A 72,089-nucleotide genomic window follows, 5' to 3' on the forward strand; every position below is an offset into this window, starting at 1 on the left:
TTTGCGGGGGATTTTCCCACTAAGTTCATGAAACCCTTTCACAAAATCCAACTAGTTCAAATCTAAAGGGATAAAGTATTGTTCCTAACCTCATTATCTCCCATAACGTCCGTTACACGAACATAAACACCCATGTACATATACATTGTAGTATTATACGCACAAACCACACGCATCTTTCGGCTGCTCCTTCAATACGATGCTATCACAAACGGAACCGGTGGGTTTTGGGTGTCCTTGTTGCTCTGACCATAAATCACGAGCAAATCGATGTCTAGACAAATTTTCCACCAACGATGACTTGCAATTACTAGGGTTTTATAGTTTGGTGTTTGAATTTGTTGAACACACAATTTACCTACAAGTTCAAGGTTCTGTACTATATATTTTCTTCTTTTAAATTGCCGCTTAAGTTTAGTTATTCTACACAGAATAATGCTAATTACTCAACATTCTCCTTGCCGGATATTCTCCATCGCATGTGCTTTCAATTTGAATGGTGCGACCCCCAATATTAAAAAAAATCATCGACAATCTCTATTGAAAACTTATTCATCAATACCTGGGTCCAGAAAGGAGGACTCCCCCAAGGCTCCGCTCCGTTCCCACCAGCGCCCTCCCGCCGGCGGCCACTCCGGCCCCGTCGGCCACCAGCCCACGCCGGTTGCCATTCCGGCACCGACGCCCACCCCTCCCATGGCCTCCCCTTCCTCCCCCGCGTCCCCGGCCGCCCCGGGCCGCCTCCGCGAACGCCGCTGGGTCGAGTCGAGCCTCTCCTCCGCTGAGTCTGTCCATGGCGCGCGGTCATATCGCCTCGCCCTGTGCTCGCCCGCGGCTACCTCGGCCCTTCCCTTCCCGCTGCCGGCACCTCGTCCCTCGTCGCCCGCCGTGCGCCCTGGCCCTTGCTCCGAGGTGCACCGGGTCGTGAACGAGGCCGAGGTCGACCCTGCCGCCGGTGGGGGTTGGGAGATCGCCTCGGGCCGGCGTCGCCCGCGTCCCCGCGGCCTACGCCATCGCCGTCGCAACGACCCTCCATGTCGGCCGCGCCCCCTCTGTCGCCCCCACATCCCGGCGAGTGCCCGCGTTGCCTGGGCACCGGCCACCCCCGCAACGAGTGTCGGAAGGATGTGTGCTGCCATCGCTGCCGACACTTCGGCCACATCGCCCGCCTCTGCACCGTCCCACGCCCCCTCCTCCTCGAGCGACACGCCGGCGGCCAAGCGGCCGTGCCCGTCGTCCCCTCACTCCCTCGGCTCCTCGGACTCGAGCGCAGCAGGCCCACACCCACCTGCGTCCTCCAGGTCGGGGGTGCGCCTGTCTCCGTCTCCCGCTGCCGCCACAACCTCCGACTCCACCACAGTCACGCCCTCGCTGCGGGCTCCGTCTTCCTCCTTGCCGCCCGGCTCCACGTGGTCCAGCTTGCACGCCGCGCTGCTGCCCATGTCTGGCCACCCCGCCTTACGCCCCGCCGGCGCAGTCTGCTTCATGCCGCGCACTACGTGCCTGGAGGCCACCGAGCGCGCCCTCGACCTAGCTCTGGTCGCCATCATGGCTGGGAGCCGCTCTGGCGTCTCCGCCGACGACGTAGCACACGCGGTGTGTGAGCGTTTCCAGCTCCCGCAGTTGACTTTCTCCGTCCAACGGCGTCGCTCTGATGAGTTCCTCCTTCGGTTCCGGGACGCAGCCACTCGCGCGCTCGCTGCCGCCGCGCCCGTGCGCGCTGCGAAGTTCAGGCTGATCATGCACCCTTGGAGCCGCCTCGAGGGAGCCGAGCCCATCTCCCTCCGCATCTCTGATGACATCGAGATCATCGGCATCCCAGAGCATGGCTGGGACATTTCCTCTACCGTGCAGCTCCTCTCGCCCTTCTGCCTCGTGGATCGATTCGCCCCCGAGACACTAGACGACAGTGACATGTCTGTCTTCCGGCTTATGGCGTCGACCACTAACCCCGATGCAATCCCGCGCGAGTCTGAGCTCCTCCTCGCCGAGCCCGATGCGCTCGCCAACACCAACCCCGACCTAGTTGATCGCTTCACCGTCTCGATGTTGCGTTTCCCAGTATCCATTCACGTGCGACGCGCCGAGGATTTTCGTTTTCCCACCCTGCGACCTCCGCCTCCGCCCGCTGAGTCTGACGGCGGTGGTCATGGTTCCTCGTTGCCCCTCCCGACGCCTGGCCTCGCTGCCATGATTGCCGCTGCCCGCCAGCGATCGCTGCTCCCGCGGCCCCTCGGGACGGGGCGCGGGTTCTCATCACCGTCGCCGGCGCGCCGGGCCGCCTTTTCGCGGCTACCAGGGTGTTCTCGGGCCCCATCCTGCCGCTGGCAGCATCACCAATGGCCCCCCTGTTCGTCAAAGGCTGTCGGGCCTAACCGCTGACCAGGGTGTCGCTCCAAGATAGCCCCCACCAGTTCAAACAGCGCCCACGACCACACTGGCCATCTGTGGCCCGTCAGCTGTCAGCCCCACCCGTGTTGTGCCCAACGCCGCCCTCCCGTTGGCGCGGCTTGCCTCGGATCCTTCCGCTCTAGCGTCATCGGATGGGCGGGAATCCCCTCCTGCCCCACCTGCGCGGTCGGCCGCCAGCGAGCCGGGCCCGCCTCCACCTGCCCGCCCTCCCCCGATGCTGCTTTGGAGATGCACCAGCCAATCCCTGAGGTGTCCTTGATTCTGGGGCCACCAGCGGCCTCACCCCCTACTGTCGCTCAGCCTGCCCTGTTTGACTGCATGGATGCCATGCCTGATCCTGTCGCCACTTCGGCAACTACTCCCGCTGCTGCAAATGTGGCCGGGCCCACACCCTCGTTGTGCGCGCCCGCTGGACCTGCCGCACCATTGGCCCAGGGCCCACCCGTGACAGTTGATTGCGCGCTGCCTCCCGAGGCCATGCCGCCCATGCAGGCTTCCACGCAGCTCCCAGCCCGCGTTTCAAACGGTGTTGCTTCCTGCCCCGTCCCGGACCACGTCCTGGATTACATCAACTCCATCAGAACCCGCCCTGCCCTGGTACTCGAAACTCCCTCGGTGTGCCGCAAGCGTGGCGAACTGCCGCCCAATTTCACGCCGCGCCGCAGCGGTCGGCTCGCCAAGGTAGACCGTGGCCTGGACTCGGAGACGAAGGCTAAGCGGGTACTTCTCCGCCGCCTTGGACTGCTGGGGGAAGACGAGCCAATTTCCAGCGAGGCCCTGGAGCACTACAGCAGACTCTTTGCCAAATCCCTGGCAAGCGACATCGTCCACGCCTTCGCTGACTTCTTCAGTTGGACCGTCCCCTACGCCCTCCTCGACGGAATGGCTCCCCTGCGCCTCGCCTGGTCGAGGCATGATGTGCTTGCCCTGCGCATCACATGGCCCCCACCCTCCCATGGATCAAAACCTTTCCATAGTGTTTTGGAACGTGCGAGGGCTCAATAGCCGCGCCAAACGCACAGCCGTGCACTCCGTTGTCTCCTCGGCTGATCCTTGTATCGTGTGTTTGCCAGAAACTAAGCTGAATTTCATCTCGTCGTTGCTTGTCCTGGAGATGCAGGGCACCCCCTTTGCCGATTTTTTCTTTCTTCCGGCCACGGGCACTCGTGGTGGTATCCTACTAGCCTGGCGCAGCGACCACATCTCCCTCGCCAACCCCATCCTTGGGGCTTTCCATGTGTCAGCCACCTTCTCCCCTGCCATCGATGCAGCCCCGTGGTGGATCACCGGGGTCTACGGACCCCAAGGCATGGCCGAGAAACTCGCCTTCATGGCCGAGCTCCACGATCTGCGCGACACGATTGCCAGCCCTTGGCTCCTGGGCGGCGACTTCAATATGATAACATCATGTGCGGACAAGAACAATGGCAACCTCAACCCATGCAACATGAGCCGATTTCAACGCTTTATCGCGGATCACGCCCTGAGGGACATCTACCTCCACGGCAGGAGATACACGTGGTCCAACGAGCAAAGCAACCCCACACTTGTCAGGAACGATCACGTGCTTTGCACCCCATCCTGGGTGACCATCAACCCCCACCACATGCTGCGGTGCCTGGCCACGGCCGTGTCCGACCACTGCCCCCTCGTTGTGGACTGTGCTCCGCGTAGCCTCGGCAAATGCAGGTTCCACTTCAAGCGATACTGGCCAAAGCTCGATGGATTCCTCGCCACTGTGGATGCGGCTTGGAACTGTATACCGCCGGACCCCGACCCGTTCAGACGCATCTACGATAGGATGAAGATCACGGCCCGCCGCCTCCAGAACTGGGGGGCGCGCACACCGGGCAACATCTCCCTGCAACTTCAGATCTCGCGCGAGATCATCTACCACCTCGACATGGCGCAGGACACTCGTCCTCTATCCCCGGCTGAAATCTGGCTTCGCCGCGAGCTCAAGCGTGCCTATCTCGGACTGGCCTCCCTCGAGCGCTCCATCCTCCGCCAACACGTGCGCCTTGGCTGGCTCCGCGAAGGCGACACCAACGTGGCCATCTTCAAAATCCACGCCGCTCACTGTGCACAGAAAAACCATGTGGCCTCATTCCGCGTGGGCTCACGGACCGCGTCCGATGAGGCGGCGATGGCCAAGGCGGCCTATGACCACTTCTGCTCCATCCTGGGAACGTCTATTGCCAAGGATCACTCCATAGATCTTGAGAGTATCGACCCTCACCACTTCGACCTTGCCGACCTAGAGCAATGAAGGAAATATGCCCTAGGGGCAATAATAAAGTTATTATTTATTTCCTTATTTCATGATAAATGTTTATTATTCATGCTAGAATTGTATTAACCGGAAACTTAGTACATGTGTGAATACATAGACAAAACATAAGTGTCCCTAGTATGCCTCTACTTGACTAGCTCGTTTACCAAAGATGGTTATGTTTCCTAACCATAGACATGTGTTGTCATTTGATGAACGGGGTCACATCATTAGTAGAATGATGTGATGGACAAGACCCATCCGTTAGCTTAGCATTATGATCGTTCAGTTTTATTGCTATTGCTTTCTTCATGACTTATACATGTTCCTCTGACTATGAGATTATGCAACTCCCGAATACTGGAGGAACACCTTGTGTGCTATCAAATGTCACAACATAACTGGGTGATTATAAAGATGCTCTACAGGTGTCTCTGAAGGTGTTTGTTGGGTTGGCATAGATCGAGATTAGGATTTGTCACTCCGTGTATCGGAGAGGTATCTCTGGGCCCTCTCGGTAATGCACATCACTATAAGCCTTGCAAGCAATGTGACTAATGAGTTAGTTGCGGGATGATGCATTACGGAATGAGTAAAGGGACTTTCCGGTAATGAGATTGAACTAGGTATGAGGATACCGATGATCGAATCTTGGGCAAGTAACATACCGATGACAAAGGGAACAACGTATGTTGTTATGCGGTTTGACCGATAAAGATCTTCATAGAATATGTAGGAACCAAATATGAGCATCCAGGTTCCACTATTTGTTATTGGCCGAAGATGAGTCTCGGTCATGTCTACATAGTTCTCGAACCCGTAGGGTCCGCACGCTTAACGTTCGGTGACCATCGGTATTATGAGTTTATGTGTTTTGATGTACCGAAGGTAGTTCGGAGTCCCGGATATGATCACAGACATGATGAGGAGTCTCGAAATGGTCGAGACGTAAAGATCGATATATTGGAAGCCTATGTTTGGACACCGGAATGGTTCCGGAAGAGTTCAGGCATTTACCGGAGTACCGGGAGGTTACCGGAACCCCCCGGGGAGTATATGGGCCTTATTGGGCCTTAGTGGAATAGAGGAGAGGAAGGCCAAGGTGGAGGGCACGCCCCCCTAGCCCAATCCGAATTGGGTGGGGGGGCAGCCCCCCTTTCCTTCCCTCTCTCTCCCCTTCCTTCTCTCCTACTCCAACAAGGGGAAGGGGGAATCCTACTCCCACTGGGAGTAGGACTCCCCCCTTGGGAGCGCCTAGGATTCCGGCCCTCTCCCCTCCTCCACTCCTTTATATACGGGGGAGGGGGGCACCCCATAGACACACAAGTTGATCATTGATCGTTTAGCCGTGTGCGGTGCCCCCCTCCACCATAATCCACCTCGATCATATCGTTGCAGTGCTTAGGCGAAGCCGTGCGCCGGTAACTTCATCATCGCCGTCATCACGCCGTCATGCTGACGAAGCTCTCCCTCGACACTCTGCTGGATCGTGAGTTCGTGGGACGTCACCGAGCCGAACGTGTGCAGATCGTGGAGGTGTCGTACTTTCGGTATTAGGATCGGTTAATCGTGAAGACGTACGACTACATCAACCGCGTTGTCAACGCTTCCGCTTATGGTCTACGAGGGTACGTAGACAACACTCTCCCCTCTCGTTGCTATGCATCACCATGATCTTGCGTGTGCGTAGGATTTTTTGTTGAAATTACTACGTTCCCCAACAGTGGTATGAGAGCCAGGTTTATGCATAGATGCTATATGCATGAGTAGAACACAAAGAGTTGTGGGCGATAATAGTCATACTGCTTACCAGCATGTCATACTTTGATTCGGCGGTATTGTTGGATGAAGCGGCCCAGACCAACATTACATGACCGCGTTCATGAGACTGGTTCTACCAACGTGCTTCGCACACAGGTGGCTAGTGGGTGTTTGTTTCTCCAACTTTAGTTGAATTGAGTGTGACTACGCCCGATCCTTGTTGAAGGTTAAAACAACACACTTGACGAAAAATCGTTATGGTTTTGATGCATACGTAAGTACGGTTCTTGCTTAGCCCGTAGCAGCCACGTAAAACTTGCAACAACAAAGTAGAGGACGTCTAACTTGTTTTTGCAGGGCATGTTGTGATGTGATATGGTCAAGACGTGATGATATATAATTTGTTGTATGAGATGATCATGTTTTGTAAAAGTTGTCGGCAATTGGTAGGAGCCTTATAGTTGTCGCTTTATTGTATGAAATGCAATCGCCATGAAATTGCTTTACTTTATCACTAAGCGGTAGCGATAGTCGTAGAAGCAATAGTTGGCGAGACGACAACGATGCTTCGATGGAGATCAAGGTGTCAAGCAGGTGACGATGGTGATCAAGAAGGTGCTTTGGAGATGGAGATCAAAGGCAAAGATGATGATGGCCATATCCTATCACTTATACTGATTGCATGTGATGTTTATCCTTTATGCATCTTATTTTGCTTAGTACGGCGGTACCATTATAAGATGATCCCTTACTAAATTTCAAGGTACAAGTGTTCGCCCTGAGTATGCACCGTTGCGACAGTTCGTCGTGCCGAGACACCACGTGATGATCGGGTGTGATAAGCTCTATGTTCACATACAACGGGTGCAAGCCAGTTTTGCACACGCAGAATACTCAGGTTAAACTTGAGAGCCTGGCATATACAGATATGGCCTCGGAACACTGAGACCGAAAGGTCGAGCGTGAATCATATAGTAGATATGATCAACATAGTGATGTTCGCCATTGAAGGCTACTCCATCTCACGTGATGATCGGACATGGTTTAGTTGATTTGGATCACGTGATCATTTAGATGACTAGAGGGATGTCTATCTAAGTGGGAGTTCTTAAGTAATATGATTAATTGAACTTTAATTTATCATGAACTTAGTCCTGATAGTATTTGCATATCTATGGTGTAGATCAATAGCTTGTGTATAGATCCCATGTCTTATTTTTGATATGTTCCTAGAGAATACTAAGTTGAAAGATGATAGTAGCAATGATGCAGACTAGATCCATGATCTGAGGATTATCCTCATTGCTGCACAGAAGAATTATGTCCTTGATGCACCGCTAGGTGACAGACCTATTGCAGGAGTATATGCAAATGTTATGAACGTTTGGCAAGCTCGATATGATGACTACTTGATAGTTTAGTGCACCATGCTTTACGGCTTAAAACCGGGATTTCAAAACGTTTTGAACGTCATGGAGCATATAAGATGTTCCAAGAGTTGAAATTAGTATTTCAGACGCATGCCCGTGTCGAGAGGTATGAGACCTCTGACAGTACTTTGCCTACAAGATGGAGGAGAATAACTCAACCAGTGAGCATGTGCTCAGATTGTCTGGGTACTACAATCGCTTGAATCAAGTGGGAGTTAATCTTCCAGATAATATTGTGATTGATAGTGTTCTCTAGTCACTATCACCAAGATAATAGAACTTCGTGATGAACTATAATATGCAAGGGATGACGAAACTGATTCCTAAGCTCTTCACGACACTAAAATCGGCGAAGGTAGAAATCAAGAAAAGGCATCAAGTGTTGATGGTTGACAAGACCACTAGTTTCAGGTAAAAGGGCAAAGGGATAGAAAGGGAACTTCAAGAAGAATGCCAAGCAAGTTGCCACTCCCATGAAGAAGCTCAAAGCTGGACCTAAGCCTGAAACTGAGTGCTTCTACTACAAAGGGAATAGTCACTAGAAGCGGAACTACCCCAAATATTTGGCGGATAAGAAGGATGGAAAAGTGAACAAAGGTATATTTGATATACAGATTATTGATGTGTACTTTACTAGTGTTCATAGCAACCCCTGGGTATTTGATACCGGTTCAGTTGCTAAGATTAGTAACTCGAAACGGGAGTTGCAGAATGAACTAAGACTAGTTAAGGGTGAAGTGACGATGTGTGTTGGAAATGGTTCCAAGATTGATATGATCATCATCGCACACTCCCTATACTTTCGGGATTAGTGTTGAAACCTAAATAAATGTTATTTGGTGTTTGCGTTGAGCATGAATATGATTTGATCATGTTTATTGCAACATGGTTATTCATTTAAAGTCAGAGAATAATTGTTTTTCTGTTTAGATGAATAAAACCTTCGATGGTCATACACCCAATGAAAAAGTTTGTTGGATCTCGATTGTAGTGATACACATATTCATAATATTGAAAAGATGCAAAGTTAATAATGATAGTGCACTTATTTGTGGCACTGCCGTTTAGGTCATATCGGTATAAAGCGCATGAAGAAACTCCATGCTGATGGGCTTTTGGAATCACTTGATTACGAATCACTTGGTGCTTGCGAACCATGCCTCATGGGCAAGATGACTAAAACTCCGTTCTCCAGAACAATGGAATGAGCTACTGACTTATTGGAAATAATACATACCGATGTATGTGGTCCAAATAAGTATTGAGGCTCGTGGCGGGTATCGTTATTTTCTTACCTTCACAGATGATTTGAGCAGATATGGTTATATCTACTCAATGAAGCATAAGTCTGAAACATTTGAAAAGTTCAAAGAATTTCAGAGTGAAGTGGAAAATCATCGTAACAAGAAAATAAAGTTTCTACGATCTTATCGTGGAGGTGAATATTTGAGTTACGAGTTTGGTCTTCATTTGAAACAATGTGGAATAGTTTCACAACTCACGCCACCTGGAACACCATAGCATAATGGTGTGTCCGAACATCGTAACCGTACTTTATTGGATATGGTGCGATCTATGATGTCTCTTACCGATTCACCATTATCGTTTTGGGGTTATGCATTAGAGACAACTGCATTCACATTAAATAGGTCACCATCTAAATCCGTTGAGGCAACACCGTATGAAATATGGTTTAGCAAGAAACCTAAGCTGTCGTTTCTTAAAGTTTGGGGCTACGATGCTTATGTGAAAAAGCTTCAACCTGATAAGCTCGAACCCAAGTCGGAAAAATATGTCTTCATAGGATACCTAAAGGAGACTGTTGGGTACACCTTCGTTCACAAATCCGAAGGCAAGATATTCGTTGCTGAGAATGGATCCTTTCTAGAGAAGGAGTTTTTCTCGAAAGAAGTGAGTGGGAGGAAAGTAGAACTTGATGAGGTAATGGTACCTTCTCTCGAATTGGAAAGTAGCTCATCACTGAAATCAGTTCCAGTGATGCCTACACGAATTAGTGAGGAAGTTAACGATGATGATCATGATACTTCAGATCAAGTTACTACCGAACCTCGTAGGTCAACCAGCGTATGATCCGCACTAGAGTGGTACGGTAATCCTGTTCTGGAAGTCATGTTAATAGACCAAGATGAACCTACGAACTATGAGGAAGTGATGATCAGCCCAGATTCCGCAAAATGGCTTGACGCCATAAAATCTGAGATGGGATCCATGTATGAGAACAAAGTATGGATTTTGATTGACTTGCCCGATGATCGGCGAGCCAGTAAGAATAAATGGATCTTCAAGAGGAAGACAGACGCTGACAGTAGTGTTACTATCTACAAAGCTTGAATTGTCGCAAAAATGTTTTTGACAAGTTCAAGGTGTTGACTACGATGAGATTTTCTCACTCGTAGCGATGCTTAAGTCTGTCCGAATCATGTTAGCAATTGCCACATTTGATGAAATCTGGCAAATGGATGTCAAAACTGCATTCCTTAATGGATTTCTTAAAGAAGAGTTGTATATGATACAACAAGAAGGTTTTGTCAATCCTAAAGGTGCTAACAAAATGTGCAACCTCCAGCGATCCATCTATGGACTGGTGCAAGCATCTTGGAGTTGGAATATACGCTTTGATGAGTTGATCAAAGCATATAGATTTATACAGACTTACGGTGAAGCCTGTATTAACAAGAAAGTGAGTGGGAGCACTATAGTTTTCTGATAAATATATGTGAAAGACATATTGTTGATCGGAAATGATGTAGAATTTTCTGGAAAGCATAAAGGAGTGTTTGAAAGGAGTTTTTCAAAGAAAGACCTCGGTAAAGCTGCTTACATATTGAGCATCAAGATCTATAGAGATAGATCAAAACGCTTGATAAGTTTTTTCAATGAGTACATACCTTGACAAGATTTTGAAGTAGTTCAAAATGGAATAGTCAAAGAAGGAGTCCTTGCCTATATTGCAAGGTGTGAAGTTGATTAAAACTCAAAACCCGACCACGACAGAAGATATAGAGAGAGAATGAAAGTCATTCCTTATGCCTCAGCCATAGGTTCTATAAAGTATGCCATGTTGTGTACCAGACCTATTGTATACCCTACCTTGTGTTTGGCAAGGGAGTACAATAGTGGTCTAGGAGTAGATCACTGGACAGTGGTCAGAATTATCCTTAGAGAACTAAGGAAATATTTCTCGGTTATGGAGGTAATAAAGAGTTCGTCGTAAAGAGTTACGTCGATGCAAGCTTTGACATCGATCTGGATGACTCTGAGTCTCGATCTAGATACATATTGAAAGTGGGAGCAATTAGCTAGAGTAGCTCCGTGCCAGGGCGACCCCGTCTCACCGCTGCTCTTCGCCATCGCGATTGACACGCTGAACTCTCTGTTACAGCACGCATCACGCGCCGGCATGCTCCAACGCCTCACCAACCGACACGCCGCGTCAAGCATATCCCTGTTCATCGATGATGTGGTGATCTTCTGCCACCCAACCAGCTCGGAGCTGGCCACGATCCGCGAGCTGCTGCGGGTGTTCGGCGACGCTTCCGGCCTGCGCACCAACTTCTGCAAATGCTCGGCCACCCCCATTCGCTGCGACCTGGAGGTGACCACCGCCATCGATTCCACGATTGGATGCGTTGTCACCGCTTTCCCCATCGTCTACTTGGGCCTCCCCCTGTCCATCCGCAAGACCCCCTCCTCGGCGTTGCTCCCCTTGGTGGACAATCTTGCGAGAAAGCTCGCGACCTGGAAGGCTGTGCTTCTATCTCGCGGTGAGCGGCTTACCCTTGTGCGCCACTTGCTCACCGCCATGCCTATTCACATCCTCATGGCGATCGCTATCTGTCTGGCGATCCTCAAGAAAATTACGCGCATCATCTGAGACTTCTTCTGGCACGGGTGTCGGGACGCCAACTCGGGTTGCTGCCTGGTCGCCTGGCAACGCGTGTGCCGTCCCGTGGATTTCGGCGGCCTTGTCGTGCGGGATCTTCGCCTCACCGGCATTTCGCTACGGTGTCGCTGGCTCAGGCTCAAGGCCACCGACCCATTGCGCTCATGGCACCACCTACAGCTCCCCCGCGATGACGAGGCAGGCTGATTCTTCCGCGCTTCTACCTCATGGCACCTTGGCGATGGTAGGACATGCCATTTCTGGGATGACCACTGGCTCGATGGTCAATCTATCTCTAAGCTCGCCCCCACCCTTACCTCTCTTGTACCGCATCGCCGGCGCCGCCGCACGCTGGTCTATGAAGGGCTTGCCCAAAACGCGTGGATCGGGGACTGATACGTCTCCAACGTATCTATAATTTATGAAGTATTCATGCTATTATATTATCCATCTTGGATGTCTTATGGGCTTTACTATGCACTTTTATATTATTTTTGGGACTAACCTATTGACCCAGAGCCCAGTGCGAGTTCCTGTTTTTTCCCTTGTTTCAGTGTTTCGAAGAAAAGGAATATCAAACGGAGTCGAAATGGAATGAAACCTTCTGGAGAAGTTATTTTTGGAAAGAAAGCAACCCGGGAGACTTGGAGTCCACGTCAAGAAAGAAACAAGGAAGGCACGAGGCAGGGGGGCGCGCCCTCCACCCTCATGGGCCCCTCGTGGCTCCCCTGACGTATTTCTTCCGCCTATATATATCCATATACCCTAAAACCTTCGAGGAACAGAATAGATCGGGAGTTCCGCCGCCGCAAGCCTCTGTAGCCACCAAAAACCAATCGGGACCCTGTTCCGGCACCCTGCCGGAGGGGGGAACCTCACCGGTGGCCATCTTCATCATCCCGGCGCTCTCCATGACGAGGAGGGAGTAGTTCACCCTCGGGGCTGAGGGTATGTACCAGTATCTATGTGTTTGATCTCTCTCTCTCGTGTTCTTGAGGTGATACGATCTTGATGTATCGCGAGCTTTGCTATTATAGTTGGATCTTATGTTGCTTGTCCCCCTCTACTCTCTTGTAATGGATTGATTTTTCCCTTTGAAGTTATTTTATCGGATTGAATCTTTAATGATTTGAGAACACTTGATGTATGTCTTGCCGTGCGTATCTGTGGTGACAATGGGATATCACGTGATTCACTTGATGTATGTTTTGGTGATCAACTTGCGGGTTCCGCCCATGAACCTATGCATAGGGGTTGGCACACGTTTTCGTCTTGATTCTCCGGTATAAACTTTGGGACACTCTTTGAGGTTCTATGTGTTGGTTGAATAGATGAATCTGAGATTGTGTGATGCATATCGTATAATCATACCCACGGATACTTGAGGTGACATTGGAGTATCTAGGTGACATTAGGGTTTTGGTTGATGTGTGTCTTAAGGTGTTATTTTACTACGAACTCTAGGGCTGTTTGTGACACTTATAGGAATAGCCCAATGGATTGATCGGAAAGAATAACTTTGAGGTGGTTTCGTACCCTACCATAATCTCTTCGTTTGTTCTCCGCTATTAGTGACTTTGGAGTGACTCTTTGTTGCATGTTGAGGGATAGTTATATGATCCAATTATGTTATTATTGTTGAGAGAACTTGCACTAGTGAAAGTATGAACCCTAGGCCTTGTTTCAACGCATTGCAATACTGTTTGTGCTCACTCTTATCATTAGTTACCTTGCTGTTTTTACATTTTCAGTTTACAAAAACCTATATCTACCATCCATATTGCACTTGTATCACCATCTCTTCGCCGAACTAGTGCACCTATACAATTTACCATTGTAATGGGTGTGTTGGGGACACAAGAGACTCTTTGTTATTTGGTTGCAGGGTTGTTTGAGAGAGACCATCTTCAACCTACGCCTCCCACGAATTGATAAACCTTAGGTCATCCACTTGAGGGAAATTTGCTGCTGTCCTACAAACCTCTGCACTTGGAGGCCCAACAACGTCTACAAGAAGAAGGTTGCGTAGTAGACATCAAGCTCTTTTCTGGCGTCGTTGCCGGGGAGGTGAGTGCTTGAAGGTATATCTTTAGATCTTGCAATCGAATCTTTTAGTTTCTTGCTTGATCACTAGTTTAGTATATAAAAGAAAACTACAAAAAATGGAATTAAGGGTGCCTCATATGCTTCATCTTTTTAATGTCTTCCGTGAAAATAAGGATTCCGATAATTGTGCTCAATTGCTAGAGGAAGAATGCATTAAAATGCTTGGCATAAAATATGTGAATGATGAGCATGATTGCAATGTTGTTAGTATGAATTCTTTGAATACCCATGATGCTAATGATATGCAAAGCCACAAGCTTGGGGATGCTATGTTTGATGAATATGATATTTTTAGTCCCCCAAGTTTTGATGTGCAAATTTATTATGATGAAAGCATGCCTCCTATCTATGATGATTATTGTGATGACACGTATGCTATAAAGAATAATGATAACCATGAAACTTGTCATCTTGATCTTAATTTTCAATCACATGATAGTTATTTTGTTGAGTTTGCTCCCACTATTATTCACGAGAAGAAATTTGCTTATGTGGAGAGTAATAAAATTTCTATGCTTGTGCATCATGAAAATAATGCTTTATGTGCTGGTTATATTGTTGAATTCATTCATGATGCTACTGAAAATTATTATGAAGGAGGAACATATGCTTGTAGGAATTGCAATAATATCAAGTTTCCCCTCTATGTGTTGAAAATCTTGAAGTTATGCTTGTTTTGCCTTCCTATGCTAGTTGATTATTGTTCTCATAAGTTGTTCGCTCACAAAATCCCTATGCATAGGAAGTGGGTTAGACTTAAATGTGCTAGTCATATTCTTCATGATGCTCTCTTTATGTTTCAGTTCTTATCTTTTTGTGAGCATCATTGAAATCATCATGCCTAGCTAGGGGCGTTAAACGATAGCGCTTGTTGGGAGGCAACCCAATCTTACTTTTGTTCCTTGCTTTTTGCTCCTGTTTAGCAATAAATAATCTATCTAGCATCTGGTTAGATGTGGTTTTATGTTTTAATTAGTGTTTGTGCCAAGTAAGACCTATAGGATCTTCTTAGATGATAATTATTTGATCTTGCTGAAAAAGACAGAAACTTTCTGCTCACGAAAATAATTGTTTAAAATCACCAGAACGTGATAAAATACTGATTCCAATTGCAGCAGATCAATAAACAAATTGTCTAGGTCGTACCTATTTTGGTAGAATTTTTGGAGTTCCAGAAGTTTGCGTTAGTTACAGATTACTACAGACTATTCTGTTTTTGACAGATTCTGTTTTTCGTGTGTTGTTTGCTTATTTTGATGAATCTATGGCTAGTAAAATAGTTTATAAACCATAGAGAAGTTGGAATACCGTAGGTTTAACACCAATATAAATAAAGAATGAGTTCATTACAGTACCTTGAAGTGGTGTTTTCTTTTCTTTCGCTAACGGAGCTCACGAGATTTTCTGTTAAGTTTTGTGTTGTGAAGTTTTCAAGTTTTGGGTAACGATTCGATGGACTATGGAGTAAGGAGTGGTAAGAGCCTAAGATTGGGGATGCCCAAGGCACCCCAAGGTAATATTCAAGGATAACCAAGAGCCTAAGCTTGGGGATGCCCCGGATGGCATCCCCTCTTTCGTCTTCGTTCATCGGTAACTTTACTTGGAGCTATATTTTTATTCACCACATGATATGTGTTTTGCTTGGAGCGTCATTTTATTTTCTTTAACTTTGCTTGATGTTTGAATAAAATACCAAGATCTGAAATTCTTAAACGAGAGAGAGTCTTCACATAGCTACATAATTATTTAACTACTCATTGATCTTCACTTATATCTTTTTGGAGTACTTTGTCATTTACTCGTGTGCTTCACTTATATCCTATGAGTAAATGGTTGAATGATTTGAATGTCATAAATCTGAAATTATATATATTTCATATGCCTTTCCCATGGGGAGTAATGCCTTCACATATAAGAAGTAGAGGTGGTAAATTTATTGAAGGTTAGCAAGCATTGTATTGGTCACTTGAACAATTCATGAAAGAATATTGAAGGAAGAGAGATTTCACATATAAATATACTATCCTGGACATCTTCTATGATTGTGATCCCCATTAATTATTTTCAAACCTGAGCAAATTAGTTGAAGTTGGACAAGGAAGACAACATAATGAGTTATGCTTGGGTATATTTGTATAGAAGTTATATTGTTATGGATCCTCTAACATGTGATGCTTGCTATTTAGAATCCTTTTGCTAGCCAGAATATCTGTACTAAGCGGGAATACTGCTTGTGCATCCAAACTCCTTGAACCAAGTTTCTTCCATGAGTGTCCACCATATCTACCTATATGCGGTATTTACCTGCCGTTCCAAGTAAATTTGCATGTGCCAAACTCTAAACCTTCAAATAATAATCTGTTTTGTATGCCCGAATCACTCATGTAGCGACTAGGGGCTAGCAGTATCTTCCATGCTAGGTGGGTTATTCTCACGATGAGTGGACTCCGCTCATCATTCACGAGAAAATGGCTGGTAACCGGGATGCCCAGTCCCATGATCAAAAGATCGAAATCAAATCAAAAATAATTGCAAACAAAACTCCCCCAGGTTTGATGTTAGTTGGAGGCACCCGTTGTTTCGGGCAAGCCATGGATTGATGATTGTTGGTGGAGGGGGAGTAAAAATCTTTACCTTTCTGTTTGGGAACCGCCTATAATGTATGTAGTATGGAAGATATTGGGAACTCTTGGTCGTTATGTTGACAATGAAAGCATACCTCTCAAAATTATTTTCATCTCTGTTTTTGCTTCGAGCTCTGGCACCTCTGCAAATCCCTGCTTCCCTCTGCGAAGGGCCTATCTTTTACTTTTATGCAAGAGTCAGTAGTATTCCTTCTCATTCCAACCTACTCTTTAGTTGGCAAGCATCATGTGATGGAAGGATCTGAGCATATATGGCCATTCAAATATATTTGATCATGAATTATTATTGTTGACAATTATCTATATGATAAATAAGTTGGGAGGCGAAACATTAAGCCCCTATCTTTCTCTGTGTTCGATGGATGCTATTTGTTCTAAAAATATGCTTTGAGTGGTAGCAATCATGGAAGACTAAATGATAGTTGAGTATGTGAAGTTTGCTGAATCAAAGCTCTGACATAGACTCTTCCTGAAAATAAGATGAATTGCAATTGTTTGATGACTGAGAACTGTTTGTTAATTTTCAAGAAAGTTTATGATTTATACTTTAACATGTGAATAATTTGTTACTTGATCATGCAAAGTTTTATGATATGAGCTACTCTTATGACATATAATGATGCTAGAAAAGGTGATTGAAATTATCATTGATCAAACTTATGCACCTGCTAGCATTCACACTTCATAAAATTCTTTCTTTTATCATTTACCTACTCGAGGACGAGCAGGAATTAAGCTTGGGGATGCTGATACGTCTCCAACGTATCTATAATTTATGAAGTATTCATGCTATTATATTATCCATCTTGGATGTTTTATGGGCTTTACTATGCACTTTTATATTATTTTTGGGACTAACCTATTGACCCAGAGCCCAGTGCCAGTTCTTGTTTTTTCCCTTGTTTCGGTGTTTCGAAGAAAAGGAATATCAAACGTAGTCGAAACAGAATGAAACCTTCTGGAGAAGTTATTTTTGGAAAGAAATCAACCCGGGAGACTTGGAGTCCACGTCAAGAAAGCAACGAGGAAGGCACGAGGCAGGGGGCGCGCCCACCCCCCTGGGCGCGCCCTCCACCCTCATGGGCCCCTCGTGGCTCCCCTGACGTATTTCTTCCGCCTATATATATCCATATACCCTAAAACCATCGGGGAACAGAATAGATCGGGAGTTCCGCCGCCGCAAGTCTCTGTAGCCACCAAAAACCAATCGGGACCCTGTTTCGGCACCCTGCCGGAGGGGGAACCCTCACCGGTGGCCATCTTCATCATCCCGGCGCTCTCGATGACGAGGAGGGAGTAGTTCACCCTCGGGGCTGAGGGTATGTACCAGTAGCTATGTATTTGATATCTCTCTCTCGTGTTCTTGAGGTGATACGATCTTGATGTATCGCGAGCTTTGCTATTATAGTTGGATCTTATGTTGCTTCTCCCCCTCTATTCTCTTGTAATGGATTGAGTTTTCCCTTTGAAGTTATCTTATCGGATTGAGTCTTTAATGATTTGAGAACACTTGATGTATGTCTTGTTGTGCATATCTGTGGTGACAATGGGATATCACGTGATTCACTTGATGTATGTTTTGGTGATCAACTTGCGGGTTCCGTCCATGAACCTATGCATGGGGGTTGGCACACGTTTTCGTCTTGATTCTCCGGTAGAAACTTTGGGACACTCTTTGAGGTTCTATGTGTTGGTTGAATAGATGAATCTGAGTTTGTGTGATGCATATTGTATAATCATACCCACGGATACTTGAGGTGACATTGGAGTATCTATGTGACATTAGGGTTTTGGTTGATGTGTGTCTTAAGGTGTTATTTTACTACGAACTCTAGGGCTGTTTGTGACACTTATAGGAATAACCCAATGAATTGATCAGAAAGAATAACTTTGAGGTGGTTTCGTACCCTACCATAATCTCTTCGTTTGTTCTCCGCTATTAGTGACTTTGGAGTGACTCTTTGTTGCATGTTGAGGGATAGTTATATGATCCAATTATGTTATTATTGTTGAGAGAACTTGCACTAGTGAAAGTATGAACCCTAGGCCTTGTTTCAACGCATTGCAATACCGTTTGTGCTCACTCTTATCATTAGTTACCTTACTGTTTTTACATTTCAGTTTACGAAAACCTATATCTACCATCCATATTGCATTTGTATCACCATCTCTTCGCCGAACTAGTGCACCTATACAATTTACCATTGTATTGGGTGTGTCGGGGACACAAGAGACTCTTTGTTATTTGGTTGCAGGGTTGTTTGAGAGAGACCATCTTCAACCTACGTCTCCCACGGATTGATAAATCTTAGGTCATCCAATTGAGGAAAATTTGCTACTGTCCTACAAACCTCTGCACTTGGAGGCCCAACAACGTCTACAAGAAGAAGGTTGCGTAGTAGACATCAGGGACATCCACGGCACTCTTGGGCCCCTGGCGGTCGTCGAGTATGTCAACTTGTGGCGCAAGCTGCAGCTAGTCACCCTCTCCAACGAGCCCGACCGCCTCTCCTGGAGATGGGCGACTAATGGAGTCTATTCTGCCAGCTCATGCTACCGTGCGTTGTTCCACGGCTCCACCTCGCCACCATGCTGGAAACTTCTTTGGAAGAGCTGGGGCCCTCTTAACGACAAAGTATTCCTCGGGCTCGCCTACCTCGACCGATGCTGGACCGCCGAGCGGCGAGTGCGCCGTGTCCTTTCCAACGATCCCGCTTGCATTCTTTGCGACCAAGAGGCGGAGTCAATTGATCACCTTCTCGCCGGCTGCGTATTCTCTCGCATCACCTGACACGAGATACTCTCTTGGTGTCGCCTAGGCGCCCCCCCCCCCCCCCGCTTGATGACGCCACGAGCTTCTTTGCCTGGTGGTCCGCGACTGCCGAGGCCTCCCCTGGCTCATTGAGGAAGGGCCTCAACTCCATCATTGCACTGACCGCCTGGGCCATTTGAAAGCATCGCAGCGCGGCTATCTTCGACGGCTTACGCCCCTCCACTAAAGACCTGATCAAGAGCATCAAGGTCGATGCCCGCCTATGGGCCAAGGCGGGCGTCACCGGACTAGCTAGCATTTTACCTGTAGCCTGAGTTACTAGTTCTGAGGCTGAGCACCCTCCTCCTCTGCTCACCGCTGCACCCTCCCAGACACCGGCTAGCGTACGTCTGTGAGGCTGCACCCTGTAATTCTTTATATCAGCTACTTCTTCTCCTCTGCTATCAATGAAATGATACGCTGCTAAGCGTATTCACAAAAAGAAAACAATGAGCGCGCACAAAAGCGGAGTACGTTTCCTACCTATAATTCCCCCGGAGGGCGTTATGGTAAATTCTCCCGACGCCTCCCACCGACCGACGGCCTCCTTTTCAAACCGCAAGCGCACTCCACGGGTACACAAAACACCAGGCCAGTGGCGGAACAGTAAATAAGTGCAATACCCAGTGTCAGTTCCTCAACTCGCCCTCGGTCATTTAAACCCCGCATTCCGCAGTTGTGCCTTTTCCTGGCGTCCATTCCCCCACTCGCTGCTGCAACTGCAACTGCCCCAGCGAAAAAAGGAGTGAGTCACGGAACAAAAATTCTCCGTCGGTTCCGAGCGCTCGATCCAGTCGGCGCGGCGCCGGATCGAATGCGGGAGGCGGAGGCCGCCGCCGCTCGATCTGGTGAGGCATTCGTCTGCTCTGCCTTCTTTTTCTCGGATGTTTTTGGTGCGGTCTCCTCGGACCTGGGTGGGGGTGGCTTGCTTGAGCTCGAAGCGTGAGGCAGTGGGTCGGTGAGCGGGCGTCGTCGCCTCCGGAATCTGGATCCGCCTTCTTCCGCTCTGTTTTTTTCGCGAGCCGTAGGAGCCAGGAATCAGTGGAGTTGGCCTGCCTGGATCTCTAGGGCTTTTGGATTTTTGTCTGCGAGGGATTTGGGGTTTTGGATCCGGGAGCCCCCCCGGGCTCCAAACTTTCGATCGCTTAGAAACCCTCCATTTCGGGTTCAATGCGTCCAGTGCTTAGTTTGGCAGCTCAGATGAAGGATCTGTACTGATGGTACTAGAATTTTGTCTTTTGGGTTTGAATTGTATCTGCTTTTCTGCTTCTCTGATCTATGAATCTGATTGCGTTAACTAAGGAAATTGAGGCATACTACGCTCGTAGCACATGCTATTTTATTGCTCTATATAAGCCTATAAGTTTGTCTGTGCTGTGGGAACATAATCGAGCGGAATGAATGACTTAGGTGTGGAGTTGGTTTGGTGATACATGCACAATCAGTTTGCTCTATGCTTGGTTGGTACCCTCATGCTGAAAAGTAACCTGCATATTTGGGCATGGAACATTTAATCACTTATTATTATAGATGTTGACATATTAGCGTTTGTGACCTTGGCAGTAGCATTGTCTCTCTTCTTTGTTATCTGATTCCTTTTGCAAGGTTGGTGACGTTTCTGCTGATATCCCCGTTGTCAGGTATTTGAAGTAGACAAGGAGCTGATACGATCTATAGAGGATTGCTGCGCTTGTAGTTGTGGGCAAAATGGAGGGGAGAGTTGCTGGCGACGTGGAGCTTGATTCTGCAGTGTTCCAAGTGTCATTGACCAAGAACAGGTGACACACTCGTTCACCGTGAATTGAGCTTACGAAGTGTGCTTCAGATTTTCGTTGCTGCATTTGGCTGAAAACTGTTTCATGGATATGTCATATTGAGTCTTTTATGATTCACAATCTCTGATATAAATTCTGACCCGCCCAGTATGGTGAAACCTTTCCTTCATCAGGTATGAGGCAATTGCTTGTAATGGAGAGAGTGCTGAATCAGTGGCATCTGGTCCTTTCGACCAACTAGTCCTGCACTTGGAAGATGCCAAAAATTTCCAATCACGTTCATCAAGTGGCTCTTTTAAGCTGTTACTGGCTGGGGATGCAAAAGGCTCTACCTGGTTCACAAAATCCACCTTAGAGAGGTCTTTCACCTTGACCTTTTTCTAGTTACTTGTGTTTTTTACAGTTGTAATCGTAACTAAATTGAACATCCCTACCAGATTCCTACATATCATAAATTCGCCTGATGCATCCAAAACGGCGAATGGGATTTTACAGGAAATGTCTCAGCTGGAGGAAACTAGAAAGTTTCATGATTATCTACAGTCCAAGGTATCATAATTTTGTCCCAAAAGAAGTAAAACAAATTTTCTGTGCTAAGTTTGCTTGCACATTTAAGTTCAGTTCTTATCTAGAGAAACAGCAGACGCCGTAAATAACAAAATCCATTTTTTATGCAGGAACAACAAAATCTTATGGGTGGTGCTTTGACAGGTACATTCAAAGAAAGTTTTGCTTCTTCCATTGTTCTTTGTACACGAAAGCCATCACAACCTTTCAGCGTGTATGGCTGTATGCAATATGGCTTTTGTCTCCTTTTTATGAAGCCTATCTAATCAAACTTTGGATTCACTTTACCATTTTAGTGCTATGAGTGGTGGACTTAATAACAGTTTAGTTCTACTCTTAGAGCCTGTTACTCATTCCCTGGTTGAAATCACATTTTTTATCGAGCCTAACACTCAAATAGTTGATGAATCGCAGTACTTCGTTGGTGACTTTAGTTAGTTCCTTGACTATTTAGTTGGTGACTTTATTGTACCATTGTGTTTTGATATCTTTAAGACTTTGTTGGTGCATTGAGGCCATTGGCATATTTTCCTTGGTCCATCCTTTTTGTTTGCTTGTGTCCATAGATAACCAATCCTACTATCGTACCCATGATTCTTTGCCTATCACTAGAAGAAATTAGCTGCCTGCTGCAAATTCTAGAAATAATCTATCTGTCAAAGACGTGAAAACATAAAAAAAAATTGCTGTCTTGCACAAAATGGCAAAGCCTCACACGTGATTTATATAGGCAAATGCATTTTGGCAGACACTATTTGCTCTAATTGGATAAGTTCAACCCTTCTTTTGACTTAAAAAAATCCGAACCTGAGGCATTTGGTCTGACATAAAATGTTTTGATGTTCTAAAATATTATCTTTGGGTTTGTTGAAAATTTCCACACTTCACATTTCTGCATGCGCGCCAATGCAAATGAAAGCACTCTATTAAAAAAATTGAGCACTAAAACCTATAGTAACTGTTTTTAGTTTTGACTTATAAGCAATTTCTATGGATGGCAAGGGATTTCTTTACAGATGTCTTATTCTGGCTTATGTTGGTAGAGTGCTCAGTTTATGATGATATTCTAATTTGCAGGTGGTCTCTCCAGCACCACTGGCAAACCACAGCAGGTAATTTCCATTTGTGCAAAACTTCTGATGGCTTTATGTTTTTGTGCATTTTTATGTTTTGTTTGCTCACATTTTAGTTCTCAAAATTACTTTCAGGGAAATATTGGCCCAAATTCCTCAGTGGCTACAAAGTAAAGCTTTTTTTTTTTCCTTTTTCTATCACTCTATTTTTTTCCATCTATTAGTTGACATTTTCTATAACTAAATGTTGAAGGAATGAGTTACTTCGAGCACTGGATTTGAGGCTATCAGCACTGAAAGAAGAAATCTTGGTATTATTGAGTCGAGCAGTTGGCTCTAAGTTGTTGAATAAAGAAGTATCAGATTTGTCTGGTTTTGTTCAGCATTTTGGGACATCAGAGTTTAGGTATGCCGCAAAAATCACTACAAACTTATCCCCCCCCCCCCCCCCCCCCCCCACACACACACACGCACACAATCAGATCATTTCTACAAGATCATTCCATTGTACTTTTTTTGTGTGATACAAGAAGCTAATTATCTTCATTTCTCGTTTTGCTTTAGTTGGTTGATGAGGTGCCTACTGTTGATCCGGGATTGCCAGCCCTCAGAGCTCCCCCCACACCAAGCTTCTACTGCTGAGAGAAAGGATGATGCACTTGAAACTCGTGATATCAGTTCGCAAGCCAATATCCAAAGGCATATTACCAGTAATGTTTCCCCAGCAAAGCTTGCACAAGTTGAACGTAAAATGTCAATGGAAAGCGACGATTCCTCTGAGTCCACCGATGAAGATGAAGCTGTTGTTGAAAGAAGCCGCCCCCTTATGAGATCTGCTTCTCCTAGGAGGTCTGCTTCTCCAATGCGAAGGGTTCAAATTGGGAGATCAGGATCTCGTAGGTCAACGCCAATTGCCATCAAGAGCCTAAGTTACTTCCCTCCTAGCCAGAGAGTTGCTTTGGATAAAGATGATGAAAGCAGCTGCAATGGTGAAACAGACCAGCCTCCAAGGAGATCCGACAATAATGTAAGGAGAATGAGCGTGCAAGATGCGATTAGCCTTTTCGAGAAGAAGCAGAAGGGTGAGAATCTGGATTCTGAAAGTAAGAAAGCCGGCTTGGTCGCTACCAAATCTGTACTGCGTCGGTGGAGTTCAGGAATGGGTGACTCTTTGAACAGCAATACATCGGAAGAAAAAACCTCAGATTCTACATCTCAAAGCAAATCTAACAATATGGCTTCTGATGCAGAGAAGAATGAAGCTGAATTACAGGCTGAGACAGATGCAGCGCCAAACAGTGTAGTTGCACCTGAGGCAGGAAGTTACGATGCTGATGGCCATGGCATCACAGTGTCGGAAATGGAAAATGTGGTCTCATCCCACACTAACATTTCTGCTGAACAAACACATTCTGGGCAGGAGTCAAACAGTGATAGGGCAGTGGCCTCTGCTGAGTGGAATCGCCAGAAGGAAGCCGAACTTAATCAGATGTTAATGAAAATGATGGAGGTCATGCCTGGGAAGTTTGCAGGCGCCAATGTAACTGCTACCGGGCTCATTTCTGCAAGTGAGAAGAAAGGTGGACTTCAAAGAGAGAAGCGAGACACAAAGGTTCGAACAGAGAAAAGTGTAAAGCGACCAGCAAAGGAGACGAGCACCAAGCTCTTGAAGGAATCCGTTGGGCAGAACAGAGCAGCAGTTACCCCCAAGACTAGCATCACAACAGAGAAGCGTAATTCACCTATTCCACAAAGGGCAAGGAGAAATTCATCACCTCCAGTCTTGCCAAAGGAAGTGATCTCAAAGACACCAGCAAAAAAAAGTTCCCCCAAACCATCACCTGCACCAGCTACCCGTAGTTCATGGTCAGGATCTTTGACTAAAGCAACTAGTAGTACTGCACAGAAAACTAAAAACTCTCCTGGAGCAGTTTCAACATCGACACCAACTAGCCGGAGAAGGACCGCGACAGCATCCTTGGCACCTCAGCCGATTTCAAAGGTGGAAAAACCCCTTCAAGCAGTGAAGAACAAGAAGGAACCTGTGACTGCGACAAAGACAGCCATTAAGGGGCAGGAAGATGAGAAGACAAGGACAGCAACAAAGCCAAGCAGAGTGGCTAAAAGTTCACCTGCATCAGAAGAAAAATCAAGTGCAATGACAAAGTCAGGCATGTATAACAAGGTCCCAAAGAAAAGCAGTGTTGTACCAGTAGAATCCAAACCCATGAAGAAAGCCACTGGGATTAGTCAAAGTGTTGGTTCTGGTGCTGTTAAGAGTAAAGTGCCGCAGCTTGGTGATTCTTCAAAGGGCTGTGGAATTGTTACCCGTGCGGAAGATAAGGAGCAATCTCCTGTGACAACCGAGCCAACTACCAAGGTACCAGAGGCTGATCTTGCTCAACCAGCACATGATGTTGATGAAAATTTAGAAATTTCGATCGATAATGACTTACATGTTGAAAAAACAGAAAACCCGGGCTCGAGTTTAAGCGCAGCCGAAATGGGCCCCAGTGACCAGGTTGAGCCCTCTGTCGTTGAGGTCAAACCTCTTGACGAGGACATGGACATCTCATCAGCTGCCTGGGTTGAAGTGGATCATCAAGAAGTTACTGATGTGGGTGAAAGCGTGACAGGCGAGGATGTCACCTCGCCAGCAATTGAACCGTTACCGTCTTCAAGCCCAAGAATCCGTCATTCGTTGTCACAAATGTTGCAAGCAGATAGCAACGAACCAGAAATAATAGAGTGGGGAAATGCTGAAAACCCACCCGCAATAGTTTTTCATAAAGATTCTCCAAAAGGATTCAAGAGACTTCTTAAATTTGCTCGGAAAAACAAAGGAGACAACAACACTAATGGTTTGGCAAGCCCATCGGTGATTTCTGATGGAGAGGATGAACAAGAAGAATCCGGTGCTAGTGATGGTGTAAATTCCAGCAGGAGAACTTTTGATGGTTCCAAGACTAATAGCATCTTATCAGGTACTTCTCCAGCCATAATTCAGCGTGAGCTTCTCATCCTACATACTGTAGTTTTCAAGCAGAAAGCATCTCATACTTTAGTGCTTGAGCCTCTCAGTCTTTTACATCTAAAGTTCCTTCCAGAATGGTCATACACAGCACGCCGCAACGTAACATCGACAATATGATAGCGCAAAGCGAATCTACATAAACATAGCAGTTCTGTGTTTCCGTGAAATACACGTAGACACTAGAGTACCCGCTGTCAGAAACAACTTGTCCCTGGATATTTGTTGTGTTCAGTGTTCACGAAATGGAGTAGTTATTCATTTTCCTATGAATGAAATTGCAGGTCTACCTTGTCGAATCTAAACCTCTTATTTTTCAGCTCAATCAACGACCAGCAGCTTCAATGCCACAAGCTCGGATAGGCTACGGGACAGGCCTGGAGCTGCACCGTCAACTAAAGGCTAGTTCCTTTTACCCCCCAAAATTAAAAATTATGGTCACTTGTATCTACTAGAGTTGAGTAGACGTGAAAGCACCCCTAATACATTTGTTTGTGCCTCTTTGTACTTGCAGCAGCATCAAGGTCATTCTTCTCCCTCTCAAACTTCCGGAGCAGCAAAACCAACGAGTCAAAGCTTCGATAGATAGCATGCGTTGTTATCCGTTAGATGTAAAAAATGGTTTGAGGTGACTGATTGTTGAGAACGGAGCCAGGTTGTTTGTGTCCGGTTCTGCTTTCCTGCTGTTCGATATTAGCTTCTCCTTAGCGGTCCGCATATCGTTACTTTGCTCATGTCTTGCTGTACATCTTTTAAGTATTTTTTTGAGTTGTTTTAGATGACCGGTATGTTATCTTACTGGTACTATTTTTCTTTTTTGCGGGTGATCTTGGCTGATAACTGCCGCAAAAGAAAAAGACAGATTTAACTGCATATCCAGCTAGTTCGTTATATCAGGCAGCTTGACTAGTACTGATTGATGATCTAATGTTGGTGTCGCGAACATGTGAGATTTGAAGCTAAAACTCTGAAGGCTCATTTGACTTCTTGCTCTAAGTTCCCATGTACCTATCTATTTGGCGTCACTGAATTTTGAGCGTGCCAAGCAATCATCCTGAAAACGCTGCATGATTACCATGGTCCAAAACGCTCTCCCAACAAACCTAAACCCAGGAAAAAGAGGCACACAATAGATACTACATACGGATACGGTATCACCACACACGGACGGATTCAGATACAGAAGTGGACATCAATTCAAATCAAAGAAAGAAAAAGATACATAGGTGGACATTTATTTACTACGTAGACATAAGCATGGCTGCGCCCATCACAGAAAGGGAAGGGGAACGGCAGATGAAGAACTCAGAAGGGAACCGGCGAGACTTGGATGAGAGTTGGCTCATAGTGATGAGGGGCCTCGAAACCATGGAGGTTGATGACTGTCGCCGCAACGTTGGCAAGCCCGGCATCCGGAAGGTCCTCCCGGAATGTAGCCCCTGGCGCAAGCCCTGGACCTCCGATGGCGATGGGGACCTGCAGGCGGGTTCAGTAAGATGATGAGAACTGGACACTCAGTCGTGCATATAGATATACATAGCACCGGGCGTCTGATGATGAAATGTGCACTCACTGGATTCAGTGTGTGTGAGGTAAGGGGCTGCACATTCCCGTCTTTGTCGCGAATTGGTTTCCTGGATTTGTCTCTTTTCACCATGTCCTCGGCATTGCCGTGGTCTGCGGTGACCACGAAGATGCCACCTACTTGTTCAATGGCGTCAAGAATAATCTTGACGGCTTCATCAGCGGCCTTGCACCCAACGATGGTGGCTTCAAGGTCACCTGTGTGCCCAACCATGTCTGCATTCGGGATGTTTACCCGTACCTACAAAACCACCACATCACTCTTTTTTACTACTCACCGTAGTTGCCAATTAACAGTTAATTTGAGGGGGATCTCATTGTCTACTTGCACATGCATGGATTTATGCTTGAGGAGGATCTCATTGTGTCAAGTACCTGATCAAATTTGCCACTGAGGATGGCATCCCGTGCCTTCTCTGCAACTTCCACGGCCTTCATTCTTGGCTGTACATTGAAGGGTATGCCGGTGTCACTTGGAATTTCTTCGTATCTTTCCAGGTTTGGGTTGAAGTAGCCCGACCGATTCCCGTTCCAGAAAAAGGTGACATGACCAAATTTCACAGTCTCGCTACAGGTCAAAACCACAAGATATGCTCAAGTACCAGAATGTTCAGAGATACAAGCTCTTTATACAGCACAAAAGTATGTACCTGCAAGCGTAGGTGCGTACGCCGTTGCGCGCCAGGTACTCACCGGACGTCCTCTCTATCTCCGGGGGAGCAACAAGGTAATGACTTGGTAGCTTTAGTTCGCCGTCATACTGAAGCATACCGGCGTAGCGAATCCTCGGGAATCTGACACGGTCGAATTTGTCGAAATCCTCGTACTCTAGCGCCTTTGCAAGCATCACCATTCGATCAGCTCTGAAGTTAAATGTCACAACAGCGTCTCCATCCACTATGGGCCCAACCGGTTTTCCGCTTTCATCGAGGACGACGAACGGGGGTAAATACTGGTCATTGGCCTTGGGATCATCCCTCAGCTTCTTCACGGCTTCAAGGGCACTTGGAAACTTGTGTGGGGTTTCACCAAGAACCTGCGCATCCCAGCCACGCTTCACAACTTGCCAATCATTCTGCATAACAACAAGAAATACAAAGTTATAACTGCAATATTGCCGCTGCAGGGTACATCCTGCAGAAACACACATTTTTTTAAAGTAGGATAGGATAGGAGAGATCACCTCATAGCGGTCCATCGTAACATACATCCTGCCTCCACCAGATGCAATTCTTGCATCAACACCCTTCTCCCGTAGCTTTGCCAGATCATTCTCAAGCGTTTCCACGAATGTGACACTGCTGCCATCCAATACGTCGCGACCGTCGGTAAGGATATGAACCCGTATCCTCTTTGCTCCATGTTCACTAGCCCCCTTCAGAAGCAGCTGCCAGAGCCAAATCATTAACATCAGCCTGGAACTACTGCAGAATGAACTCTGTTTAGAAGAAAAATGGTGTGACCTGCAGCTGGTCGATCCTTGAATGCACCCCCCCATCGCTCAGCAAACCAATGAGGTGCAAAGTACCAGTCTCAAACGACTGCTGGATGTACTTAAAACCCTCCCCCTCATATATCTTCCCAGAGGCGAGCGCCAAATCCACCAGTTTTGCACTGCACATTGTGCGCAAATGATCACTAACTTTTGCTTAAGTAGCTTCACCAAGGTAGTTGTACTGAAATTAACTTGGTCGCTTTGGTCATACATGACTGTTGTCCTTATGCTAGCACATAACCCGCACACACCATCACAAAGCACGCAGACGAGCAGACCCGCTAGAAAAAATATTACTCCATCGTCTACTTAACACCATCACACGGGGAGTGAGCCTACTTCAACTGGTTGGGGGAGTGGATGTACAAACCCAACACATGGGTTCAAATCTTCATGGAGGTGAATTTAGGTTCCTATTTATTCTTAAGGACCAGGCTTTCCTAGTACTCACGCATTTATTCAAAACTAGGCTCGGTGCATAACCGAGATTAAAAATCCTAACACTCATACTTAAAAAGCCGTATGCATCCATAGTTGGTGAAGAGGCGAGGAAGTGAAATTCTCCCTGAATTTAGTCAGCTACAACCTGGATCCGTATGTGGTCGTTACTCACTCATGCGGACTTCAGGGACTTCAGGGAGCTTTTGGTTATTGGATGCAGCCGCTGGAAGACCGTAGCATCGTAACCTGTTCTTTATCGCCGGATGTGGCGTTTTCTTGCCGGATGTGGCGCTTTACAGATTTATTTTTTCATTATTGCTCGGATTTTGAGCTTTCTTGAAACTTAAGACCTTGTTACGCTTTTTAATAATATGGCTGCATGCATCGATTGATGCAGAGGTCGGAGGTAATCCTCCTTTAAAAAAAAAAACCTTAAGGCCTTCCACTATGTAGGCCATAACCGGTGCCAAGTTTGCTTTTTGACATTTAGCACCGATGCCCTACATTGTCCAGCCCGGTGCCAAGTAAAAAATTCTAGGCATCGATGCTTCTACTTGCTCCGGTGCCAAATTTGTTGAGCTAGTAAAGTAAGCATGTCACTGTCCTTTCTTACGAGAACCAACAGCCCAAGACACTGTTTGTTGGGTAATTTATTACTAGTTTATATGTGCTTGGGCCCGAGCTGGCGTCGATGCCAAATCTCCTACACTGTGTGACCGGTGCTAAAAAAAGTTCAACTGGCATCTGCATGTACGTGGCCCGCTTTTCAGAAATGTGGCATCGAGCACATAGTGGAGGGCCTAACACCATCACATTTTGTCCTGCCCGAAAAACGGAACAAGTACAACAAGTACGGTTACAGTGTCAATCGCAGGGATTAAAGTAAAACCAAGGTGTGTATGAACGGCCACTAGGTCACATGCCTCCGTTTGTTCATACATTATTATACCAGCATAGAAAGCCAACATATAAGTTTAGTATCTAAAGATGACTAAATTCGGCAACAAACATACATACACAACACATTTTTTTTTGAAAAGAGGAATATATTAATATCAAGTAAATACCAATTACACCCAGTCTCTGCACCAACAAGATCCCTAAAAACATTCAGGATGCACACAACCAAAAAAGAAAATAAAAAAGGAAAAAGAGAAAACGACCCTGCCATGGTGATCAATCACCCGCAGTAGCAGCACTCTAACCACCAGCAAAGACAACACCCGGACTAGAAAGAAGGTTCTTCAAAAGCAACGCCTCCAAGAAAGAAACAAAGCACAAGCGTTGTCGTTGCCTGATCGAAGATCGTAGGTTTTCACCCTGAAGAAAGAATGTGTTTCCAAAACAATGACTTCAACAAGGTCACTGTCAGGCACAACCAATAAAGGCTAGACCTTGGGTTTTCACTCTGGAAAATCACGTCTCGGTACCCAAAAGAGCACCACCGACAAAAAAGTCCACCAATGTTGCCGCCCCCACTTGCGGAGGCTACTACTATAAGTCAAGTACCACCATGCTCACAGGAACTCGTGCCCGGTCTAGACGGGAACATATCCTGCAAGCCAAGCCTGAACAACTGCCTGTGAAGAAAGGTCTTCATCGCATCAAAGACCCCACCTTCGTCATTTGCAGGTCGTCCAATCATACCATGGCATTCTCCGCGTGTGTTGAAACTTTGGAAATCTTGGTGCAGACATGTCCTAATGTGTCAACAAAAACAGAGCTTTGCGATACCCCGGTGAAGCTGGTTATGCTGATGTTTCGGGTGCACACGACCGACCCCTGTCCAATCAAGGTGTCCAAAGAGCGCCATATACGCCAGTCCTTGTTTTCTTCAAAGGAGACGTCCGGAACTCGCCAATGGCCAGATCAAAGAGGATTGCTTTCACGCCGAGCCCGCCGCACACCTCATGTGTAGTAGCCCAGCGCGCCCACCACACCGAATCCATGGTCCAGCTCGCAGCAGGGAGTACAGACCAGATCTGCCGTCGATAGTAGCCCATGTCCAGGGCCCTCGTGGCAGACGAATCCGCCGCAACCCGACTTCGCTGGTACAAGCCGTCGGTAGCAGCCACCTAAACTGTAGCACAATCCGACCAGCCAGTGAGCGATCATCAGCTCAACCAGGCCCTTTGGCCATGAGATCTGCCGATGACAACCGTCCGGGGTCGCTCTGGGAAGCGGTATGCCTAAGAAGTGTTTATTCAAATTCCTTTATGAAGTGTTTATTATAATTATTACTAGCATAGTAAATACCCCTTTTACATAGTTTATTATCACTATTACCACTGTAGTGTCGCTGGCTCTGTTAACTATTCGCAAGATCCCAAAAACAAAGTAGTAGAAAAAGAACACAAATTTGGAATGTCAGGCAAACTCGAATCCTACATGAATGATTGTGTACCAAAAAATGATCGATTGTACTATAAGAAAATAAAGGATTCTTTCTAAGAGGTTCGAGCAAACCTAAAACTTTCTTTGAAATGTTACGCATGGAAATCACTGAGAAAATGCTTGATAAATAGGATTCAATACTACTACAAATCAAACAACCCACTTAGGGAAATTCCTACAAATCTCAACCCACTTAGGGAAATTCCTACAAATCTCATGTGTATGCTCCCGAGGTCGAGTACTACCCGACTCTCTTTGGAAATAAATAGCACCCCGACTCCTCTTCGGCAATAAATAACTCGCAAATAGAAATTTCAGTAAATAATCCTAAGGAGTGAAATTCCTAAAATACCTATGAAAAAACTTTGAATCAAAGAGGTCCTAAGGAGTAAGATAGCCACCTTTAAGCAGATAAATAAACAAGTCTCCTTGTATGGCTTCACCAAATTTTCCTAACACAATGCAAATCTTATTATTCTAGTACTCTCTCCACCAGGAATTAACTGTAGTGTATCTACACACTGAAACACGTGAAGATACACTCATTTTAGAGACAGATAATTCTGGACGAAGGTTGCACTAGCAATAATACTACACCTACGAAACCTCCTACGAGTATTACGCAATAATACTAAACTGTACGTAATTGCCCGTGGATGTAGCATTGCTCTTGTACTAGTACTAGTTAGGGAAGAGCCACAACATGTGCACATATTATTGGTAGACAGCGGGAAGCCGGGAGCATTACCCTTGGGCATATATCTGGCCGGCTCCTAGCGCATTGTGGCCGACCTCGCTGTTCCCCATGTCATCATCCGTAGGCAGCCCCACGGCCGTGCCGTGAGCTTTGATCAGCCTCCACCTCTCCGGAGCACCCTGCCATGCAACCACACAAGCAAAGGATCTGCATCCGCATGTAGGAACCGAACCGAACCGAACCGATGAAGCAGCGTGAGAGAAGAGAGACGCAGATACCTTCTTGAGGGCGTCGAGGGTGGGGGTGTCGGCGACGTGGATGCAGTTGAAGGGGTCGGGCGGCGCCTCGCCCCAGCCGTCCAGCACCACCACGCCCACCACCTTCCCTTTCCCCAGCCTCGCATGTTCAGCCAGCTTCCACGGCCTCTCCTCCCCTGCCCCCGGCCTGCGCGCCATCATGCGTCGGCTTGTGTGATCAAAACTCAGTTCCTGAAGCAGCGCGCCGGAACAGGGCAAGAGTTTTGCGGGGTTCTGGCCTTCTGAGAGAAGCGGTGGAGAGATTGCCGAGTTTTTGTTCGTAGGAATCGGCCATGCTTGTTTTCTCTGGAAGGGTCTGGGCGCCACGAGGCAGCTGGGAGAGGCACAAGTGTAAAGACGTGAGGAGCTGGTCCGCTCATGAACCTACCTGACAGTATGATGCTGACCCCCCAGCCAAATTCAAAAAGAAAAAAGATTTCCATGCCAGTAAATTATAGAGCAAAGTTGGCACTTTATTTATTTTGGAAACGCCAAAAGCTAGTAGTACTGTAGATGTACCCTAGTTAGTTTTTTTTTATAGACAACCTCGCGAAGCTTTTTATTAATTCGTCACAATGTTTACAGTGACGGATGAAAGGTCTCCAGGGTGTCCCGCCCACACATGGCGGCCACCCCCGAGAGATAAAGGCATAGTTCGCTAAGTTGTGAGCTTCGAAATTCGAGCTCTAAACTCATAACTAAATTTAAAAAAAGCAAAATCCAAAGAGTGATGTATGAGAGCAGCATAAACTGATGCGTTCTCCTTCTTCAAGTCCTCAACCACCACCTTGCAATGAGAAACCACATGTACACGTCTTTGGTAAAGATCATCCGATAGAGCTAAAGCTTCCCTGATCGCAATCGCCTCCAGTGTCTGTGGATCTGCAATATATCTAAGAACCAGCACCGAGGCTCCCAAGAAAATCCCTTCCGAACTTCTGCAGACAGCCCCCATTGCACCATATCTAGCATGGCTTGAAATTGCAGCATCAACATTTATCTTAACGCATCCCTCCTCCGGTGCCAGCCACCGGTTTGGTCTCGGGATAGACGGAACAACCGGCTTTCTACATTTGGAGTTGATAGCCCGAATTTCAGCAAGGTTGCTTGTGATGAAGCCATTGACAGAATGCGGAGATTGATATATATCTTCATAGATCGCTTTCCTCCGTGCTCCTCAAATAGCCCATATGGTAACAGTCAGCCGCACGAACAAATCCCTGTCAAGAATATCATGGAGCGCGAAGATCCACTCTCTAGATCCTTCCTCCTGCTTGTCGACCAGTTGAAGTACTAGGTCCTCCGGCGCTAGGGCCCAAACACTGGCAGCCATCGGGCACGTGAGCAGGGCATGTCTCCAAGTATCCCTCGCTCCACACAGGTGACATGTATCTTCAGTTGACATGTGTCGATGTTTCAATAGCTCCCCGGTTGGCATGGATTGTCTTGCAAGCCGCCACACAAATGTCTTTAACTTCGAGGGACCTCAATGTGCCAAATTTGCTCCAATGATCGCTCTCACTCTGCACGGTAGAAGATCCACCTTGCTCATTCAGCCAGGCCTCCCGACTGTGTTTTATTCACAGTAACATGCGGTAAGCAGAACGTACAGAGAAAACTCCCCGGCTTTCCTCATGCCAAGCCCAAAAATCGTCTATCCTCCGTGTACATAGCGGTATCTTCAAAATTTCCGCTGCATCAAAATGAGTGAACGTCGCCCGAACCAGCTCCTCGTTCCAAGATGAACTGGTTGCATCGATCAGATGAGCCACCAGCTGAGGCGGGTTTGCTACGAGCGATGTTATAGGCCTCTTGAAGTTATCTCGGGGGATCCAGTTTTGGTGCCATATGTTGGTGGTTTCACCATTCCCAATTCTTCTGATGATTCCCTGTGCTAAGATGTCGCGGCCATCAAGCATTGCCCGCCATATCTGGGATGGATGTGACCCCAGCTCGCTTCTAGTAGTGAGCAGTTCGGATAGTAAACCGCTTTCAATATCTTGCCACTCAAGGACCTCTCCTCTGTCAACAGCCTCCATGCCTGGCGTGCAAGAAGAGCTAAGTTGAATATTTCCATATCCCGAAAGCCTAGACCTCCAAGATGTTTAGGTTGAGTCATGATATCCCAAGCTACCCAGCTCGGTTTCCTCCTTCCCTGCTTGCTACCCCACCAGAATTGCCAAATGATAGAAGTAATGCTCTCGCAGAGTCCCCTTGGCAATATGAAACATGACATGGACTGATTTGATCAAAACTTCTTTACCCTAGTTAGTATTGCATATCTAAGCCACACAACGCAAGTCGGACCTGTTTTTGTCAAACGCATTTGCACAAAAATGTCTCGGAGCCGTTTTTCAAAAACGCAAAATCTGAGTATTACGAGAACCAAGTTTCCTTATCCAAGGATTAGTTAGATTAGCCAAACAAAGTTTTAGTTAGTTAGGCCTTGAAACGCATTTTTAGCTAACCCTTTCTCTAAAAACTAGCTATCCAAACAATCCCTAAGTAACTTAACCAAACTAGAAAGAATAAATAAATAAAATAAAATGTTTGCATGAATCTTCGCGTAAAATCAATGACATATGACTTAGATGTGCAATACTTAGATGTATAATACATAAATCACTTTATGTATAATTTTAGAAAAATATTAATCATGCATTTGAAAAAGGTTAAATATATATAAAAAATGTTTTTAATGTATACGAAAAATGTACAACATGTGTGAAAGAAAGTTGACATAAATATATGTTTAAAAAATGTTAACCATGCAATGGAAAGTTAATACGTATACAAAAGAATTGTTGTTGATGTATAAAAACATGTACCAGGTGTGTGTGGAAACAAGTAGATATATAAAATTAAATAGATATTTTCAAAAAGTTATTCATGCATTTAAATTTTTTGAAATGTGTATATAAAAAATGTTCCTGATCTATAAGCCAAATGTCAAAATATATGTTTCTAAAAAATATTAATCATGTAATTGATAAAACTTAGAACATATATAAAAATTGTTTATATGTACCAAAAATGTATAATGTGTATGAAAACTAAATAGGCATCAAAACTTATATTTTAATAAATATTGATCTTGTATTTGAAAAATATTAATAATGAATTAAAAATTGTGCCTGGTGTATATGAAAACGATAGACTTGTTTATTTGAAAAATTGTTGACCATGTATTAAAAAAAATGTTCAAAAGATGTATTAAAAGGAAAATGAACATCATGTGTTTGAAAAAATGCTAACGTGTATAAAAAAGTTTCACATGCACACTGAAAATATTGTGTACCAAGGAAAAGTAGACATGTGTTAAAAATGATAAAACCAACAAAGATAAAAACGAAGAAAACGAAAGAAAATGAAGAAAGAAGTCAAAGTATAACGAAGAAAGAAATAAAAATGAAAGAAAACCAGCAAAAAAACAAAGGAAACCAGTGAGAAATAAAGAAAATAAAGTTATGACCAAGAAAAAAGAAAACACGAAGAAAAGCCATGGAAACAAAAGAAACTAAAGAAAAAAAGGAAAAAGAAAAAACCCCAAAGAAAAACGAAGCCATGCAAACCTTAGAACCAGCAAGCCTACACTGATGGGCCGGTCCATATGCACCACCTCGCGTCAGGCGAGATATAGTTCTGGCGGGGGAGCAGGGGCCTGGCCCCTGCCAACTGTTGAGAAATTTTGGTTGTCATTGTAACTATCGACACAAAATTCGTTGTACTTCGCCGACACTAAGTCCTTTTTGGCGACCTAGTGTGTCAACCCCTCATGCCAGAATTTTTTTCACATAGGTCCACCTGCACTTTCGTATTGACAGAAAAGACCACATCCGAACCGTATTGACAAAAAAGACACGTACATCATGGCGGCAGGTTTGGCAGCCGACACGTGGCAGATGTCGCCACAGCCAGCGGCGGCAGAACCTGCCGTCACAGCCGATGGCGGCAGCTTTTTGGATAACAGCTTTTCCACCTCTGCAGCGATTCACTATGTAACGAAGAGGCCAGGTGAGCCATGCCGCCGTAGGGACTGGCGGCAGCTCCTTTTACCACCAGAAAGTATTTGAAAAAATGTATAATGTGTATGAAAAATAAAATAGGCATCAAAACATATATTCGAATAAATATTGATAATGTATTTTAAAAATATTAATAATGTATTAAAAATTGTGCCTGGTGTATATGAAAACTGTAGACTTCTGTATTTGAAAAAGTGTTAACCATGTATTCAAAAAAAGTGTTCAAAAGATGTATTAAAAGGAAAATGAACATCATGTATTTGAAAAAATGTTAGCGTGTATAAAAAAAGTTTCACATGCACACTGAAAATGTATATTGTGTACCAAGGAAAAGTAGACATGCGTTAAAAAATGATAAAACAAACAAAGATAAAAACGAAAGAAAATGAAGAAAGAAAGCAAAGTATAACAAAGAAAGAAATAAAAATGAAAGAAAACCAGCAAAAAACAAAGGAAACCAGTGAGAAACAAAGAAAATAAATTTGTGAAGAAGAAAAAATAAAACACCAAGAAAAGCCATGAAACAAAAAGAAACTGAAGAAAACAAAGGAGAAACCGTGAAGAAAAACGAAGCCGAGCAAACCTTATAACCAGCGAACCTACACTGATGGGACGGTCCATATGCACCACCTCGCGTCAGGCGAGATATAGTTCTTTTTTTAGAGCGAAGGCTCAGGACGAGCCCGGCTTTGAATTAACAAAGCCATCAACCGGCCAGGATTACAACAAGCACCAAGTACAGAGACGAACACAGAAAACAGCTAAAAGGGTACAAGAGTGTTGTGCTAACAGCTAATAGGCTTCCTACCATCTACAAGCAAAGATGCAGAATCTAAAGAACAAGACCAGCTTGGAGACGTTGAAGCCCTCCACCGAGTGCGATCCACCCCACCGAGACACCATCTGACCTTGAGGAGACCCAGCTAGCAAGCGGGGGTGACGATGGCAGCTCCATGGGCTCCGGCCGAATCGGCGACAACCTCCTACATCTCCGAAAGGGGCTCCCTAGCCCCTCGCTTGGCACGAGGCGCCGATCCGTCGGACGATGAGAACGCTCTCCCAAGAGCAAAGGTGTACACCCGACGCCATGGCCACACGAAATGCCATACCAGAGCACCATCAACACGCGTCGCCGAGCTCAACGAAGGGCAACATGGCACTGGGAGGGAACCAACACGCAAGGAGAAGCAAAAGCACGGTGGGGCTGCTGATGACAGAGCAACAATGGAGTGGAGCCACTGGACTGAACATGGAGACGAAGTTGCCAAACGCCCACCAGCTCCAACCATGTCGCCGCCAGACGCCCACCAACCAGATCGGACTCACCACCGCCCCAAACTCACCGAAGGCGGCACCACCATGGGGGTGACGGCGCCGCGAGCGTCGCTGCCGCCCAATCCAAAGGGATTTGGGTTTTCACCCCGGTATACGAGCAGGGGAACGAGGCAGAGGGGGAAAGGGATAACCTTGACGGTGCCTACAAGTAGGAGACGGCGCCCTCAGGCGTCGCCGTCGTCGTGGCCGGCAGAGCCAGCCATGGATTTCTCCGGGCTCCACGTCTTCCCCACCCCTAGCACAGACACGGCGCCGGCAGCCTGGGCCAGCCGGAGACCAGATCTGACAGGGGCCGAAAGGGTTGGAGACAGAGGCGTCAGATCCGGGACGGGCGCCCCCGCGGCCACCGCGCCCCACAGCCACCACCCGCCGCCGCCTTGCCACCCGCGCGGCCAAGGAGGACGGCCAGCACTAGCGACGGCCGCTTGCTGAGGTCGCCGTCGCTCCACCACCCGAGGCCGCCGCCTCGGCTCCAAAGCCCCCTGCACGAGACAGGGCGGAACAGATCCTCGCCACCACCCTCCCCGGGCGGACGCGCGGTGCTCCGGCGACCCCCTCCGGTGGTGGCGATGGAGAGGAGAGGAGGGGAGGGGAGGCTGGCGGCGGGCTAGGTTATCGCCGCCTGAGTCGCCCCTGCGGGAGCGACGCGGGGGCGGGGGGGCGGGGGGAAGGGGGTACTCTGGTTTCTCGCGAGATATAATTCTCGCGGGCGAGCAGGGGCCTGGCCCCTGCCAACTATTGAGAAATTCTGGTTGTCATCGTAATTATCGACACAATTCATAGTACCTCGCCCACACAAGTCCTTTTTGGCGTGTAGGTCGTGAAATAGCGACCTAGTGTGTAAAACCCCCAGGCCACGCCACACTCTGCCTTTATTCATTTTGGTTATTTTTTCCTTCTTTATTTTGGATTTCCATTCTTTTCATTTTTTTTCTCTTCCTTTTATTTTATTTTTCATTTACATATTTTTATTTTTAATGTTTTGAACATCATTCAAAATCGTGAAATTTTATTTTTTAAATCATGAATATTTTTTTACTAATTCGCGAAAATAGTTTTTAAAATCTTGAACATTTTTTCGAATTTGCTATTTTTTAGAACTCATGAGCATTTTCTTAAATTTGGAAACAATGTTTGGAATTCATGAACTTTTTTTTCTTTGATGATTATTTTTTGAAATGCATGAACAATTTTCGAATGAATCGATGATTTTCGCTTAAATTTTTGGAATAATTATTTAGATTCGTGAACATTTTTTGAAATTTCTGAACATCTACTTTTTAAGTTTTCATGAATATTTTTTGAATTCACAAATGGGCTGGTCCAAAGGGCGCGTGGGGGGAGCGATGGATGCGTGTTGGCGGGAGCAACTACTAAAAGCTTACCCGCCACACGAGGGATCCCCTACTTCTGGAGACATGTGCTTGTCGGGAGGCACTAGCACTCGCCGACGACCTGGCGGCCAGGAACATCTGCATGGCTTCGGATTGCCAGGAGGTGGTAAATGACATCAACAGGGGTACCGGAGGCCCCAATGCGTCAATTGTGCATGAAATATTGAGTCATTGTAATAGTTTTAGCTCTAGCTCTTTTATTCATGAGCGTAGGAACTTTAATTTCGAGGCTCATAATCTCGCTAAATTTGCTTGTAAGCTAGGCGTAGGTCGTCATATTTGGTTGGGCACCCCTCATGACCCAACCCGTGTACCTATGACCTTCCCTGTGAATGAATAAAGACAGCGAGATTTCTCAAAAAAAAAAAAAACTAAAGGCGTGCTCCCTCAAGGATCACTTTCTTGGCATGCGAGCACACCAAGTGGTGCGCGTCGCCACATGTATGTGTTGGACGCTTCCTTTGCATTTCATTTTCTTTACGCGTTTTCGGTTTTTTGGCTTTTCGGGTTATATAATCATTTCATTTTACGCTTCTCGTGGAATCAAATTTTGGATGCTTAGCCTATCAAAAAGACCTCCAGGCTGTGTCGTCATTCTCAATCCTGAAAAGAGATTCAGTTCACCGTAGACGCGTATGGTGCATCAGTGAACATTTCAAGCGGCAAGCGTTTATGCTATTAGTTTTTAAGACTTCTCTTTTCAATGGTTGAATTTCATGAGTTTTGATTGTGTAGATTTGCATTTGTACCCTAAAATTTCTAGACCTTAAATGTTTCGCTTCAGCTAAGTTCAATTCTTGGATCCGCCATTGACCGGCAGTGTGAGGTCAATGAATTGGATTTGACTTTGCTCCTTTTCAATTATCTAAAACCGTGGGCTCTAGATATTTGTGAGTAGTCGAGTAGTGCGCTGCTCTAGTGGGGCTTGCTGCTCATGGGTTGTGGTGAGACACTGAGAGTTGTTGTATCTTTACTGTGAATAAGGAGTGCAGTGTGGGTACTCTCAAAAGAAAAGCACATCAACACGGCTTCCTCGAGAGAACGTAGGAGGAAGATTTTCAGTTTTCCGTCCCTTGAGAGTGAATGATGCGAATGCTCACAGTACGAATTTCTGGTCTCCTTCCGGAAGATGCGCGTGCCCGGAAAAGCCGAGGGTATTCTTGGAAACTTAAGAAGATTATATGTTGTCCTAATCGTAGATCCTAAAGCTGCAACTAGACGAGCGGTGAGTCGGTGGTGACCGAGTCGTTTGAACTAGCTGCATTTCCTGCACGTTTGCTGGCAGATTCCAGTACTGTTTTCCATACAAATACTTTGTTTTGAACTGCTACATTGCGTGATACTGATAGCTGGTCCTCAGTGTTGAGCGGTGCGTGCAAGTCGGCTTTGCTTACAAGTCTAGCACAAAACAACTTCCGGTATGTATGCCACATAATAAAAGGAGATCCGGTTGAATTTCATGCGATTCGTTCCTGATTTCCTGCGCGGCTTTCCGTAGTCCACACGGTACATCCAGTGGAGGTGATTACTGTTTGTTTCCCGTTGCGACTTTGGCCATCCCTTGCGCTCATGCAGCAACTCTTCCTCCTACTGAACGTAAGGTCGCTTTCACTTTGCGTGTGCCGTATCCCATGCAACTGATGAGCCAAGCCAACGTCCGCACTCCGGACTGTACTGCACGGGAGGCAGAAAGTTGATTTCGAATCCAATGATAATGATGGTTTGGTTTGTAGGACCGCAGCTTCTATCAACTTTGCTTTGCCAGATTTGATATGGCCGGAAATAATGGAATAAAGAGATTTTATTAGTATTTATTATTTCGAATCCAATGATAGTGGCTTGTCTTCGTTCGCATCCGGTAAACGCTTGGCAGTGCCTCAGCCGGCCCTTCCATTTCTCTTCAAGAGCGCCTGCCACTGCTAGATGATCCCTAGAACACGTGACATGCCATGCGTTACGGGCAGGCCAACCAAGGGCTCGAGTTATCTTGATCTCGGAGCCGCACACACCCGCTCCGTGTAGGTAGGGCAGTTTAGTTTTGTTTAATGGCGCGGGCGAGCGGGGTCACATGGGAGCACACGTACAACTAAGGCCTGTGCGTCCATTGGTCCTGATGAGGGCATCTCTGTCGCATGCGATGATGCGGGTGGGTGACCCACCATTCATTCACCCAAAGCACGACCTGCCAACTGACATGCCTGCACAATCCTGTCCCCGTTCCTGACGCTGTTGTTTCCTCGAACCAATTTGGTGATTGTGCGTGCTTCGAGATTTTTTTGATTTTATATTTACGAGGAGTGTTCCGAGATTTTTTAACTGTGGCCCGTTCGTCAGCTTCATGTACAGTGTACTGCTGGTGAAATAAACAAAGGACGTAAGTGGTGTGGTGTTTTTGAGCCTGAGCTCGGGTGAACAGGAAATCTTAAAAAAAAATGGAAACGAATTCAAGAACATTTGATTTTTCTTTGCGCAAGCATTGACAAATGTTTTGAGTGCTCACAAAATTTCATTATGAAATGACATTCATGCAAGTCATGGCCAAAAAAAAAAGATGCTTCAGAAGTGTTGTTTTTGAAAGCATTGTGGAGTGTTGATTTTTTATACGACTTCCATGAATGTCATTTCATGACGAAATTTTTAAAGCACTTGATTTTTCCCAAATTTTTTTCGGATTTTACTATCCATCGCGAGCTCAAATGAGCTCATGAGCGGAAGATGACTTTCGGGAAATACGAACATTTCCAACGCCGACCCCCGGTATCCATCGCCGACTGAACAAGATAGGTCCACGGACATTGGTGCGGGAGTCGGCCATCCAACCATGCTCGCATACATTTCAAAACGCATTTCAACAAATCGGACGAATTACATGCAACCCAGATAATTTTTCATATAAACCAGACGAAAATCTTTACATTTTGGACATACTTCTACAAAACTATATCAGCCTATGCAATTCTAACCTAGCATAAATGATCACCGTCCACGGTGACGCCCGTTTCTCACGACATTCTATCCATGTTTGGCAGCAAGCTCACCCTCACCAGGCGGTTGTAAGCCTCGGGAAGTGAAGCTTCAGTAGGAGGGGAAGAATAGTAATAGCCTCCGCAAAGATTAGGACAAGCACACTGGCTGTGCCCGTGAGGCCCGACAAGATGTTGGCGGTGGCCTTCCTGGGACCAAAGCGGCGGTTGTCTCCCATGTTCTACTCTTCCTAGCTATCAACTGTGGCGGTCATTGATGGTGTCCTGGGCTATGGGGTGCTAACCACGTCGGCCCCCAACCATGGGCTAGGCCGAGGACCTCTCCCCCATGTCTATGTCAAAACCGGCAGATCTCTGGTAGGGGGTCCCAAACTGTGGATCTTGGATCGATGGGAAACAAGGGACGCAAAACACAATATTTACCCAGGTTCAGGCCCTCTCTAAGAGGTAATACCCTACGTCCTGCTTGATTTTATTGCTTGTGTATATGGGAGTTACATAGTTGATCTACCTCGAGATCAGAGGAACTAAACCCTAACTAGTAGGATGGGGATTGTTCTCCTAGCCTCTACGGACTAATCCCCCTGGTTTATATAGACACCAGGGGTACTAGGGTTTACATATAGTCGGTTACATCAAGGAAACGTCGGGCCTTCTGTCGTGGATTTAACATGGCATATGCCCTTGTGGAAAGAATTAGGTGTGGAGCCATCGCAACGTAGGTTAACTCGAAGGGGTTGAAAGTGACAAAGGACACCAAGGTTTACCAGGTTCGGCCCCTCGCAATGAGGTAAAAGCCTACGTCCCGCTTCTAGTTGTATTGCTTGAATATCGATTACAAGGGAGCGATCACGCTTGACCTAGCTATCGACTAGTTGTTTCTTGAGTTAACCCGCTGCCGGGTCTCACCTTTATATACACAGGTCGAGGCACCGGGGCTTACAAGAGTCCGAGCCGGATCACACAAACGTGACCAGCTAGGTTTCTAAGTCGCCTTGCTTTACCAGACAAGTCATCACCGGGCGGCTCACACTTCCGGGTTTTGGGCCATCACCAGGGCCGCCTCTTAAGCCGCCGTCTTCCTGCTTCGTCTTCTTGGGCCTCTTGGGCCTTCTTCATATTAAGTCGCCAACGGTGTAACCCGGCCCCTCCTGGGCGGGTCACACCTCGGGGTTATATCCCCAACATTAGGCCCCAGATTGATTTGAACATGTTCATGTCAATCTTCACTGCTTCAGTTGGCGAGTCATCTTTCCAAAGCTTAACCTTGAATAAAACACTGTAACCCGCCATGACGTCACGCGAAGTAAACTCATAAAAAATCCATGACATCACAACGGATCTTTTGCATTAACTGGCCATCCAAGAATCGAGGCGCCTGCACTGTTTGAGATAATCATATGCATCCTCGATTTCCGTGCATGTCATTTTACTGTCTCCTTATAAATAGGGACGGGGGGTCCCCTCTTTTCACTTTTACCCCGCCCTTCTCTCTTCTTCTTCTTCCTCCTTGCGTCGTCCGCCGCCGCTGGAGTTCCGCCGCCGTTGTTCCTCACCAACGACTCCAACCAGGCCGTTGCATCAACCTGACTTTGACCAAAGATCGCGGCGCTCCTCCGCTCTTCAATCAAGCATCCAGGTAAAGCTCTTCCCTTGACCCAGATCCACATTAGATTGATTCCGTTCATAGGGTTCGTCAGAGTTCGTCCTGTTTGTCCAAGTTCATCACAATTCATTCACCATGCCGCTTAGTTCAATCCAAAAAATGATGCTGAAACCTTGCGATAGTAGTCTTGGTATTTGCCTCAAATCATAGATGCACCCCTTCTTCCTGAGATTCAATCCCAGCTTACATGTTCTTCCACTGCCATGTTTTAGGTTTAGCAATTAATGTTCATTTTCACAGCTGCAGTAGATCCAAAATTATAGGAAACATATGCGAAACTTGTTTGTCTCGTACTTAACAGAATTTCATTAATTCTAGATCTATAAATAACTCCCCCGCCCACTATTGACAGAGCGATTTAACTTGATAACCCGCCAACCACTGGCCGGCTTAATCATGAACTTGTAATCCACCAATATGCTGCAGATTCATGCCTCTGTATTTAATGCAATATATTGTTCTTATCTTGATAATAGCTTCACCCTTATGTTTCCAGACCATAGTTCTTTTAACCGCCAAAAAATGACAGTAGTCAATTGTGTAGGGAAACGTTGCATGGAAAGCAAAAAAATTCTACGCAGACACAATGATCTATCCATGGAGATGCATAGCAACGAGGGGGAGAGTGTGTCTACATACCCTCGTAGACCGTAAGCGGAAGCGTTTCACAATGCGGTTGATGTAGTCGAACTTTCTTCGCGCTCCAAACGATCTAGTACCGAACGCACGACACCTCCGCGTTCTGCACACGTTCAGCTCGGTGACGTCCTCTGCCTTCTTGATCTAGCAAGACGGCGAGGTAGTAGATGAGTTCCGGTAGCACGACGGCGTGGTGACGTTGATGGTGAAGTGATCTCCGCAGGGCTTCGCCTAAGCACTACGAAAATATGACCGAGGGAGTAAACGGTGGACGGGGGCGCCGCACACGGCTAAGACAATGTTGCGTCCTTGTGTGGCGCCCCCTACCCATGTATATATAGGTGGAAGGGGAGGGAGGAGCAGCCAAGGGGGGCGCCCAAGTAGAAGGAATCCTACTTGGGGTCTCTCCCAAGGTGGCGCCCCTGCCATGTATAGGAGTGGGGGAAAGGTAGGGGAGGGTGGCGCCCCCGCAAGAGGGGCTAGCCCTCCCCTTTTCCTTCCCTAGGGCTGTTTGGCTAGGGAAAGGGGCGCACCAGCCCCCCGTGGGCTGGTCTGTCCCTCCCTTGGCCCATTAAGCCCATATACATGCTGGGGGTGCCCGGAACCCCTTCCGGTGACCCGATTTCTTCCCGGTACGTAACGAAACACTTCCGGTGTCCAAATACCATCGTCCTATATATCAATCTTTACCTCTCGACCATTTAGAGACTCCTCGTCATGTCAGTGATCTCATCCAGGACTCCGAACAACATTCGGTCACCAAATCACATAACTCATATAATACTATATCATCAACGAACGTTAAGCGTGCGGACCCTACGGGTTCGAGAACTATGTAGACATGACCGAGACACCTCTCCAGTCAATAACCAATAGCGGAACCTGGATGCCCATATTGGCTCCTACATATTCTACGAAGATCTTTATCGGTCGAACCGTTATGACAACGTACGTAATTCCCTTTGTCTATCGATATGTTACTTGCCCGAGATTCTATCGTCGGTATCTTCATACCTAGTTCAATCTCATTACCTGCAAGTCTGTTTACTCGTTTCATAATACATCACCTCGTGACCAACTCCTTAGTCGTTTGCTTGCAAACTTATGATGTGTATTACCGAGAGGGCCCAGAGATACCTCTCCGATACTCGGAGCGACAAATCCTAATCTCGATCTATGCCAACTCAACAAACACCTTCGGAGATACCTATAGAGCATCTTTATAATCACCCAGTTACGTTGTGACGTTTGATAGCACACAAGGCATTCCTTCGGTATCCGGGAGTTGCATAATCTCATAGTCGAAGGAATATGTATTTGACATGAAGAAAGCAATAGCAATAAAACTGAACGATCATTATGCTAAGCTAATGGATGGGTCTTGTTCATCACATCATTCTCCTAATGATGTGATCCCGTTATCAAATGACAACTCATGTCAATGGTTAGGAAACCTTAACCAACTTTGATCAACGAGCTAGTCTAGTAGAGGCTCACTAGGGACACAATGTTTGTTTATGTATTCACACATGTATTAAGGTTTCCGATCAATACAATTCTAGTATGAATAATAAAACTTTATCATGAATAAGGAAATATAAAATAACAACTTTATTATTGCCTCTAGGGCATATTTCCTTCAAATCGGGAATGCTCTCTGGTCACTAAAAACATCCTTGATGATTATGTAAGCCAAGGCTTATTGGCGACTCAGCAAGAAATTGGATGGCGGGTCAGCAATGGGGAAGTAATCCCTACTCCTACAAAAGATGAGATTGTTGTCTTTATTGATCACATACTCAGAGGGTTTAATCCACCCGGGTCTAAATTCTTCCGCGATCTCCTTCACTATTTCAATCTGCACCCTCAAGATATAGGGCCAAACTCAGTGTCCAATATTTGCCATTTCCAAATCATCTGCGCAGTTTATCTTCAAACAGCACCCACAGTCCCCCTCTTCAAGGAGTTCTGTTATATAAACCGTCAGACTGAATGCAAAAACGGCCCGAGTCAAGAGCTAGGTGGAATCTCCATTCAGAGACGGGGAGACAATAGCTTCCCGTCCACCGTCTTACCCAATCACCCCAAGGGATGGGTAACTACTTGGTTCTACTGTAAAAACACCGCTCCAGCCACAGAAATCCTTTGCCCGTGTTTAGAGCTGACCGCCTTCCTCTGAATTTTGACCCGCCAAGCAAGACTATTCCAGAAGAGCATGTCGTGGCCCTCCCATTCCTCTCCAGGGCTAAAGCCTTGTTAGCTCATAGGTTACTTGGAGTTGACTTGACCCGATGCTGGGTCTCTTGGAAGATACTTCCATTAAGCCTCCGCTCCGGCTTAATGTATGAATATTCTGGCGAAGCAAATGACCCTCAACGGTTCACGGTAGACAACTTTACTGCCGAAGAAGTCTTTAAAACCATGAGGTCCCTTCTTGGCGAGTCTTAGGAGAACTGCAATAAAGTTGGCCTGTCACCATTTTATAAACAAAACCCGGCTCCACCAGTAAGTGTTTCCCTTCATTATATTCAATGCAAGTTAATTCTGCCTTGTGCCTTGTTTTAATCTCTTTTTATACTTATACAGGCTGACTCCGCCTTCTGGACCAAGAAACCGCAAGCTGCGACCCCGATCAAGAAACCAAAGGCCAAGACCGATGCTTCGGGTCGCCGTAAAAAGCAAACAGCAGAAGACCTTCTCAAGCTGGACGACTCGGAGGTAGAAACCGATTCCCTTGGTTATCTTTTTATGCAACTTATTGATGCCGACTCTTCACAGGATGATGCAGAGACAAGCCAGGCAAATGCAATAGAGGTAATACCTGTCTCCTCCGACTCAAATCCTTTGCCAAGAAAGAAAGCCCGGTGGGTCATCCGGAAAGTAAGATTTTCTCATCCTCTTGCTCATTTGGACCCCAACTTTATTTTGAAGAAGCAACAACATGATTCAAGACGTACCACCCGAAGTGACGGTTCCCAAGACCTCAACTTCGGCTTGCCCAATACTCCTGTTCATCGCAAACGCCGTAATGAGGTGCCTCATAATCCAACCCTTTATCCATTAGCCGGTCTTATACGTCGGCCTCTCAAACCTTCCAACTCAAATTATCAGGGCACACCTCCATCGCCTGGCGACTCTTCAGAAACTCAAATGCCTGTCTTCAAAGTTGCCCCTAGGTAAGTATTTGTACTTGTTTCATAAATAACTTGCAATAACATATTTACAAATTCTTGTTCTCTTGTTGCAGTGGTGTGGCAAAAGCAGGCAAGAAACAGAAGGGTGGGCGGTTCTTCCAAAGATCCCCAAACTGTTGAGCCGGAGAAACAAACGCCAGTAGCAACTGAGGCGTCTGAAAATCCTGACAGTCTTATCAATGACCCGCCACCGCAAGTTGATATCACAGTCTCAGAACCACTGCACACTGAAATCAATCCGACTGCTCGTCAAGACCCGCCAAGTCCCAAGTAGCCATCTCTTCCGAAGTCGGCTGCCAAAATCCCCCTCGAGAAGAATACTGAAGATCTCATCATCACCGGTACTGGCTACACAGAGCCGGGAAATCCCATAGTCTTGGCCAAGCATAGTGCCAAAGAAGAGCCGCCGGCCGCTAACAAGGGCAAGCTTAGCATGGACCTTCAAGATTATGCACAATTTAACCCCGCCGAGTCGCATGCAGGCTATCTGAGCCGCTTGCACACAAGTCGTGACATGGAAGCTGGCCTGTTCAATCTAATGAGGCAGAAATACAAGGTACAAATTCAACCTCTTTTCATTAATTCACTTATGCATAGTGAAAGGATCGAGAAGAGGTGTCTAGAGGGGGGGGGGGGTTAGACCCTCAACAAAGAAAAGTAGCAGTTTTTAATTTCTTCAAGTTAAGGTGGAGTTTTAGCACAAGTTTAAACATTCACAATACATTTCAAGCAAGCATGGCAAGAGTGTATGAGCAGCGGAAAGTAAAGCATGCAAGTTGCAAGAATGTAAAGGGATGGATTGGAGTGTGCAAACGCAATTGGAGACACGAAGATTTTTGGCGTGGTTCCGATAGGTGGTGCTATCATACATCCATGTTGATGGAGACTTCAACCCACGAAGGGTAACGATTGTGTGAGTCCACGGAGGGCTCCACACACGAAGGACTTGCCTCACTAGGGTAGATCTTCACGAATTAGGCGATCTCCTTGCTCGTACAAACTCCTTGGTTCAACTCCACAATCTTGATGGAGGCTCCCAAGTGACACCTAACCAATCTAGGAGACACCACTCCCCAAAAGGTAATAGATGGTGTGTTGATGATGAACTCCTTGCTCTTGTGCTTCAAATGATAGTCTCCCCAACACTCAACTATCTCTCACAGATTTGGATTTGGTGGAAAGATGATTTGAGTGGAAAGCAACTTGGGGAAGGCTAGAGATCAAGATTCTTGTGGTTGGAATGGAATATCTTGGTCTCAACACATGAGTAGGTGGTTCTCTCTCAGAAAATGTATGCTGGAAGTGCAGGCACGTTCTGATGGCTCTCTTCACGAATGAAGAGTGGGTGGAGGGGTATATATAGCCTCCACACAAAATCTAGCCGTTACACACAGTTTACCAAACTCGGTGGGACCGAATCATGAAACTCGGTCAGACCGATTTAGTTCAAAATGTGAACGTTAGGATTTTGGTGGGACCGACATGTCAACTTGGTGGGACCGATTTCATTAGGGTTAGGGCATAACCTCAACTCGGTTTGATCGATTACACAAACTCGGTGGGACCGATTTCATTAGGGTTAGGGCATAACCTCAACTTGGTTTGATCGATTACACAAACTCGGTGGGACCGATTTCATTAGGGTTAGGGCATAACCTCAACTCGGTTTGATCGATTACACAAACTCGGTGAGACTGATTTTGGTAATAAGCTAAACAAAGAGTTGGTCAAGCAAACTCGGTGGGACCAAAATAATTGCAACAGGTAACGGAGAGTTTGCAAGCCCATCTCGGTGAGACTGAGATCCCATCGGCGAGACCGAACTGATTAGGGTGTCTGGCAGTGGCTATGTCAAGTGAACTCGGTGGCGCCGGATAGATCAAATCGGTGGGGCCGAGTTTGACTTTAGGTTTGGGACATATGTGGATATGAGAAAGTGGTTGAGGGCTTTGGAGCATATCACTAAGCACTTTGAGCAAGCAAGCCATTAAGCAACACCTCATCCCCTTTTAATAGTATTGGCTTTTCCTATGGACTCAGTGTGATCTTGGATCACTAAAATGAAAATGTAGAGTCTTGAGCTTGAGCCAATATGTGTCCATAGCATTTTGAAGGGGTTCCACATCCTCTTGTCCACGCCACTCCACGTTGAACTCATCTGAAATATACTAGATAGAAGTATTAGTCCAACAAGAGATATGTTGACATTAATTACCAAAATCACCCAGGGTGCACTTGTGCTTTCAATCTCCCCCTTTTTGGTAATTGATGGCAACATATATCAAAGCTTTAGATAAAGATATAAAGATTAGCAAGTAAAGCTTTGGAAGAACATGTAACATGCATAGGCTCCCCCTACATGTATGCAATCATGTAAATATGGAATATAAGAGCATGTGAATGCATAAGCATGACAGATCAAGCAATGAGTTACATGTATCTTGGCTATATGCATCAGAGCAAATGATGTGGATAAAGGAAGTGTACCTTCATGTTCACGAGTCCTTCTTGCAAACAATATGTACATCAGTAAGAGATCATCATGCACGTGAGTGTGATGCATATACTTACCTTGTGGTCTTGAGCTGGCTTTGGAAGAGATGAACCTGAGTAAACAAGGTTAGATAACACAGAGACATCTACTTATTAGAGCAAACAGTAAACCACAAGAGTACCAAGACTGGGATGACATGTAGAGAATGAGTACTAAGTACTCTATTTGATATAGACATGTCCCCAAAGGTAAAGATATGCAATGAATTCGAAGATTTCCTTCCCTTAGAAGTCTTTCTCCCCTGTATCTTATATTGGATAATGGGAGAACATAGGGAAAAGAAAATCAGAGCACAACAAAACAGAGCACAATAATCATAACACAAACTAACATGTCTTTCCCCTCTTAAAGACATGTGACTTCTCTCCTCTTGAATACCAACCGTCTGGGACTCTTTGATGTGATTAAGCACTCTCCCCCTTGATGTGATTAAGCTTTGATGTGAGCTCTCTCTCCCCCTTTGACATCAATTTCCAAGAAGGGTCTTATGGAATGTGAGTCGAATAGGTTTGGTCCTTGAGTCACATAACAAAGCATCATATAGAATGTGATGCAGGTAGAGGACAAGAATCATTGAGTGGAGCTGGAACAAATATGCAGGATGCAAATGGCAAATTGTCTTCTCAGCATTGAAATCGGTAACACCGAGTTGTTTCTTCGGTAGCACCGAAGTGATTCGGTTTGACCGAAAGAGACAAATCGGTGTGTCCGAGTTCAACACAGAAAGAACATTTGTCATCTCAGCTCACTAGGCAAATAAGATCTCACAAAGATTTGCAAGGAATTAATTGAAGGATTTGCAATGAATTAGATGCAGGAAATGCAGAACAAAGAAAGGAAAAAAATCTAGATGAAGTTTTTTTTGAATAAGGAAGGGGAACAAATATGCAAGAGATAAATGCAAGAATACAGAGAAACACTAGAGAACTTCATCTAGAATTGGTCGGCGACAAAGTCACCTATGTTAGAGTATATTGACTGAGGAGTCAAGTGAGAACATTGATCGTAGGTCATACTCATCGTTTAAGCTCAAAATGGGGTTACCATTTTTCGTTTAAGCATTTTGATGTATTTGCATCTTGTTGAGTTGCTTTGACCCATGACTTGGGGTAAAGCTTCTCTAAGATGGAATGACATACCTTGGGTGGTGGCGTTGAACTTGATCATGTAGTTGAACTTGTGTGGGATGCTCAAGGTTGATGTATCTCATCAATGATTGGGAGCACCACTTGTAGTTTGAGTTCATCTACCTACATGGATTAGTCTTGCAAGGAAGAGCACTTGTGTATCCAAAATGACAATCATGAATTTGACACCAAATGAAATTTGATATAAAGAAATTGTCAAAGGATATGTTGAAGGGTTTCATGCTTCCTTGACTTCTACCACAATATTGTAGTGACTTGGTGATGTAGAGATTGCTCAAGATGTGAGTGATTTGCAATCTCATAGATTTTGATTCATCCAAGTACCTACAAGGGTTAGATAGCATGCAAGGGTGCAAATATATCCAAGACATATGATCATCATCATAAGAGAAATATCAAGGATTAGTCAAAGGCTCATGCCTTGCATGTATCCAAATGGAGTTTCTACTCCAAGTTTGAAGCATCAATGATGTTCAATTCACCTCTCAAACGGCAAAATACTTTCTCATCAAGCGGTTTGGTGAATATATCCGCCATTTGCTTATTGGTACGAACATGCTTAAGATCAATGTCCCCTTTAGCAACATGATCTCGAATGAAATGATGATGAACTTCAATATGCTTAGTTCGAGAATGTTGCACGGGATTATGAGTAATCTCAATAGCACTTTCATTGTCACAAAGCAATGGAACATGTTTCATATAGATCCCATAATCTTTAAGAGTTTGGGTCATCCAAAGTTATTGAGCACAACATGAACCGGCGGCAATGTATTCCGCTTCGGCGGTGGATAAGGATACCGAGTTTTGTTTCTTGGAGGACCAAGACACAAGAGATCTACCAAGAAATTGACAAGTACCCAAAGTGGACATTCTATCAACCTTGTCACCGACATAGTCCGAATCAGGGTAGCCAACAAGATCAAAAGAAGACCACTTAGGATACCGAATGCCAAAATTTGGTGTATGAATTAAGTATCTCACTATCCTTTTCACAGCCTTAAGATGACATTCTTTGGGGGCCGCTTGATATCGTGCACACATGCACACACTTAGCATAATATCGGGTCGGGAGGCACATAGATATAACAATGAACCAATCATAGAACGGTAAACCTTTTGGTCAACTGGCTCGCCATCCTTGGTCAAGTCAAGATGTCCACTAGTTGGCATGGGTGTATTCATACCTTTGCATTCTTGCATGTTGAACTTCTTGAATAAGTACTTGGTGTACTTTGTTTGAGAAACAAAGGTGCCTTCCTTAGTTTGCTTGATTTGCAAACCAAGAAAGAACTTGAGTTTACTCATCATAGACATCTCAAACTTCTCCGACATTAGCTTCCCAAACTTTTCACTAAAATGGGGGTTAGTCGAACCAAATATGATATCATCAACATAAATTTGGCACACAAATAATTCACCATTAACCCTTTTAGTAAAAAGAGTAGAATCTATCTTTCCAATCTCAAAGCCTTTTTCAATAAGGAACTTGGTCAAGCATTTATACCACACTCTAGGAGCTTGTTTCAGACCATAAAGAGCTTTGTGAAGTTTGTAAACATGGTCGGGTTTCTTAGGATTAACAAAGCCGGGAGGTTGTTTAACATAAACTTCCTCCTCAATTTCACCATTTAGAAAAGCACTTTTAATGTCCATTTGGTACAAGGTGATATCATGGTGATTAGCATAGGCAAGTAAGATGCGGATGGACTCAAGTCTAGCACCGGGGGCATACGTCTCACCATAGTCCATACCTTCGAATTGAGTGTAGCCTTGGGCGACGAGACGTGCTTTGTTGCGAACGACTTGGCCATCTTCGTCTTGCTTGTTGCGAAACACCCATTTGGTATCGATGATGTGTGGTTGTTGTCGGGATTCTCGACCAATGTCCACACTTGGTTTCTCTCAAAGTTGTGTAGCTCTTCATGCATGGCATTTATCCAATCCGGATCTTCCAATGCTTCTTAAACCTTCATAGGTTCAATGCTAGAGATGAATGAATAATGTTCACAAAAATTAGCCAAACAAGTTTTAGAGCGAGTGATTCTCCCGGTTTGGATATCATTGAAGATTTGTTCGACGGGATGGTCTCTTGAGACTCTTGCTCGAACTCGTGAGAGCTTTTGCTTGGGTCGGGGTGGAACATCTTCTTCATCATCTTGTCCTTCTTCTTGGCCTTCTTCATTGTTGACGTTGTCGTTCTCTCCTCGTGGTGGAGAAGGAGGTTGATGAGGTTCATCTTGGTGTACTTCCTCATTTTCTTCATCTTGGTGTGTCCCACTCGTGGATGCTTCCGTGTCAATTCTTGGTTCACCTTGTCGTGAGGTAGAAGCTTCCACTTGGACGGACGAGGTACTCTCCTTCACCTCCGTTGGACGGATCTTGCCAATAGACAAGTCTTGGATTGCTTCCGAAGGGTCTTTCTCTCCTACATCAATTGGCAATTGCTCTACTTGCGAGCCATTAGATTCATCAAACTTCACATCTACTGTCTCTTCAACCTTTCGGGTGAAATTATTGTAGACACGGTAAGTGTGAGAGTTTGAGCCATAACCAAGTAGGAAACCCTCATGATATTTAGGAGCAAATTTAGAACGACGATGCTTATCAAGAGTATAACACTTTGAGCCGAATACCCGAAACTATCCAACTTGGGATTTGTTACGGGTGAGAAGCTCGTATGCCGTCTTGCCGAGTAGCTTGTGTAGATACAAGCGATTTGTTGCATGACAAGCTGCCTGAATCGCTTCCGCCCAAAAGTGTTTTGGAGTCTTGTACTCATCAAGCATCATTCTCGCCATCTCAATAAGAGTCCGGTTCTTCCTCTCAACAACTCCATTTTGTTGAGGCGTGTACGTAGTCGAGAACTCATGTGAAATCCCTTCTTCGTCAAGAAAGGTATCCACATTTGCGTTCTTGAACTCAGTTTCGTTATCACTGTGAACCTCCTTGATCTTCACTTCAAATTGATTTTGGGCCTTCCTAGCGAAGTTCTTGAAGATCTTTTGGACCTGCGATTTATCATCAAGAAAGAACACCCACGTAAATCTTGAAAAATCATTGACTATGACTAGACCAAATGAGTTTCCACCGAGACTTTTGTAGGCATTGGGACCAAAGAGATCCATATGAAGTAGCTCGAGCGGTCTTCTCATGGTCATGATGTTCTTCACGGGGTGGCTTCCTCCAACCTGTTTTCCTGCTTGACAAGCACTGCACAATCTATCCTTGTCAAATATAACATCTTTTACTCCAAGGATATGATCACCTTTAATTAGCTTATCAAGATTTCGCATGCCCACATGACCTAACCTTCTATGCCACAACCAACCTTTAGAAGATTTAGCAATTAAGCAAGTTCTAGGTTGAGCCTTTTTAGTGAAATCAACAATGTAAAGATCACCTCTACGTATACCGGTAAAGACCATATTGTGGTTATCTCTATGAAACACTTGGCAATCTACTTCAGTGAATAGGACATTGAAGCCAAAATCAGCAAGTCTAGATATGGAAAGTAAATTATAGCCAAGAGATTCAACGAGCATAACATTTTGTATGGTGCTATCATGTGAGATGGCCACCTTACCAAGGCCAACCACCTTACCCTTTGAGTTATCACCAAAGGTGACATACTTTCGAGGGCTGTCGTTTTCAGCAAGCTCACGAAACATATCCTTATCTCCGGTCATGTGATCGGTACATCCACTATCAAGGACCCATTCCTTTCCTCCAGCCATGTAGCCGCGAAGATTAGCCATAAGACCAAAGTGTCTCATAGACTCATTGAGATCAAAGTCACTATCACTATCATCATCCTCGTCATAGTGTCCATGTTCAACATCGTCTTGTGATGGATCAATTCCTAGGGAGAGTGATTCATTAGATAAATGATGATCACAATGTTCATCTTTATGAGTTCTAATGGCTTCCGAGATGATATTGCTAATGATTCCAACATCTCCTTTGGCACGCATGAGGTTAGTGAGCTCAAATAGACAATCGCCAAACTTAGGATCATTGGAATTCATCTTAATCAAGACAATAGACTTATGAAGAATTTCATCTAATTTTTGCAAGGAATAGTTTGGAAATCGTTCCTCAAGAAATCTCCATATAGTGTAGGCACAATCAAGAGTAGGCAAGCAACCGAACAAATTTCTAGGCAAACCTCTAGTGATAAGATTAACAGTTCTAAGGTTGCGGATCATGTCAATAGACTCATCAAGGGTAGGATGCAAAGGATCAACATGGGGTGCACAAGGGCTAGTAATGTACTTGTTCAAATGATATTCATTGAAGATCTCAAGCATCTCAATTTTCCACTCATGAAAGAACTCTCCATCAAGTATAGGCACTCTACGTCTAAGACTCCCCAACGTAGACTCATCCATCTTCCTCCAATGGTGATTAAACCAAAGAAATGGAGACCAAAGCTCTGATACCAATTGGGAGGATCGAGAAGAGGTGTCTAGAGGGGGGGGGGATTAGATCCTCAACAAAGAAAAGTAGCAGTTTTTAATTTCTTCAAGTTAAGGTGGAGTTTTAGCACAAGTTTAAACATTCACAATACATTTCAAGCAAGCATGGCAAGAGTGTATGAGCAGCGGAAAGTAAAGCATGCAAGTTGCAAGAATGTAAAGGGATGGGATTGGAGTGTGCAAACGCAATTGGAGACATGGAGATTTTTGGCGTGGTTCCGATAGGTGGTGCTATCGTACATCCACATTGATGGAGACTTCAACCCACGAAGGGTAACGGTTGCGCGAGTCCACGGAGGGCTCCACCCATGAAGGGTCCACGAAGAAGCAACCTTGTCTATCCCACCATGGCCATCACCCACGAAGGACTTGCCTCACTAGGGTAGATCTTCACAAAGTAGGCGATCTCCTTGCCCGTACAAACTCCTTGGTTCAACTCCACAATCCTGACGGAGGCTACCAAGTGACACCTAACCAATCTAGGAGACACCACTCTCCAAAAGGTAATACATGGTGTGTTGATGATGAACTCCTTGCTCTTGTGCTTCAAATGATAGTATCCCCAACACTCAACTATCTCTCACAGATTTGGATTTGGTGGAAAGATGATTTGAGTGGAAAGCAACTTGGGGAAGGCTAGAGATCAAGATTCTTGTGGTTGGAATGGAATATCTTGGTCTCAACACATGAGTAGGTGGTCCTCTCTCAGAAAATGTATGCTGGAAGTGTAGGCACGTTCTGATGGCTCTCTCCACGAATGAAGAGTGGGTGGAGGGGTATATATAGCATCCACACAAAATCTAGCTGTTACACACAATTTACCAAACTCGGTGGGACTGAATCATGAAACTCGGTCAGACCGATTTAGTTCAAAATGTGAACGTTAATATTTTTGGTGGGACCGACATGTCAACTCGGTGGGACCGATTCCATTAGGGTTAGGGCATAACCTCAACTCGGTTTGACCGATTACACAAACTCGGTGGGACCGATTTTGGTAATAAGCTAAACAGAGAGTTGGTCAAGCAAACTCGGTGGGACCAAAATTATTGCAATAGGTAACAGAGAGTTTGCAAGCCCATCTCGGTGAGACCGAGATCCCATCAGTGAGACCGAACTGATTAGGGTTTCTGGCAGTGGCTATATCAAGCGAACTCGGTGGCGCCGGATAGATCAAATCGGTGGGGCCGAGTTTGACTTTAGGTTTGGGACATATGTGGATATGAGGAAGTGGTTGAGGGCTTTGGGCATATCACTAAGCACTTTGAGCAAGCAAGCCATTAAGCAACACCTCATTCCCTTTTAATAGTATTGGCTTTTCCTATGGACTCAATGTGATCTTGGATTACTAAAATGAAAATGTAGAGTCTTGAGCTTGAGCCAATATGTGTCCATAGCATTTTGAAGGGGTTCCACATCCTCTTGTCCATGCCACTCCACTGCTGAACTCATCTGAAATATACTAGATAGAAGTATTAGTCCAACAAGAGATATGTTGACATTAATTACCAAAATCACTCAGGGAGCACTTGTGCTTTCACATAGTCACATAGCCCCCAAGAACCGGCTTATCCTACCAAGGATGAAACAGGTCTTACAACTTTTTAATATGATCAAAGCTGGGTGTAGCCCTTGATACATCTCCAACGTATCTATAATTTTTGATTGCTCCATGCTATTATATTATCTGCTTTGGATGTTTTATATGCATTAATATGCTATTTTATACTCCCTCCGTCCCAAAATAAGTGACCCAACTTTGTACTAGCTTTAGTGCAAAGTTAGTACAAAGTCGAGTCTCCTAGAGCCCGGTGCCAGTTTTTGTTTTTCCCCTTGTTTTAGAGTTTCGCGGAAAAGGAATAACGAACGGAGTCCAAACAGAATAAAACTTTTGCGATGATTTTTCTTGGACCAGAACACATCCAGAGGACCTGGAGTGCAAGTCAAAGAAGCCACGAGGCGGGAGGGCGCGCCCAGGGGGGTAGGGTGCGCCCCCTTCCTTGTGGGCCCCTCGTGACTCCACCGACCTAGTTTCTTCGCCTATATATTCTCATATATCCCAAAACCAACAAAGAGAGCCACGGAAACACTTTTCCACCGCTGCAACCTTCTGTACCCGTGAGATCCCATCTAGGGGCCTTTTCAGGCGTCCTGCCAGAGGGGGATTCGATCACGGAGGGCTTCTACATAAACACCATTGCCCTTCCGATGAAGCGTGAGTAGTTTACCACAGACCTACAGGTCCATAGCTAGTAGCTAGAGTGGCTTCTTCTCTCTCTTTGATTCTTAATACCATGTTCTCCTCGATGTTCTTGGAGATCTATTTGATGTAATACCTTTTTGCGGTGTGTTTGCCGAGATCCGATGAATTGTGGATTTATGATCAGCTTATCTATGAATATTATTTGAATCATCTTTGAATTCTTATATGCATGATTTGATATCTTTGCAAGTCTCTTCGTACTATCGATTTGGTTTGGCCAACTAGATTGGTTTTTCTTGCAATGGGAAAAGTGCTTAGCTTTGGGTTCAATCTTATGGTGTCCATTTCCAGTGAAAGTAGGGGCAGCAAGGCACGTATTGTATTGTTGCCATCGATGATAAAAAGATGGGGTTTTCATCATATTGCTTGAGTTAATTCCTCTACATCATGTCATCTTGCTTAAAGCGTTACTCCATTCTTTATGAACTTAATACTCTAGATGCATGCTGGATAGCGGTCGATGTGTGGAGTAATGGTAGTAGATGCAGGCAGGAGTCGGTCTACTTGACACGGACGTGATGCCTATATTCATGATCATTGCCTTAGATATCGTCATAACCTTGCGCTTTTCTATCAATTGCTCGGTAGTAATTTGTTCACCCACCGTAATATTTTTTATCTTGAGAGAAGCCTCTAGTGAAACCTATGGCCCCCACCGTAATATTTACTTCCTTTGCAATCTTTTACTTTCCGTTCTATAAATAAAAAATACCAAAAATATTTACTTTACTGTTTATCTATCTCTATTAGATCTCACTTTTGCAAGTAGCCGTGAAGGGATTGACAACCCCTTTATCGCGTCGGGTGCAAGTTGTTGATTGTTTGTGCAGGTATTCGGTGACTTGTTCATTGTCTCCTACTGGATTGATACCTTGGCTGTCAAACTGCGGGAAATACTTACTCTACTTTGCTGCATCACCCTTTCCTCTTCAAGGGAAAAACTAACGCAAGCTCAAGAGGTAGTAGGAAGAATTTCTGGCGCCGTTGCCGGGGAGATCTACACTAAGTCAATCCATACCAAGTACCCATCATAAACTCTCATCTCTTGCATTACATTATTTGCCATTCGCCTCTCGTTTTCCTCTCCCCCACTTCTAAAATGATTTCGAAAAGATTTGCCTTTTCTTCGCCCCTATTCCGTTCGTCTTCTTCGTTCGCTTTCGGTTTGCCCGATTTGTTTGCTGCCACCATGTCTGAAATTGGGGAGGTTATCACTGAAAAACATAGTAGTAACGTTGAGGGAAATTTTTATGCTTTTGCCAATACTAATCCTCATGAAGTATCTCTTATTCTACATACTAAAAAGCTTCACATAGGTAGCGACAATATTATTGGAAAAGGGGTTATTCAAGATTTCTTTACTTGCGCCGGTGCGCTTCCCACTTTGGGTGAATCCATTCTCCATAAAACTAGTAGCCTTGCAGATGCTATATCTTTGCTCATAGTTGAACTTGAAAGACAATGTTTTCATATGCATCCTTCTATACAAAGGATCTTTTTAGAGTTTTCAAATATTGAGCATTCTTCTGTTAAGCGTGCCGCCACTATATTTCTAGCTCATGATTTTAGGTTTATTATGAAATAAGCTAGTGAAACTTTTGCGCATTATAAAGTAGATGGTGGTTGTCCTCCCATAGAGGGAATTCTTTTTAATCAAGAGGACATATTGTGTTTACGATCTCTAGATCATGTTGCTTATAATGAAAATTTAAGAAAGAGAGTCCCTACCGATATTTTAGTTGATAAGATTTCTGAGCTTAGTGATAATTTTGCTATACAAAACAACAGATTGGGTTTCTCTCTTGGACACAAGCTCATGACTTTTTGCCAAAAGAATGCTTATAATGACGAGTTACTCATACAATATGAAGGGCCGAAGGAGGAACCAATTCTTCCCGAGATCGATCTTGGGGATTCTTATCCTATTAAGTTTAGCCCTTTTGATAATTTTTGCTTACCACAAAGAAAACTTGATGCTGAACGAAGGGAGTATGCAATGGGTTTTCGAGATTTACCCTATCATTACTATGATAATACTTAGATCTATTCGTGTTTTATGCCTAGCTAAGGGCGTTAAACAATAGCGCTTGTTGGGAGGCAACCCAATTTTATTTTTGTTTTTGCTTTTTAGGTTCTGTTTTGCATTAAATAATTCATGTAGCCTCTGGTTAGATGTGGTTTTGTGTTTTAATTAGTGTTTGTGCCAAGTAAGACCTTTGGTATAGCTTACGGTGATAGTTGATTTGATCTTGCTGAAAAACAGAAACTTGTGCGCCCGGGAAAATAATTCTCATTTTTTACAGAAGCGTGCTTTTGAGTTGATTCTTTTTGCAGAAGATTAATAAAAAGATTTCTTAGGTCTTACTAGTTGTTCAGAAGTTTTGGAGTTATAGAAGTATTCAAAATATCCAGATTGCTAAAGACTGTTCTGTTTTTGACAGATTCTGTTTTCTATGTGTTGTTTGCTTATTTTGATGAACCTATGGCTAGTATCGGGGGGTATGAACCATGGAAAAGTTGGAATACAGTAGATATCACACCAATATAAATAAGTAATGATTTACCAACAATACCAAAAGTGGTGATTTATTTTCTTATACTAACGGAGCTTATGAGATTTTTTGTTGAGTTTTGTGTTGTGAAGTTTTCAAGTTTTGGGTAAGGATTTGATGGACTATGGAATAAGGAGTGGCAAGAGCCTAAGATTGGGGATGCCCAAGGCACCCCAAGGTAATATTCAAGGACAACCAAGAGCCTAAGCTTGGATATTCCCCGGAAGGCATCCCCTCTTTCGTCTTCGTCTACCGGTAACTTTACTTGAGGCTATATTTTTATTCACCACATGATATGTGTTTTGCTTGGAGCGTCTTGTATGATTTGAGTCTTTGCTTTTTAGTTTGCCACAATCATCCTTGCTGTACACACCTTTTGAGAGAGACACGCATGAATCGTGATTTATTAGAATACTCTATGTGCTTCACTTATATCTTTTGAGCTAGGCAATTTTGCTCTAGTGCTTCACTTATATCTCTTTAGAGCACGGCGGTGGTTTTATTTTATAGAAATTAATGAACTCTCGTGCTTCACTTATATTATTTTGAGAGTCTCTAAATAGCATGGTAATTTTCTTTGGTTATAAATTTAGTCCTAATATGATAGGCATCCAAGAGGGGTATAATAAAAACTTTCATATAAAGTGCATTGAATACTATGAGAAGTTTGATTCCTTATGATTGTCTTGAGATATGAAGATGGTGATATTAGAGTCATGCTAGTAAGTAATTGTGAATTTGAGAAATACTTGTGTTAAAGTTTGTGATTCCCGTAGCATGCACGTATGGTGAACCGTTATGTGATGAAGTCGGAGCATGATTTATCTATTGATTGTCTTCCTGATGAGTGGCGGTCGGGACGAGCGATGGTCTTTTATTACCAATCTATCCCCCTAGGAGCATGCGCGTAGTACTTTGTTTCGATAATTAATAGATTTTTGCAATAAGTATATGAGTTCTTTATGACTAATGTTGAGTCCATGGATTATACGCACTCTCACCCTTCCACCATTGCTAGCCTCTCTAGTACCGCGCAACTTTCGCCGGTACCATAAACCCACCATATACCTTCCTAAAAAAGCCACCATACCTACCTATTATGGCATTTCCATAGCCATTCCGAGATATATTGCCATGCAACTTTCCACCATTCCGTTTATTATGACACGCTCCATCATTGTCATATTGCTTTGCATGATCATGTAGTTGACATCGTATTTGTGGCAAAGTCACCATTCATAATTCTTTCATACATGTCACTCTTGATTCATTGCACATCCTGGTACACTGCTGGAGGCATTCACATAGAGTCATATTTTGTTCTTAGTATCGAGTTGTAAGTAAATAAAAGTGTGATGATATTCATTTTAGGGCATTGTCCCATGTGAGGAAAGGATGATGGATACTATGATTCCCCCACAAGTCGGGATGAGACTCCGGACAAAAAAAAGAGGCCAAAAAAATGAGAGAAGGCCCAAATAAAAAAATGAGAGAAAAGAGAGAAGGGGCAATGCTACTATCCTTTTACCACACTTGTGCTTCAAAGTAGCACCATGATCTTCATGATAGAGAGTCTCCTATATTGTCACTTTCATATACTAGTGGGAATTTTTCATTATATAACTTGGCTTGTATATTCCAATGATGGCCTTCCTCAATTTGCCCTAGGTCTTCGTGAGCAAGCAAGTTGGATGCACACCCACTTAGTTTCTGTTTGAGCTATCATAAACTTATAGCTCTAGTGCATCCATTGCATGGCAATCCCTACTCACTCACATTGATATCTATTGATGGGCATCTCCATAGCCCGTTGATATGCCTAGTTGATGTGAGACTATCTCCTTCTTTTTGTCTTCTCCACAACCACCGTCTATTCCACCTATAGTGCTATGTCCATGGCTCATGCTCATGTATTGCGTGAAAGTTGAAAAAGTTTGAGAACATCAAAAGTATAAAACAATTGCTTGGCTTGTCATCCGGGTTGTGCATGATTTAAATATTTTGTGTGATGAAGATGGAGTATAGCCAGACTATATGATTTTGTAGGGATAAGCTTTCTTTGGCCATGTTATTTTGAGAAGACATAATTTACTTGTTAGTATGCTTGAAGTATTAATGTTTTTATGTCAATATTAAACTTTTGTTTTGAATCATACGGATCTGAACATTCATGCCACAATAAAAGAAATTACATGGATAAATATGTTAGGTAGCATTCCACATCAAAAATTCTGTTTTTATCATTTACCTACTCTAGGACGAGCAGGAATTAAGCTTGGGGATGCTTGATACGTCTCCAGCGTATCCATAATTTTTGATTGTTCCATGCTATTATATTATCTGTTTTGGATGTTTTATATGCATTAATATGCTATTTTATATTATTTTTGGGACTAACTTATTAACCTAGAGCCCAGTGCCAGTTTCTGTTTTTTTCCTTGTTTTAGAGTTTCACAGAAAAGGAATACCAAACGGAGTCCAAACGGAATAAAACTTTCACAATGATTTTCCTTGTATCAGAAGACATCTAGAGGACTTGGAGTGCAAGTCAGAGAAGCTACGAGGCGGCCACAAGGACGGAGGGCGCGCCCCCACCCTTGTGGATCCCTCGTGACTCCATCGACCTATTTTCTTCGCCTATATATTATCATATATCCCAAAACCAACAGAGAGAGCCACGCAAACACTTTTCCACCGCTGCAACCTTCTGTACCCGTGAGATCCCATCTAGGGGCCTTTTCCGGCGTCCTGCCGGAGGGGGATTCGATCCCATCTAGTAGCTAGATGGCTTCTTCTATCTCTTTGATTCTCAATACCATGTTCTCCTCGATGTTCTTGGAGATCTATTCGATGTAATACCTTTTTGCGGTGTGTCTGCCGAGATCCAATGAATTGGGGATTTATGATCAGCTTATCTATGAATATTATTTGAATCTTCTCTGAATTCTTATATGCATGTTTTGATATCTTTGCAAGTCTCTTCAAACTATCGATTTGGTTTGGCCAACTAGATTGGTTTTTCCTGCAATGGGAGAAGTGCTTATCTTTGGGTTCAATCTTGCGGTGTCCTTTCCCAGTGATAGTAGGGGCAGCAAGGCACATATTTTATTGTTGCCATCGAGGATAAAAAGATGGGGTTTTCATCATATTGCTTGAGTTAATTCCTCTACATCATGTCATCTTGCTTAAAGCGTTACTCCGTTCTTTATGAACTTAATACTCTAGATGCATGCTGGATAGCGATCGATGTGTGGAGTAATAGTAGTAGATGCAGGCAGGAGTCAGCCTACTTGACACAGACGTGATGACAATATTCATGATCATTGCCTTAGATATCGTCATAACTTTGTGCTTTTCTATCAATTTCTCGGTAGTAATTTGTTCACCCACCGTAATATTTTCTATCTTGAGAGAAGACTCTAGTGAAACCTATGGCTCTCGGGTCTATTTTCCATCATATAAGTTTCCGATCTACAATTTTAGTTTCCGATTTACTTCCTTTGCAATCTTTTACTTTTCGTTCTATAAATAAAAAATACCAAAAATATTTACTTTACCGTTTATCTATCTCTATTAGATCTCACTTTTGCAAGTAACCGTGAAGGGATTGACAACCCCTTTATCGCGTTGGGTGCAAGTTGTTGATTGTTTGTGCAGGTATTCGGTGAATTGTTCGTTGTCTCCTACTGGATTGATACCTTGGTTCTCAAACTGAGGGAAATACTTACTCTACTTTGCTGCATCACCCTTTCCTCTTCAAGGGAAAAACCAACGCAAGCTCAAGAGGTAGCAGCCCTCAAGGGCCGGATTATCCTCACAAGGATGAGCTGGGTCTTCAAATTTGAAAATGACCCACATTAGCCCCAAGTGCCTAGCATATTGCTTGCAATGTGCTCGGGACTTAGGAAATTACCCTGAATAACTTTAATCAATCCTTACTTTGAGCCTCCATTCCCAAACCTGCTGCAGGAAGTTTTGAATCTGAAGGAGTTGGTGCTAGGCGAGCTAGCAAAGAAAATTAAACATCAAGAGGCTGAAGCTGTCAAGGCTGAGTCCAAATTCCAGCTTGAGTTGTAGGAGAACGAATAACTCAAGGCTAAATTCGCTACAGAAAGAGCCGCCTTTGAGACTGAGAAGGTAGGCTTAGTCAAATGCGCCGAAGAAGCGGAAGCACAACTTAAGCCGGTTGCTGACGAGCTTGCCGGCTTAAGACAACATATCACCCATATGACAGCCGCCATCTTTGGTAGGACTCATATGCGCTTCAACATCTGTTTTGATATTACTTTAAGCCGCTTGGCACTTCAACTTTTTAACCTGCTTATCACTTATGAACATGCTCCAAAAGTGCTAGTCTTGGTGCAAATATGCTGATGAAGCTCAAGGCAGTATATTCATTGACTGAGTAGCTATACGCTGGAACCTTACGAAGCCTTGTGGCCCTATCAGGTGGGAAGAGACCTCCAAAGCAGATCAAGACTGTTCTGGACCAACTATCAATAGCGCCGGCTCAAGTTGAAGAACATAAGTTGTCAGCCGCCCATGCCGGAGCAATTGTTGCTCTAGGCCGGGCCAAGGCGTGGCAGTCAGAACTTGACCCGATGGAAATAGCCACCGATTGCCCAGAATTCAAGGATGACGGGTCTGCCTTCGAGGAACAAGACTTCAACAACCGCGTCAGGGAGATGCGACCCGTCGCTTGCAAGCTAACCGAAGATCTGAATTTAAACCACTACATGCCGGCTTATGACGAGAACAACCAGAAGATTAAGCCGCCAGCTCATGATGTTGTCAATATTTTCCTCCTTGGTGTAAGCATACCTTCGCCCCTAATGTTGATCATTCTATTATACTCAATGATGAGGCCACTTTTGAAGCTTTAACCGGCATCGACTGGACAATAGCTGATCTTCAGATGATCGATGAAGAAGAGCCGACGCAGGATGATCCACACTCCTCAAGGCGGCCAGAGGAAAATTAATTAGAGTTTTGACGATCCAGGCGGCTCTCAGGCCGGCTTATGGGAGCACAACTCCAAAGATATTTGACAAACTTTTGTAGGCACAAATCAAAGCCTTGTAATAGGATAGTTGAAAACAATGGTCTGCCGTGTCATGTCTTCGTGCATGTTAACTTTTGACTTTTGAGCCACCAGTTTAATCTTTATGACCTGCCTGGCGCAATCACTCATATAGGCCATACTGATATTTGTATTCCCAGTTAAAGTATGTATGTCCTGTAGATTTGGATCATACTTGCGGCTTAAACAGTAATATCCAGTGCGGGCGACAACCCAAAGACTTGGAATCACATGACCTCAATTGGTCAAACCAAAGCACACTGGCGACTTAAAGTCCATATCCAAGGCGGGTTACCAAACCCAAAAATACTCAAACATGAGTCATGCAATCAGAGCCTTATGACCCGGATTGTCAAAATTCACTTAACAAAAAAAATCTTTAAAAGAAACAAATCCAAAGGACTCAATTCAAAAAATCTCAAATAATTGTCTGGCCGGCTTACCAAAGCACGACCAAACAAGTTGGCTCATAGGGCCATGTGCTTTCAAAGGACGTGACACAAGCCACCGTTTTAACATTAATGAGTTCAGGGTCTGTAAAATATTGACTGTTAAGAGTTTGGCGGGTCACCTGGTGGAGTAGCAAGATGCAAACAGGAAGGATAACTCATAATTTGTCGTCCATGCCTGGTCAAGAGGGTATGAAAGCTAAACCCGGTGGGTTGGAAGCCCCCAAGTGACCTTATGACCAAATAATAAAGACTCAGATACACAGAAATGAAATGACAGAGGCCCTGAATTTTTTTACGGATGCCGGCTTTATTATATTGACCATAAAATATATATACATTGACAAATGTATGTACAAATACGAGAGCCGGTGGCTCAGGTGTAATAAGGCCGAAGATGAGCAATATTCCAGGGCTGGCGGGTCTCCTTTCCGACTTGCATGAATCCTTGTGTTCTCGTATATCAATGAGGTAATAAGACCCGTTATTCAGGTTTTTGCTGACCACAAAGGGTCCTTCCCAAGGTGGGGATAACTTGTGCATATCTGTTTGATCTTGGATCAGCCGAAGCACCAAGTTGCCTTCTTGAAACGCCCGGGTTTTAACTCCGCGGCTATGATAGCGACGCATATCTTGTTGATATATTGCCGAACGAGCCGCCGCAAGGTCACGCTCCTCATCCAAAGCATCGAGTGCGTTTTCACGTGCTATCTCATTATCAGCTTCAACATAAGCCGCCACGCGGGGCGAGTCATGATGGATATCACTTGGAAGAACCGCCTCTGCACCGTAGACCATGAAGAAAGGCATATATCATGTTGACCTGTTAGGGGTGGTATTGATACTCCAGTGTACTGAAGGTAACTCCTCAACCCAACAACCCGGCGGCACTTCAAAGGAACCATAAGCCAATGTTTAATGCCTCTCAAAATTTCTTGGTTAGCCCTCTCAGCTTGACCATTAGACTGTGGATGAGCCATAGAAGAAACATCAAGACGAATATGCTCTCGTTGACAGAACTCCTTAATAGCACCTTTAGACAAATTAGTGCCATTATCAGTGATGATACTATGAGGGTAACCAAAATGGAAGATCATTTTTTAACAAACTGGACTACAGTCGCCGCATCACACTTGCTAACCGGCTCTGCTTCAATCCACTTGGTAAATTTGTCAACCACCACCAAGAGGTGGGTATCCTTATCCTTAGACCTTTTGAAAGGTCCAACCATATCAAGCCCCCAGACTGCAAACGACCAAGTAATTGGAATCATTCTCAACTCTTGTGCTGGCACATGAGCCCGTCGAGAAAATTTCCGATATCCATCACACTTACTGACGGTATCCTCTGCATCACCATGAGCCGTCAACCAATAAAACCCATGACGGAAAGCTTTAGCCACTAAAGACTTAGAGCCAGCATGATGACCACAATCACCTTCATGGATCTCTCTTAAAATCTCACGGCCCTCTTCAGGAGAAACACAATATTGGAACACGCCTGTGACACTGCATCGGTGCAACTCGCCATTAACAATAGTCATAGATTTAAATCTCCTGGTGATTTGCCTTGCCAAAGTTTCAATCCTCAGGTAACTCGCCCCGAGTCATATAAGCCAAGTAGGGAAGCATCCAATCAGGAATAGCATGGAGAGCCGCCACCAACTGCGCCTCCGGGTCAGGAATAGTAAGGCCCTCTTCTAATGGTAACTTGACAGAAGAATTATGCAATACATCAAGAAACACATTAGGAGGTACCAGCTTACATTGAGACCCAAACCGGCTCATGGTATCAGCCACCTCATTTTTCCTTCGATCAAGGTGCTCCACTTGATAACCCTTAAAGTGACCAGCAATATTATCAGCCGCCCGACGATAAGCCGCCATCAGCGGATCTTTGGAATCCCATGTACCTGAAACTTGCTGAGCCGCAAGGTCTGAGTCACCAAAACACCAGACCCGGCTCAAATTCATCTCTTTGGCCATGCGAGGCTGTGGAGTAAAGCCTCATATTCGGCTGCATTGTTAGTACAAGGAAACATTAACCTCAAAACATAACAAAACTTGTCACCTTGTGGGGAAGTCAATATAACCCCAGCCCCCGAGCCTTCTAGCTGGCTAGACCCATCAAAGTGAATCGTACAATATGTGTTATCAGGCCTCTCCTCACGCGTCTACAACTCCGTCCAGTCATTGATGAAATCCACCAGAGCTTGAGATTTGATAGCTGTCCTTGGCACATATTTCAGACCATGAGGTCCGAGTTCTCTTGCCCACTTAGCAACCCGGCTTGTGGCCTCCCTATTTTGAATAATGTCTCCTAAGGAAGCAGAGTTGACCACAGTGATAGGATGACCAAGAAAATAATGCTTCAACTTGCGACTCGCCATGAACACTCCATATGCCAATTTCTGCCAATGTGGATATCGTTGCTTGGACTCAATCAACACCTCACTGACATAATAAGCCGACCACTGGACTGGGTACTCCTTACCCGTCTCCTTGCGCTCCACCGCAATCGCCACACTGACAGCCTTACTATTAGCCGCCACATACAGGAGCAAGGGTTCCTTCTCAATGGGGGGCGCAAGGACGGGCGGCTCAACTAATTGCTTTTTGAGAGCCTCAAACGCCTTAGCAGCATCACTCCAGACAAAATGATATGTTTTCTTCATCATCTGGTATAAAGGAATGGCCTTCTCTCCCAAGAGGCTTATGAACCGGCTTAGGGCCGTGATACGACCTGCCAGGCGCTGGACGTCATTGACACACACCGGCTTAGCTAATGAAGTAATAGCCTTAATCTTCTCCGAGTTAGCTTCAGTACCCCTCTCTGAGACCAGAAAACCCAAGAGCTTGCCTGCAGGTACACCAAAAACACACTTGGTCGGGTTAAGCATCATCTTATAGACCTGTAGATTGTCAAAAGCGTCCCTTAAATCATCCAAGAGCATCTCCTTTTTCCTGGATTTAACCACAATATCATCCCCATAAGCATGCACATTACGCCCGATTTGACTATGAAAGCAATTCTGAACACAACATTGATAAGTCGCCTGGGCACTGTTAAGCCCAAAAGGCATAGAGACATAGCAGAAGGCTCCAAAAGGGGTGATAAAAGATGTCTTCTCTTGGTCTTTAACTGCCATCTTGATATGATGATAACTACAATAAGCATCCAGGAAACATAAACTCTCACAACCCGCTGTGGTATCAATAATCTGGTCAATCCGAGGGAGAGCAAACAGATCAGCTGTACAAGCTTTGTTAAGATCAATGTAGTCAACACACATACGCCAAGTGCCATTCCTCTTAAGAACCAGCACCGGGTTAGCCAACCACTTCGGATGAAAGACTTCCATAATAAACCCGGCTGCCAAGAGCCGGGCCACCTCTTCTCCAATGGCCTTACGCCATTCTTCATTGAAACAACGAAGAAACTGCTTGACCGGCTTAAATTTAGGATCAACATTAAGAGTGTGCTCAGCGAATTCTCTCGGTACAACCGGCATGTCAGAAGGTTTCCATGCAAAGATGTCCTGATTCTCACGGATGAACTCGATGAGCGCACTCTCCTATTTAGGATCCATGTTAGCCCTTATTGTGAACTGCTGAGATGAGTCGCCAGGGACAAAGTCAACCTGCTTAGTATCATCAGCCGACTTAAACTTCAACAAAGGGTCTTGCTCCGTGGAGGGCTTCTTCAAAGGGGTCATATCAGCCGGGTCAACATTATCCTTATAAAACTTAAGCTCCTTAGTAGCGTAGGCTGATTCAGCATAGGCAACATCTCCTTCCTCACATTCCAATGCAATTCTTCGATCACCATGGACTGTAATAGTGCCCTTACGCCCTGGCATTTTAAGCTGTAAATAAACATAACAAGGCCGCACCATAAAAACTATAGGAATCAGTTTCTTTGCCGTCTGCCACCAACGGCAAACCTGCCCGACAAAGAAAGTGACGGTAAACAAGTTCTTTGTCGTCAACTTCCTCAAAGCGGACGACAAAGAACCTTTGCCATCAGTTGCAGATGGCAAAGAACATGGACGGCAAAAAACCGGCGTTAGCAACGTTAGGTGGCTAACGGGAGGCTTTGCCGTCCGCCAGCGGACGGCAAACATGCCCTGCCCTTTGCCGTCAGCTATATGACATCAGCCACGCGTCATGCACCCAAGCCTTTGCCGTCCGCCACAGACGGCAAACTACCACAACCTTTGTCGTCTGCCACAGATGGCAAAGTAACCAAATGGGTCAGCTCCCAGATTGCACAGGTTGCTGCCACATGGCCTCTTTGCCATCGGTGGCAGACAGCAAAGGCCCCTTTGCTGTCGGTGGCAGATGGCAAAGAGGCTGCATTGCCTCTTTTTCTGTTTTTTTCTTATATCCAAGCATTTTCAAAAGATATATATGATATATATAGTTCAACCTCAAACATAGCCCATGTATCAAACATCTAGCAGTCCATCAATGCAATAGAACACATAGGGTATTAAAAGATCCAATACATACATAGTTTCACGGAGTTCATCCATATATACATACATAGTTCCACATTGTGCATCAATACAAATGAAAACAAGAACTAAACACTAGCAGTCCATCAATGCTGCTTCCATGAAGTGAATCAAACCTGCAAAAATGGGAGTAAGAAAGTTAGAATAAGAAGAAGACTAGAAAAAGAAGAAGAAGAAGATTAGAAGAAGAAGAAGAAGAAGACTAGAAGAAGAAGAAGAAGAATAAGAAATAAGAATAAGAAGAAGACTAGAAGAAGAAGAAGAAGAAGACTAGAAGAAGAAGAAGACTAGAAGAAGAAGAAGAAGAAGAAGAAGAAGAGAAGACTAGAAGACTAGAAGAAGAAGAAGACTAGAAGAAGAAAAAGAAGAAGAAGAAGAAGAAGGAAGATATTTCCTTCTTCTTCTTCTTCTACTTCTTCTTCTTTTCTCATCTTTCTTCTTCTCTAACTTAGGTAATTATGCCATTTTGGAGGAAAATAAGCTAAGTATATGACATCTATGAGAGAACCAAGGTTATTGTGCCATTTTTGAAATGAATAAGCTACTTGTGTCATAAATGAACTAAATAAGCTAATTATGTCATTTTGGAGGATAATTAGCTAAGTACGTCTTTTTTGGGGAAAATAAGCTAAATGTGTGCCATAATAGGGCTAACAAGCATGTACGAAGCTAAGTATGCATTTGTTAAGCAAAACACTAGAGAAAACTTAACTCCATCACAACAAATGCGATCAGGATCGCAACTAAGGTAACAATTGATCCAACGGCATAATGATACCAAGCCTCATTATCAATGGCATATTTTCTAATCTTCAAGCGCATTGCATCCATCTTCAAGCACATTGCATTCATCTTCATCTTGTGATCATCGACGACATCGGCAACATACAACTCCAATTTCATCTTCTCTTCTTTAATTCTTTTCATTTTTTCTTTCAAATACTCATTTTCTTTTTCAACTAAATTTAACTTCTCGACAAGAGAGTCGGTTGCAATTTCCGGTTCACATACCTCCTAGATAAAAATATCTCTATGTTAGTTTGGCAGGCCCACAATAGATAGAAAACTTGGGTCACCTGTTGAGCCGTAATATATACATCGGGAAGATCTAAATGGG

General features: G+C 44.9%; 3 protein-coding genes across 5 annotated transcripts; 2 read left to right on the plus strand and 1 right to left on the minus strand.

Moving 5' to 3' along the window:
* Positions 1-11,296: 11,296 nt before the first annotated feature.
* Positions 11,297-11,770, plus strand: LOC141021841 (uncharacterized). Its single transcript, XM_073497690.1, has one exon. It carries the CDS (start codon positions 11,297-11,299, stop codon positions 11,768-11,770), a length of 474 nt encoding a protein of 157 aa, XP_073353791.1.
* Positions 11,771-19,946: 8,176 nt separating this feature from the next.
* LOC109738297 (uncharacterized) lies at positions 19,947-26,679 on the plus strand. Of its 3 annotated transcripts, XR_012182052.1 has the most exons (12): positions 19,947-20,190; positions 20,983-21,120; positions 21,291-21,476; positions 21,555-21,666; positions 21,795-21,828; positions 22,762-22,796; positions 22,893-22,927; positions 23,011-23,163; positions 23,322-25,137; positions 25,229-25,741; positions 26,109-26,189; positions 26,303-26,679. XR_012182052.1 is itself a non-coding variant. In XM_045227843.2 (11 exons), exons 2-11 carry the CDS (start codon positions 21,050-21,052, stop codon positions 26,371-26,373), a joined length of 3,198 nt encoding a protein of 1,065 aa, XP_045083778.1. In that variant the 5' UTR covers positions 19,947-20,190; positions 20,983-21,049; the 3' UTR covers positions 26,374-26,679. The 3 variants fall into 3 exon arrangements, 2 of the variants coding, with proteins under 2 accessions (XP_045083778.1, XP_045083779.1); XM_045227843.2 differs by having other exon boundaries at positions 23,322-25,741; XM_045227844.2 differs by having other exon boundaries at positions 23,322-25,741; positions 26,306-26,679.
* A 243-nt stretch (positions 26,680-26,922) lies between these two features.
* LOC109738298 (2,3-bisphosphoglycerate-independent phosphoglycerate mutase) lies at positions 26,923-33,057 on the minus strand. The gene is made up of 8 exons (XM_020297406.4): positions 32,678-33,057; positions 32,451-32,578; positions 28,836-28,986; positions 28,556-28,759; positions 28,023-28,447; positions 27,748-27,940; positions 27,362-27,613; positions 26,923-27,264 (listed from the first exon to the last, which is right to left on the minus strand). Exons 1-8 carry the CDS (start codon positions 32,855-32,857, stop codon positions 27,094-27,096), a joined length of 1,704 nt encoding a protein of 567 aa, XP_020152995.1. The 5' UTR covers positions 32,858-33,057; the 3' UTR covers positions 26,923-27,093.
* Between the last annotated feature and the right edge of the window lie 39,032 nt (positions 33,058-72,089).

The sequence above is a fragment of the Aegilops tauschii genome, chromosome 4 (genome assembly GCF_002575655.3).
Source record: "Aegilops tauschii subsp. strangulata cultivar AL8/78 chromosome 4, Aet v6.0, whole genome shotgun sequence".
Taxonomy (NCBI): domain Eukaryota; kingdom Viridiplantae; phylum Streptophyta; class Magnoliopsida; order Poales; family Poaceae; genus Aegilops; species Aegilops tauschii.

Coding starts and splice junctions, on each gene's coding strand:
- LOC109738297 (XM_045227843.2), top strand. CDS start 21,050: ATGGAGGGGAGAGTTGCTGGCGACGTGGAGCTTGATTCTGCAGTGTTC. Junction 21,477..21,554: donor ACAAAATCCACCTTAGAGAG/GTCTTTCACCTT, acceptor CATCCCTACCAG/ATTCCTACATATCATAAATT. Junction 22,797..22,892: donor CCACTGGCAAACCACAGCAG/GTAATTTCCATT, acceptor AATTACTTTCAG/GGAAATATTGGCCCAAATTC.
- LOC109738298 (XM_020297406.4), bottom strand. CDS start 32,857: ATGATGGCGCGCAGGCCGGGGGCAGGGGAGGAGAGGCCGTGGAAGCTG. Junction 28,987..32,450: donor GGCCAGATATATGCCCAAGG/GTAATGCTCCCG, acceptor CACAATGTGCAG/TGCAAAACTGGTGGATTTGG. Junction 27,614..27,747: donor TCAGTGGCAAATTTGATCAG/GTACTTGACACA, acceptor GTGGTTTTGTAG/GTACGGGTAAACATCCCGAA.
- LOC141021841 (XM_073497690.1), top strand. CDS start 11,297: ATGCTCCAACGCCTCACCAACCGACACGCCGCGTCAAGCATATCCCTG.